General features: G+C 38.5%; 1 protein-coding gene across 2 annotated transcripts; it reads right to left on the minus strand.

The window, feature by feature from the left end:
• Positions 1–11,634: 11,634 nt before the first annotated feature.
• Positions 11,635–60,049, minus strand: snap29 (synaptosome associated protein 29). Of its 2 annotated transcripts, none has more exons than XM_053504882.1 (7): positions 59,924–60,049; positions 59,638–59,758; positions 37,308–37,583; positions 19,119–19,315; positions 18,733–18,818; positions 13,035–13,124; positions 11,635–12,908 (listed from the first exon to the last, which is right to left on the minus strand). In XM_053504882.1, exons 3-7 carry the CDS (start codon positions 37,545–37,547, stop codon positions 12,748–12,750), a joined length of 774 nt encoding a protein of 257 aa, XP_053360857.1. In that variant the 5' UTR covers positions 37,548–37,583; positions 59,638–59,758; positions 59,924–60,049; the 3' UTR covers positions 11,635–12,747. The 2 variants fall into 2 exon arrangements, with proteins under 2 accessions (XP_053360857.1, XP_053360856.1); XM_053504881.1 differs by having other exon boundaries at positions 59,638–59,761.
• Positions 60,050–72,089: the final 12,040 nt, after the last annotated feature.

The raw sequence follows: 72,089 nt of genomic DNA on the forward strand, positions 1-72,089 counted from the left end.
TTTTCCTATTTGTAGTGGAAATGAGTGGTACCCGGTGGGGTCTTCTGCTGTTGTAGCCCATCTGCCTTAAGGTTGTGCGTGTTGTGGCTTCACAAGTGCTTTGCTGCATACCTCGGTTTTAACGAGTGGTTATTTCAGTCAAAGTTGCTCTTCTATCAGCTTGAATCAGTCTACCCATTCTCCTCTGACTTCTAGCATCAACAAGGCATTTTCGCCTACAGGACTGACGCATACTGGATTTTTCCTTAATCCTTTAGGTGAGTATATATACATATATATTTTTTTTTAAAGAAGAAAAAAAACAAGCCTCTGCATGTAAAACCTGAGCTGATAAGAGGCATATGTTTGTTGTTCTAACGACAGTGTATCACATTGGTCTGATTGGTTATAGATCCATCAAGTTGCATTCAATGGCATTTTTGTCTATCCAGCTGGACACGCCTCTTCACAATTAAAATGGAACTGAAAGCTTCCTGACTAATTCTTATTTAAGAATTTGTCCGACTATGCCAGGCTAGTTGTAAACCCAGGCCACTTGACCTGTGAGGCACTGCTAAGAATCCATCATGTAGTAAGCTCTGTCATTCTATTTATACACCACTTTGTTACGCTGTTAAAATTAACAATACGACATTTATTAACATCAACTGCAAAGTTGTTGTTGAATGAACCTTCCTGGTTAGATGGGGGTATCACATCCAAGGTCCCAGGGTTCTATGCTCCCAGATACACTTCACTTGTTCACTTGATTTTATCTGCAACTACATGCGACTATAGCCGAGCTGCGACTCATTAATCCTGGAGAGAACGAACTAAGGCCTGAGGAGTCAGTCTGTAGTTATATAGCGCCACTCAGCGGTAAAAGCCAGCAAACGCACAAACCCAAATGCAGTTGCCGTGCGCGGCGACGGTAAAAGTCGCAGACTGCCTGGCCACCTACTGTACCCTTTTTCCACCAAAGTGAACCAGGTGCTAGTTTATGTCTGGTGCTAGTGCCAATTCAGAGCCAGTTTAAAAGCAATCTGCCGAAGAACTGGCTTTGTTTTCCCTGGGGGTAGGGAGTCACATCATTATATCATATGTCAATTTAGGTTTCTACTTTCACAGCAATTTTTGCAATAATGCTAGTGATACTAGCAGCCAAATTATTATTATTTTTTTTTAAAGATAGTGGCAAGCCTGACAACAATGGAAACTTCAACAAGCTTTAATAGTAATTCTCTTGGCTTTATAGAAAGCATTTGTCTGCATATTGAAACAAATTTGTTAAAGATGTCACAAAGTCGGGTCACAATCCCGCCCCCAGCCTCTGACGTAAATTCTTTGTTCTAGCAAAGTGTTGGTGCTGCCGTGGAACTTGTTTTTGAGGGCTGCCTGAGAGCTGGTGCTATGTCTGTCTGAAAACAAAGAACTAAAAAAATATAAATTTACAAAACCTTGGCTGAACTGTAAGAAGTGGGGTTTTGGCTTTGCAATGGAATGACTCTATGCATTCCTATAAGTCTGAAGAGAAATGTTGTAACTGGTATAGAAATGTTGGCAAGTGAGTGTGGCTGTGGTCTGAGGTATTTTTTATACAGATTGTACAACACTGCAGCACAGGAAATAGGAAAATGTCATTTGAATATATGATGGTTACGTGGAGAACAGACAAACACACTTTCCCATTCCCATTAGCCATCCAAGCAATGCACTATGTAGTTCTGTGTTCCCTAATGAAAGATAAGCATTAACAGAACCAGGTGGCTAATTATTATGACAAAAGATTTGAGTTATCTTGTTGCCATCCTTTTAGTAGTGCCAGCTGGAGTATTGGTGGTGTTTGAAAATCTTTTTTAAGTTTACTAGTTTTAGACCAAAACTGTGGAATGTTGCTTTAAAATACAAGAGAGTCATAATATGGGCTAATGTTAATTGTGATGTCACCATAGCAATTCAGCCATCACCTTTTTTTTTTTTTTTACATATATTCTGACATAAGGATATTGTGTTTGCTACATTTCCTTGCCAAAGTATTCATACCTGTTCAACTCTATCCCAGACCTGTCTGGTGTGTTTTTTGGCCTTTATGATGCTGGTTGTTCACTTATGGTTATGTTCTATAACAAATTTCTGAGGGCTTTACAGAACAGCTGTATTTATTCAAATTAAAAATTCTAATTTTATTTGTCACAAACACAGTCATACACAGTATGATATGCAGTAAAATGCTTATATCGACCGCCAGTGACCTTAAAAAAAAAAAAAAAAACTTATACGTAAGGAATAAATATGAATAAAAAGAAATACTAAAGAAAAATAAATATAACTAGTAAAATAAACTGTACAAATAAGGGCATAATAAAAATATCACAAAATAAAGAAATATAGAAATATCGAAGAAAAAAAAGGATATATATAAAAATTTAAAAGTGACAGTGGTTGTGCAAATATGCATGAAAAGTGACTTATTAAAGTGTCTTGTGCAATGGTCCAGATGTATAAATATGTAGTGCAAGTGTGTATGAATATGAATGTGTCCATAATTGACCATGATTGTCCAGTCAATGTTGGGAGTTTAAAAGATGTTATTAGTCCTGTATGGTGGTGTGATTGACAGACCTTATCGCCTGCAGGAAGAAGCTCCTCCTCAGTCTCTCTGTGTTGGCCTTAAGGGAGCGGAATCGCTTCCCAGACCGCAACAGAGAAAACAGTCCATTGTTGGGATGGCTGAGGTCCTTCACGATCTTCCTGGCTTTAGTCCAGCACCGCTTGCTGTAGATTAAGTGCAGGTCAGGGAGCTCGATGCGGATGGTGCGCTCAGCTGATTGCACCACCCTCTGTAGAGTTAGTCTGTCCTGCATGGTGCTGTTTCCAAACCAGGTCGTGTTCAGCTCGTCTGCCAGAGTCGCGTCCGCGTTCGTCATACCGGTTGTTGGTGCTTTATTTTCCGTTATTGTCCTTAGTCCCTGCCACAGGCTCTAGTGACTCTTGTGACTCTAGTTTCCGTCCGTAGCGCTGCTTCGCCTCTTTCACCGCCTTCCGCACGTTATATATAGTATTTATACTGATATAAAATTACTCAGTTATTAAAATGACTTATAAAGGCAACCAATTCTACTGAATTTTAGTTAGGGGTATTAGAGTAAAAGAAACTGAATACAAATGCATGCCACACTTTTTTAGATTTTAATTTGTAAGAAAAAAAAGAAAATTATTTATCTTTTTCCCTTTCACCTTACAAGGAATACATAAAAAAAAATACATTTGTGGTTGTAATGTCACAAAATGTTCAAGGGGTATAAATATTTTGCAAGACACTACACACATACACTTCAAGAAAATAAATTGTATGATACATATTATATTAATGTAATATGAATAATATTATCATAATATTTTCATATTATATAAAACCTATGACAATAAATGTGGTATTAAAATATTTATACAAGTATTTCTTTTCCTGAAGATGTTTGATAAGCTCATTTGAATGAGCGCGCGAGCGATAGTTTCTTGCTCAGGTATTAGATACACAGGTAATGTGATATGCATAAGCCAATGAGAAGCAGGCGTCCTTCAAATACTTAGCATGCAGAGTTGGTCTGCAGCCAATCAACAGTTTTGTCGTAAATTCAAAATAGTGAAGATTGGCCTGGCTACTGGACAGAGGAGAAGACCACTGATTCTGCAATGTCGTTTTTCGGTAAGATATATATATATTTTTTATTTATTGTTATTTTAATTCATATGGTTGCTGTAATTGTTTTTGCTGTAAATAAAGTCTCGTTTTTACTGTCACAGGCCACGTCTTAGGTCCTGTTAACATTACTCCGGCATGTCACCACTGACCCCGCTGCAGGGATTGCTTCTTAGAGGATATATACTGTATTTTAAAGGTCTGTTGTACAATTACTATTCATATTGACAGTATGCAAGCTATTAATAAATAAAAACATGTATAATATCCCAAGTTAATTAGTGAGATCTTGACAATATTCTTTACTGTGTCCAACTGAGTCCATGAGAACATTGAAGAACCAGAAGTGACAAGATGGCACCAGATGGAGGGATACAGAATAAACCCAGGGACAGGTATGCAAACAGGGAAAACATCCAGAGATTTAAGTTATTACTAATTATTTCATGAAACAAAGTTAAAATATAAGTTAAATTTTTAGCATCTTATGTAAATGTTTTAAGCTTCAAATTCTGCACATTTGTTAGCTGAATTAATAGGCTTGACAAAGGATTCAGATAATACTAATAGATGATAAAACTAACAAGTTGTTTGAGTTAAATATGATCTGGACAAGTCATTGTCATTTCCATCAATCCCTATAAGTTTCAGGTTCTACTTTTGCTATACAGAAAGAACATTGATTATATAGTCCTGAGGAGTGGCTATATTTGGTCCCTGAGGGATAAACCAATACTGATATGTATAACATCAGACACTTTTAAATAGCAATATAAAAATTGTTTATTAGAGCCAGCAGGTACCATTTTGGGGAAATACTTGACGTAATAAATAAATGAAATATAAAATAAAAACACAATGCAACCACGGGGGGGCGCAATCCAGTGTCTTCTTGTGCCAGTCCCAAGTCTGGATAAATGCAGAAGGTTGTGTCAGGAAGGGCATCCGACGTAAAACATTTGCCAAATCAATGATGCGAATCAAGAATATAATTCCCATACCGGATCGGTCGTGGCCCGAGTTAACAACGACCGCCACTAGTGCTGTTGACCTACAGGGTGCTGGTGGAAATTGGGCTACTGTTGGTCAAAGAAGGAGAGGAGGAAGGCGTGTTCGTAAGCAGAGAGAGAAGAGGAAAGGCAAGAGTTTAGGAGTGATAGTAGGGACTTTGAATGTTGGGACCATGACAGGGAAGGGAAGAAATTTAGTTGATATGATGCAGAGAAGAAAGGTGGATATACTGTGTGTACAGGAGACCAGGTGGAAAGGTAGCAAGGCTAGAAGCTTAGGATCAGGGTTCAAATTGTTTTACCATGGTGTGGATAGGAAAAGAAATGGAATAGGAGTTATCCTAAAAGAGGAGTTTGTAAGGAATGTTCTAGAGGTGAAGAGAGTATCAGATAGGGTGATGAGTCTGAAGCTGGAAATTGAAGGGATAATGTTCAATGTTGTTAGTGGTTATGCCCCACAGGTAGGATGTGAGTTAAAAGAGAAGGAGAAATTCTGGAGTGAGTTAGATGAAGTGATGCAGAGCATCCCCAGAGGTGAAAGAGTGGTGATTGGTGCAGACTTCAATGGACATGTTGGGGAAGGGAACAGAGGTGATGAAAATGTGATGGGCAGGTTGGGTCTTCAGGACAGAAATGTAAAAGGACAGATGGTGGTAGACTTTGCAAAGAGGATGGAAATGGCAGTGGTAAATACTTTCTTCCAGAAGAGGCAGGAACATAGGGTGACATATAAGAGTGGAGGCAGAAGCACTACATCTTGTGTTGACGTTGTAACCTGAAAGAGATTAGTGACTGCAAAGTGTTGGTAGGGGAGAGTGTAGCCAGACAACACAGAATGGTCGTGTGTAAAATAACCCTGGTGGTGAGGAAGGCGAAGAGGACAAAGGCAGAGCAGAGGACAAAGTGGTGGAAGCTGAGAAAGGAAGAATGTTGTAAAGTCTTTAGGGAGGAGTTGAGACAGGCTATGGGTGGTCAGGAGGTGCTTTCAGTTGACTGGACAACTACAGCCAATGTGATCAGGGAGAGTTTTGGTAGGAGGGTACTTGGTGTATCATCAGGTAAGGGGAAAGTGGACAAGGAGACTTGGTGGTGGAATGAGGAAGTCCAGGAGTGTATACAGGGAAAGAGGCTAGCTAAGAAGAAGTGGGACACTGAGAGGACTGGAGAGAGTAGACATGAGTACAGGGAGATGCAGAGTAAGGTGAAGGTAGAGGTGGCAAAGGCCAAACAAAGAGCATATGATGACTTGTATGCTAGGCTAGACAGTAAGGAGGGAGAGGGGGATCTGTACAGGTTGGCAAGGCAGAGAGATAGAGATGGGAAGGATGTGCAGCAGGTTAGAGTGATTAAAGATAGAGATGGAAATGTACTGACAGATGCCAGGAGGGTGATGGGAAGATGGAAGGAGTACTTTAAGGAGTTGATGAATGAGGAAAACGAAAGAGAACAAAGAGTAGAAGAGGTGACTGTTGTGGAACAGGAAGTAGCAAATATTGGTAGAAGTGAGGTGAGAAGGGCGTTGAAGAGGATGAAGAGTGGAAAGGCTGTTGGTCCTGATGACATACCTGTGGAGGTATGGAAGTGCTTAGGAGAGGTGGCAGTAGAGTTTTTGACAAGTTTGTTTAACAAGATCTTGGAGAGTGAGAGGATTCCAGAGGAATGGAGGAGAAGTGTATTGGTGCCAATTTTTAAGAACAAGGGAGATGTGCAAAGCTGTGGCAATTATAGAGGTATAAAGTTAATGAGCCAGACAATGAAGCTGTGGGAAAGAGTAGTGGAAGCTCGGTTAAGGGCAGAGGTGAGCATTTGTGAGCAGCAATATGGTTTTATGCCTAGAAAGAGTACATCAGATGCAGTATTTGCTTTGAGGATGCTGGCGGAGAAGTACAGAGAAGGTAACAGGGAGTTGCATTGTGTCTTTTTAGATTTAGAGAAAGCGTATGACAGGGTGCCAAGAGAGGAGCTGTGGTATTTTATGAGGAAGTCTGGAGTGGCAGAGAAGTATGTTAGAGTGGTGCAGGACATGTATGAGAGCTGTAAGACAGTGGTAAGATGTGCTGTAGGTGTGACAGAAGAGTTTAAGATGGAGGTGGGTCTGCATCAAGGATCGGCTCTAAGCCCCTTTTTGTTTGCTCTGGTGATGGACAGGATGACAGATGAGGTAAGACAGGAGTCCCCATGAACTATGATGTTTGCAGATGACATTGTGCTCTGTAGCGAGAGCAGGGAACAGGTGGAGGAAAATTTGGAGAGGTGGAGGTATGCTCTGGAAAGCAGAGGAATGAAGGTTAGCCGCAGCAAGACGGAATACATGTGTGTAAATGAGAGGGACCCAGGAGGATCGGTGAGGCTACAGGGAGCAGAGGTAAAGAAGGTACAGGATTTTAAGTACTTGGGGTCAACAGTCCAGAGCAACGGAGAGTGTGGAAAGGAGGTGAAGAGGCGTGTACAGGCAGGTTGGAATGGGTGGAGAAAAGTGTCAGGTGTGTTGTGCGATAAAAGAGTATCAGTGAGAATGAAAGGAAAGGTGTACAGGACAGTGGTGAGACCAGCAATGCTCTACGGCTTAGAGACAGTGGCGCTGAAGAAAAGACAGGAGGCAGAGTTGGAGGTAGCAGAGCTGAAGATGTTGAGGTTCTCTTTGGGAGTGACAAGGATGGATAGGATTAAGAATGAGTTTATCAGAGGGACAACCCACGTTAGATGTTTTGGAGATAAAGTCAGAGAGGCCAGATTGAGGTGGTTTGGGTATGTTCAGAGGAGAGAATGTGAATATATTGGTAGAAGGATGCTGAGGTTGGAACTGCCAGGCAGGAGGTCTAGAGGAAGACCAAAGAGGAGATTTATGGATGCAGTGAGAGAGGACATGAAGTTAGTTGGTGTGAGAGAAGATGATGCAGAGGATAGAGTTAGATGGAGGCAGATGATTCGCTGTGGCGACCCCTGAAAGGGAACAGCCGAAAGACAAAGAAGAAGATAAAATAAAAACACAAATCTTAACATGTCTGGTTCAAAATACCTGTTTTATTTTGTTGAGTTATTAGAATTAGATGTCTGTACAGAGGCAATTCTGGATATTCCTTCATCACTCCATAAATCTAAAAATACAGTTAAAAAAAATTATATATAATTTATTAAATTTTTTTAATGAATGGAGACTCAATTTATGGTTTTTCTTTGGATAACGATTGGATAATTACTGCAGTGATTAATATGCTTCAATATGGTGAAGTTATTAAAGTTACTAAGTTATTTAAAGGGGTCAAACAGGCCTACATGCACTTTTTTAAGCTGTTTCTGTTTCTTTCTTGGATACACTAAACTGTCAGTTTTGCTGCAGATTTATTGACATTTAGTGTCAACTACATGGAGCACCTGTGGTCAGTAGAATACAAGCTAAAACAAACCACATCATACTTCATTTGTAAAGTTTTCAATACAACTTTAATTGGAATACTGGGAATCTTATATGAATTTTTTTTATAGTTCTTTCTAATGTTAAAGTTAGTGAGAGACTGTTCCACGTCACGTCACTGTTACAACACAATAGTATTAATATTACATTTTAGGATTTAGGACCTGAATATTTTATTGTTTTTGGTATCATACTTTACACTACTGTATGAGTTATTCAGGTTATTTTGTATTTTAAAAAATTATACTTTATTGAATGTGTGTTCATAGGAATTTATGAACAATCTGTAAACGTTAAATTGTATCATTTTAGGAAAAACCTGTTAAATAACAGCATATCTTTTCCAAACTTCTAGTGCTGTCTTGAAGGTGTTTGATTGTAATAATATAGTAATAAAAATCTGTAAAATAACAGAATTTGGCTGCTAAAAGTCTAGGGCTGTTGCTTAATTAATTGTGTTTGTAATACTATTATAAAAAAAAAATCTGTAAAATAACATTTCTCTGCTAAATGTCTATTGCTGTTATTTTATTGAAGATGTTTGTAATAATTTAGGGAAAATCTGTAAAATAACAGTGTTTTTCTGCTAAATGTCTAGTACTGTTGCTTAATTTAATGTGTTTGATTATAGTAATTTAGTAAAGATCTGTAAAATAACAGCATTTCTCTCCCAAACATCTAGTGCTGTCATTTTATTGAAGATGTTTAATTGTAATAATAGAGTAAAAATCTGTAAAATAACAGCATTTCTCTTCTAAACATCTAGTGCTGTCATTTTATTAAAGGGGTTTGATTGTAATAATATAGTAAAAATCTGTAAAATAACAGTGTTTCTCTTCTAAACATCTAGTGCTGTCATTTTATTGAAGGTGTTTAATTATAATAATGTAAAATAACAGTGTTTCTCTGTAAACAATTTAATTTCTGTAAATTTAATGTAAGTAGGCATAGTTTTGGGGGTACTGATCATAGAAGACTATGGTGAATATTTCTTTAAACTTCACACTTAAAATTGTAATTTAATGATGTAATGAATTAATACCCATTTTATTCAATTCAATTCAATTCAATTTTATTTATATAGCGCTTTTAACAATGGTCATTGTCTCAAAGCAGCTTCACAAAGATGAAAGAAATAAAATAAATAAATAAATAAATAAAAATAATAATAATAATAATAATAAAAAAATATTAATAATAATAATAAATTGTGTATGTGTGAAAAAAATGTGTCTAGATAATAATGAGATGAATGAATGAAATTTCTCTGATGAGCAAGCCAAGGGTGACGGCAACAGTGGCAAGAGAAAAACTCCCTGAGATGGCAATAGGAAGAAACCTTGAGAGGAACCAGACTCAACAGGGAACCCATCCTCATTTGGGTGATAACAGATAGAGATGATATAACACCATGTGTGTTATGCAGCTGAGAGTACAATATAACAGAAATTCTTTAAATGAACATGAAGTCCAGTTCAGCATAGGGATGAGTCAGTAGGTGCGGAGGGCAGATGGGGTCTGGATCACTGGGAGCACAGGAGCAGGATGTGTAGCTCCAATCATAATAAGGCAGAATTCAGCTGGAGCTGGTCCTTCTCTGGATGCCTCAGGATCCTCACAGGGTTGGCCTTTATCTACTGAAGCTGGTACAATCTCCAGATGCCTCGGGATGGGTAGAAAAGTACAGAACAGATGGAGAGAATTAGCGTAGTTGCCATTCAGAATAGATGTACTGAAGTATGAAGTTATGGGATGAGTTACGCGTATGCCAGATTAAAGAGATGCGTCTTGAGTCTACTTTTAAACTGGGAAACTGTGTCTGAGCCCCGAACACTGTCTGGAAGGCTATTCCAAAGTTTTGGAGCTAAATATGAAAAAGCCCTACCCCCTTGTAGATTTTGAAATTCTGGGAACTACCAGAAGTCCAGAGTTTTGTGATCTTAAGGAGCGTGGCGGATTATAGCGTTTCAGAAGACTGGTTAGCTATGTGGGAGCTAAACCATTTAAAGCCTTGTATGTAAGTAATACTATTTTGTAATTAATTCTAAACTGAAAAGGTAGCCAGTGCAGGGATGATAATATTGGGGTTATATGATCATATTTTCTGGATCTGGTGAGAACCCTGGTGGCTGCATTTTGGACTAACTGAAGCTTGTTTATTGAGGATGCAGGACAACCACCTAGTAATGCATTACAATAGTCCAGTCTGGAGGTCATGAATGCATGAACTAGCTTTTCTGCATCAGATACGGATAAGATGCTCCTAAGTTTGGCGATATTTCTAAGATGGAAAAAGGCTGTTTTTGTGATATTGGAAATATGATTTTCAAAGGACAAGTTACTGTCTAATATTACGCCCAGGTCTTTTACTGTTGAGCTAGTCGTAACAGTACATCTTTCTAAACGCAGGCTGAATTGTGAAAGCTGTTGTGTGCTGGTTTTTGGGCCGATGAGTAATATCTCTGTCTTGTCTGAGTTTAGTAAAAGGACATTTTTTTAGACCCTATACTTGCCTAGGGTTTAGAGAAGCCTTATACGAACACACACAACAATTATATAATTGTTTGACATGATCTGGATAAAAGAGAAAAGATGAAAGCTCTTTAGTTAAATATGAAGGTATTTCATATTGCATATTCCAGTGCTTATGAAAACATAAAAAAGGAAAGAAAAGCAAGTACAGTGGAAGCTCGGATTGTGAGTAACCCGGTTTGCGAAGGGTGTGTGGGTGTCTCCTATACAGCAGCCCCCTTCCTCCTCTCCTCTCTTTGCATCATTTCAGCTAGGATTCTTTTTGTAGTAAAGTGGGTTTATTGTTTACCTAGCCACTAGATGGCAGTAGTGAGTAAGGGGAAGGATTTGCATGTTCAAAAAGAGCAGAGCAGCTGAATGAGGGAAGCAGAGAGCATGTCATTAATTGTTGTCATAACTGTTTTATGCCTTTCTGTTGTTGTCAATAAACGTATAACTTACAGAACTGTCGTCTCTGCGTTACTACACTTAATTTGTTTTATTTTACTTCTTATTTTGTATGTATTCATATTGTATGTTTAATGACAGTCTTAATAAGTCTTCTGTTTCTGTATGTTATTTTGACCCAGCAGTTTATTCTTCACTTCTGACTGAATCATACTTAGAGCACTCAGTACTTTATGGTAAGTTAATGTATATTTTTACTTATTATTATTATTATACTTTTTTATTAAGTTGTGGTAGAAGCAGTCATGCTTTATTGTTCAAATTAAATGCTTTGATACAGTGGTGTTGGGTTAATGTTTTTTGTTTTGTTTTTTATTATTTAATAAATGAGAATGCGTCATTGTTTAAAACAAGCTTTTTATTCATCTTTATGAAAATATTCATGGTAAGTTGTAAATTCATCACTTAAATATCGTATTCATCTAAGGTTTGTTAAGAATTTGAAAAGGGGTGAATGTTTCGTGTTAAATCCAGATGGAGCGCCATATCCTGTTATCCCTCACACCAACATATCAAATAGTGAGGTAAATTAGTCAGAAATATACACTAGGTTCATGTTCACATTATGTATTTTTGTGTATTGACAAAAAACATTTTCATTAAATACAAAATAAATACATAGCTGTATGTCCTTAACAAAAATGCTTTACGTAAATGTTAATTATTTTAAAAGGTGGGGACCAACATGATGCCAGGGGTAGCTCAGTGGTTAAGGCATTGGACTACGGTTCGGAAGAACCCAGGTTCAAACCCCACAACCACCAGGTTTCCACTGTTGGGCCCTTGAGCAAGGCCCTTAATGCTCAACTGCTCAGATGTGTAATGAGATAAAAATGTAAGTCGCTCTGGATAAGAGCATCTGCCAAATGCCCAAATGTAAATGATGGAAATGATATCTGCAAAATACAGAGATGACTGAACCATTGCTCCACGTTTTGTGCCTCGGAAATGAGACAAGAGGAACCTGACAGACCTTTCCTAATGTTGGAGGCAATGCAATTGATACAGGTGGAGGCTGTTAATGTTTGTTTTAAAATTTATTTTTGATGCTAACTACACAAAGCAATGTCTTCCCACCTGGGAGTTTCTCCAGCATACTGTAGATCAGATTGATGGACACGAATACAACAGTTTTTTTTACCCCACATTTAATTTAATAAAATATTTTAAAAAGTTATAGCGTTTTTGTTTTTCATGTAATTTTGAAGGAAATTAAATAGTAATAGTTAAATAACTAATAGTTAAAATATTAGATAGGGAATGTTTAATTTCATGTGGCTATTATAAGATTTGTATAGAGGATTTCTATATAAAAATCATTTAAACATTGTATTAAATGCAAAACAAAATGCAATTTAAATCTTATTTAAAGGGGCCTCTTGTTTTTATTGTTTTACATAGTGTTAATGTTACATTTATTTTATATTTAACAAATGGTCACCTTGGGATTATATGATTTTGTCTGACATTTTTGTCCAAATTAAGTTATTCACATTTTCTTATTCTGTGACAATCTATTTACTGTACATTATGTGAAGTTGTGTACATTGTGTCTTTTCTGAAAAAAAAAAAAAAATCAAACCATCTATGCTAAGACTTATTATTTAAATTGGTAAGAATGAAACTTAATCAAGTCAAATAATAGTCAAATAATATCCAAGAACTCATTTCAGATTCTTGAGTTGGTGGTTTGTGGAGTTTATCTTGCCCTCCATAGAGTCCACTTTATTAAGCAGAGTGTCCAGTGTGACATCCTGGTCATCGATCTCTGCCTGCAAACCCAGGCCCAAATTCTTCAGTCGACTCAGACCCTTGGACATCTCATCTTTTCTCACACACACACACACACACACACACACACACACACACACACACACACACACAATTTAAGTGTAAAAAGTAGACAGCTTCTTTAAAATAAAAATAAAAATTCTGTTAATTCTTTTCTCACCTAAGTTGGAGTCCAGATGCTGATGGGCAGCTTTCAAATGTCCATTCTTTCCATTTTTAGATGCTTTATTATCAAAGGAAACTTCAAACCCTATTTGAACAAACATATGCCTGCTTTAGAAAATGAACAAATAATGAGGTTTTGGTTTTTGTAAATGATTATGTTTTTACCCAAGTTGATGTATATTTACAAATAAAATGTAAGGATTTTAATAAACAATGCAGTTTCTTAAAAGACCAATTACAGACACAGAGATAATTAACCACATATACAGATGTGGCCATTAAGAATGCGCGTCTCGAGGAAAGGGATTTCATGAGCTGCTGCGGCACTGCGCAAGCAGCTGTTGGGTTCTCAGGCACATGATGTACATTATCTGTAGGGGGCAGTCGTGTTTCAATTTCTGGTATTGCTGCTTACTGAAGCCGATAATGTGTTAATCCCTCCTAGGCGCCAATTGACCACCAAGCAATAAAGCTCAAACGTGTAAAGCTCAAACTGTAAATACTGACATGTATTTATTCTTCATTTTCTTCTCCTTCTTTTGTATAAATAATAATTCTTCCTTGACTGCGTTTCTCTATTCATTATTAATATTAGCAGCAGTAGTAGTGCTTTAAATTTATTATTATTACATTTGCTTTTGCTATAAAAATTTGAATGGTAAGTGATTAAACTCAATGCAAATATGTTAATGTCACTGTAAATAATGACATGAGGTTAACAAAGTGGAGCCAGCTTTGCCAATCCCTTTTTTCTCTTTGCAAGTATTTTGTAAATGAAATTATATTTTAGCAATCCCCCCAAAAATATTATCATTAAATCATTAAATAGATAAAAATGTTTTAGTTTAATCCAGGTAAAACAAAAATATGACAAAATGGTCGTTTTAAAGCATTTAGTTATTATTGATCATACGATTTTTTTTTGTGGCATTACACTGTAAGTTTTCAGCTATTTCAGTGTGTCCATGTTGATTATTAAAAAACTCAAAAAATTTTAAGATCAATCAAATAAACACAACATACTACAAATATATAATAATATCAAAACTTTTATTTTTAGGATCATAAGCACAGTTTTTATTTACATTCCAGTGTGTCCACCCTGATTTTTAACCACATTTGAAAGAACTTTAAACAAGCTATTTATGTATTTATTACATGCCTCTTCTGTAAGTATCTCAAACCAGAATTTATTAATAGCAGCAATTAAAATTTTTTGCTTCTTGTCGAATATAGTCTTTCAGAGCATGCCACATCATCTTAATGTGATTCATGTCAAGGAATTCTGCGGGAATCTTTTCTCACCTTTCATTCACGTTAGGTGTGAAGTTATCAAACCGGTTTCGCTGGTGGCAAATAGGGGGTTTTAAGATAAATTAACAAGATAGACCAGACGTCTCTGCCTAAAAATTTTTTCTTAAGCAAAACAAAAAATAGATAAAAAATAAAATGTTTAATGTTAACAGTTAAATCAGACTTCATAGTTGGATTTGATGCTTTTGATTTATGACCAGTTATTATGATTTCTCTGGAAAATAAACAAACCTGGCAGATTGTTAAGAACACAGAACTGAGTTCATGAAAGTCTTGGGCAGTGGCGGACTGGCTATCTGGAGCACTGGAAGTTTACACGGTGGGCCGCTGGGCAATGTGGGCCTAATTTTTTCACCAAAGACTCTGTTTCACTAAATAGTCTACGCCTTTTCATGAATATGTAAGAACTTGACACCTGACTCGGGTGAAATCAGGCTTCCCAAGACTCATACAGTGGAACCTCGGATTAAAAGGAAAAGATTTTTAATACATTTTGACTTGAAAAACGAGCATTGTCTTGGTTGACTAGCACCGAGTATCATGTATTACGCATGTGCTTCTTGTTTTGATGCCGAGCGTCACGTGGTCACAACTGAGCCAACGGTTTTTCTCTCTCGTGCGCTGCGAAATTGCGGGAATCGTCTCCCCTGCTGGGTCTTAGTGCTCGTCGCTCACTGGTATAATCAACATCCGTGCATGCATGTACTGTTTACTATAACACTGTGAGCATATGTGTGTGTGTGTATGTGCGTGTAAAACATTTTATTTTGTGCTTGTAGGCATGTGTGTACAGAATGCAACCACGGGGGGCGCAATCCAGTGTCTTCTTGTGCCAGTCCCAAGTCTGGATAAATGCAGAGGGTTGTGTCAGGAAGGGCATCCAATGTAAAAACATTTGCCAAATCAATGATGTGAATCACAAATATCATTTCCATACCGGATCGGCCCGGGTTAACAATGACCGCCACCGATGCTGTTGACCTACAGGGTGCCGGTGGAAATTGGGCTACTGTTGGTCAAAAAAGTAGAGGAGGAAGGCGTGTTCGAAAACAGGGAATAGAAAAGGAAAGGCAAGAGTTTAGGAGTGATAGTAGGGACTTTGAATGTTGGAGCTATGACAGGGAAAGCAAGAGAGTTGGTTGATATGATGCAGAGAAAGAAGGTGGATATACTGTGCATCCAGGAGACCAGATGGAAAGGTAGCCAAGCCAGAAGCTTAGGATCAGGGTTCAAATTGTTTTACCATGGTGTGGATAGGAAAAGAAATGGAGTAGGAGTTATCCTGAAAGAGGAGTTTGTTAGGAATGTTCTAGAGGGGAAAAGAGTATCAGACAGATTGATGAGTGTGAAGCTTCATACTGAAGGGGTGATGGTAAATGTTGTTAGTAGCTATGCCCTACAAGTAGGATGCGAGTTAGAAGAGAAGGAGACATTCTGGAGTGAGTTAGATGAAGTGATGCAGAGCATCCCCAGAGGTGAAAGAGTGGTGATTGGTGCAGATTTCAATGGACATGTTGGGGAAGGGAACAGAGGTGATGAAAATGTGATGGGCAGATTTGGTCTTCAGGACAGGAATGTAGAAGGACAGATGGTGGTGGACTTTGCAAAGAGGATGGAAATGGCAGTAGTAAATACTTTCCTCCCAGAAGAGGCAGGAACATAGAGTGACATAAGAGTGGAGGCAGAAGCATTCTTAGGTCAACATTGTAATCTGAAAGAGATTAGTGACTTCAAAGTGTTGTTAGGGGAGAGTGTAGCCAGACAACACAGAACGGTGGTGTGTACAGTAAAATAACCCTGTTGGTGAGGAAGGTGAAACGGACAAAGGCAGAGCAGAGGACAAAGTGGTGGAAGCTGAAAAAGGTTCCACCACAAGGAAGAATGTTGTGTAGTCTTCAGGGAGGAGTTGAGACAGGCTATGGGTGGTCAGGAGGTGCTTTTAGTTGACTGGACAACTACAGTCAATATGATCAGGGAGACAGGTAGGAGGGGACTTGGTGTATCATCAGGTAAGGCAAAAGTGGACAAGAAGACTTGGTGGTGGAACAAGGAAGTCCAGGAGTGTATACGAAAGAAAGAGGCTAGCTAAAAAGAAGTGGGACTCTGAGATGACTGAAGAGAGTAGACAGGAGTACAGGGAGATGTAGTGTACGGTGAAGGTAGAGGTGGCAAAGGCCAAACAAAGAGCATATGAGGACTTGTGTGCTAGATTGGATGGTAAGGAGGGGGAGGTGGATCTGTACAGGTTGGTGAGACAGAAAGATACTGACAGATGCCAGTAAGGTAATGGGAAGATGGAAAAAGTACTTTAAAGGGTTGATAAATGAGAAAAAAGGAAAGAGAAGAAAGAGTAGAAGAGGTTAATGTTGTGGAGCAGAAGGTCGCAAATATTAGTAAAAGTGAGGTGAGAAGGGCGTTAAAGAGGATGAAGAGTGAAAAGGCTGTTGGTCCTGATGACATACCTGTGGAGGTATGGAAGTGCTTAGGAGAGGTGGCAGTAGAGTTTCTAGCTAGTTTGTTTAACAAGATCTTGGAGAGTGAGAGGATTCCAGAAAAATGGAGAAATGTATTGGTGCTAATTTTTAAGGACAAGGGAGATGTGCAGAGCTGTGGCAATTACAGAGGCATAAAGCTAGTTAGAGAGATAGAGGTTAGACAGAAGTCTCCATGGACTATGATGTTTGCAGATGACATTGTGCTTTGTAGCGAGAGCAGGGAACAGGTGGAAGAAAATTTGGTATGCTCTGGAAAGCAGAGGAATGGAGGTTAGCCGCAGCAAGACGGAATACATGTGTGTGAATGAAAGAAACCCAAGACGAACGGTGAGGCTACAGAGAGCAGAGGTAAAGAAGGTGCAGGATGTTAAGTACTTAGGGTCAATGGTCCCGAGCAACGGAGAGTGTGGAAAGGAGGTGAAGAGGCGGGTACATGCAGGTTGGAATGGGTGGAGAAAAGTTTCAGGTGTGTAAAGATAAAAGAGTATCAGCGAGATGTACAGGACAGTGTTGAGACCAGCGATGCTCTATGGCTTAGAGACAGTGGCCCTGAAAAAAGACAGGAGGCAGAGTTGGAGGTAGCGGAGCTCAAGATGTTGAGGTTCTCCTTGGGAGTGACAAGGGATAGGATCAAGAATGCGTTCATCAGAGGGACAACCCATGTTAGATGTTTTGGAGATAAAGTCAGAGAGGCCAAATTGAGGTGGTTTGGACATGTTCAGAGGAGAGATGGTGAATATATCAGTAGAAGGATGCTGAGGTTGGAACTGCCAGGCAGGAGGTCAAGAGAAAAAACCAAAGAGGAGATTTATGGGTGCAGTGAGAGAGGACATGAAGTTAGTTGGTGTGAGAGAAGAGGATGCAGAGAATAGGGTTAGATGGAGGCAGATGATTCGCTGTGGCGACCCCTCAAAGGGAACAGCCGAAAGACAAAGAAAAAGAGGTATGTGTGTACAGGGCGGCGTGTATTGTTTATTATAACATATAAAGCATATAAAGCAAAGCGTATAAAGTAACAGTCTCATTAGAGGGTAAGGATCCATTTTTTTCTCTTCCACTCTGTATCAGCCTGTCGTGTGTGTGTGTGTAATTTGACACCATGTTTCTTCACTCACACCAACACACACACACACACACACTCTCACCTTCATATTTTCATGTATTTATTTTTTTGGGCTGTAGAACGAATAATTTGAGCCAGCGTTCATTTAGCAAGTAGCCTATATATTTGAGCTTGTTTCAATTCTGGGTGAGTATGTCGGTATTTTTATTGATAAATCTGCTCATATCTGCGCATGCGTTTATCAGCCCTTTAAATAAAATGCTACCTTTTGTAAAGTGAAAGTGAGCGCTGTGGGTTCATGCACACCGATGAGCAGCTTTATTTCAGTCATAAATTCACAGCCACATTCCAGCCATTATTTCCAGCCGTGGTCAAATTATTTATTTATTATTAATTATTAAATGCTGGACACAAACAGCAAACACACATGATGATAACTATAAAAAAGCCCAAAGCTTTTTGTGGAAAGAAAAAAAAAAATCTTATTCATGACTTCTCATGATCCCTAATGTCTACAAATTTTCTTATTTTTATGGCAGGTATGTTGTTTTTGACATTAACGAATCACGACATTTGCATAATTAACACCATCAGATTTATTATAAATTTTAAAGCACAACTAGTCCTTCCATGTGCCATCTGGCAGATATTCTATGAAGCACAACATTTATTTAAATTCTGAAATAATGCTTGTGGTATTTAGCGGCACTTGCATTCTTAATGGCCACATCTTTACCTTAAAACACCTAGTATAGCTTAAATCCGCTATTATGTCTGTTTGCACATCAAATAAATCATACAGCCACCTCAAAAACACTTACCAGATGTGTCTAGTTTCCTGAGGTTGGGATGGCTGGCCTCATATTTACCTTCATGTTCCTTACTTTCTGTCAGAGAATTCTGCAATCTAACCGTAAGTCCATAGTGTACAAAAACAAATGACATGCAGACAAAGACAAATCTTAGGGCAATTATTTAGAAAAATTGATGTGGTCAATTATTTACAATTATTTAGTCAGTCAATTAAAATTTTATACTCAAGGTGTTGGGTGATAACTTGACCACCAGTTTTACTGCACCATTTAGTCTTCTTACTCTTTAGAGTTCAATATTAACAGTCTCCTAGCATCACTTGTCAGTGAACTATACATCATAACTTTTCTTACATCTCTAACTTTGCTTGACAACAAAGACCAAATGTCAGTACCTTTTACTGGCCTTATAGACTGGAGGTGGTTCCTTCTGTGGAGGCCTTGGCTCAGAATTTCCTTTGAAGTAGTTAACTAAACCTCCCCATACACTCCTAATTGAGTTTATGTGCTTTTGACTAGTTTTCATGTCTTGTCCCATGTTATCAACCATTCGCTCTGTTCTTTTCAAGGCCTCACCCTGCCGAATCAACTCCTGTTAAGACAAAGAACACACACACATGCACACAATGGTCAAAAGTATGTGGACAACCTTGTGGCAACAGTTGGAAAAAGGCCCTAATATTTTCATGTCACTATTTTATTAGTGCCTTTTGTTTTATTAGTGCAAGACTTGCTTGTTCCCAATAGCACATATCTCCCACAATGTTCCAAAATTTAATGAAAAACCTTCCAGTGTTTCCCCACAGGTCTGAAATATACTTGCATTGGTAGCCAGTAGAATGGCATACGTTCGTTCACCCTGATGCAGAGTGGCAGTGTTATGTTCAGGGGTTGCCTAGACCTGACCAACAGATGCAACCCCAGCCATAACACTGCCACTCTGCATCAGGGTGAACGAACGAACTAATGTATGATCGATAGATAGATCGATAGATAGGATTAGATTATTGATCCTGAAGGAAATTTCAAACATTCAGTAGCAATGAGGACAGTGACACAAAGGCAGATGTGTAGATGTAATCGCACACTATATAGCTTACAAGCTAGCTATTTTCATCATAATAATTTAACTGTTTTGAAACATTTTTGTTAGGACCACAGGGTATGTCTTTTGACATGCTTCTTTAAAAAATAAGAAGTTACTCACTATCAGTTATAGTTAAAGCTGAACCATATTACTCACTGTAGCCATTATCCAATAAAAGGCTCCTGATTATTAGCTTGATCAAATCCACGTAGTGACTTTTTTGGACTGGAAGTAGTTAACTAAACCTCCCCATGTGTGTGAGAGAGAAAAATAGTGAAAATGTGCCTTCAGTATGCATTTATCTGTTACTTTTATGTTTACATCTTTTATTGTTGTATTTAGAGGTGAACTGATATACCTCTTCTGGCTTGAGGTAACACTTGCTGTATCAAATACAGTTGAACAAAGGTAGGTCTAAAACCACTCAAAACAAGCTGCTAGTCTGTATGCTGGATGGTTATGTTGTTGACTCTGACAGTATTATTCTAAAAAAAAATTAGATACACTGCATGGCCAATAACAGGTCACTATTTTATTAGTGCAAAATTATTGGCCTGCATCAAGCACCAAAAACAATTAAGGATATTTGAAATGACTGGGATTGGGTTAAGAACTGTCCAACACATTATTAAAACCTGTAAGGACTGTAATGAACCTTCATTTCTTTAACTTTGTGGAAGAAAATTTGGTCAGAGAGAAAAAGGGGGAAAAAAATGACTGAAGATTATTTAAATGCTTATTAAAGATACATTTCCAGACAGTATTCCAGAGCGATGGTCACATCTGGGTAAGAAGGAAAGCACACGAAATGATGCGCCCATTTTGCATAGTACCCACTGTACAAGCCTCTGGAGGCAGTGTTGATCTGACATTGTTCCAGTTGATCAGGTCTAAGCTCAGCAACAGTATGTTGCAATAAAATGCAGTCAGCTGAGTACCTGAATGTATTAAATGACCAGGTTATCACATCTTTGGACTTTTTCTTCCCTGATGGAAAGTTACAGTATTCCAGTATGTGGTTCTGGCTGCATTAGGAATTATTGTTACAAATGAATTTGCCACCACACTGTGCACCATGAACAAAGATAATTGTGGTCAGAGAAACCTTGGAATATAAAACTTTTATTTATTGATTGATTGGGCAGATAGTGCCTACTTAGGTTTGATAACCTCTCTATGAAATTTGGTTTAAGCCTGTGAGACTGTGTTTTAACAAGCTTAAACTTTGAGAAAAAAACAACAACATTGCCCCATCCTTGTGTAACAATTATGTGACAGCTAGGCATAGGGCCAGCACGTGGCACATGATACTTTTCACACGACTCATTATGATGTTTATTTATGAGGGGTGTTCAAGTCAAACTGGGACTTTGATTGTGGTAAATAACAGAACACAGCTATGGGAGTAAAAACTACCTTGATTTCTCTGTATAATCCCCTTCTAAACTAATTCATTTATGCCAGCATTGCTCTAGTGCTTGGATGACATTAAGGTACATTGTTCTTTCCAGTATGCTGGAACCATGATCAGTTTGCCTGCTTTACGTCTGAAACAGTACCCTCCCCGAACGTCCTTTAATGGCCCAAACATGGAAATCGGTTGGAGTGAGGTGAAGATTGTACAAGGAATGTGGCAATAACTCACCAGTCTTTTGCAAGTTGTCAACAAATTATCTGTGAATTTTTAAAGATGAGGCATTCCACTCACTGAATGTTCTAGGACTGCAGTGGGCTCCAAGGCACCTCAGCTGAGATCATCTTGCTTCTTATGCTTTCGTTCATGAGAAATGCCCCAGTTATCTTAAATACCCCTCATATTTGTGTTCTTTTTTTTTAGCAGGAGAGGGGGAGAATGATGTTACTACTGACCACATCTAACTAAATACTCTAAAAAGTATGCCCTTTTATTTAAATAAGTGTGTTTAAAAGTGATTTTCTGTACTTTTCCAACTGATATTTTACTCTTACCACCAATTGTTTTTCAATATTATAAAGCAGACCCCAATATTGAATAACACAGTAGCTCACTTAAAAAAGAACAATGAAATTATTCTACACTTTAGCCGAAGTAGCAAGTTAGGTAGTGTTACCAGTAAACCTGCTGATTGTAAAGGTTATACAAGGACAAGCATTTCACCGATGTCATATCAGTGTTTGTAAACAATTATGTTTACAATTATATACAATATAAATATAATTGTATAGAAATATTTTTAGTGTGTAAGTGAATATATAAAATGTCTAAACTCGGGTACTGTATATTGTGTGTGTGTGCATGTGGGGGTGTGAAAGAAATGATTCGGCCTCACGTTTTAATTAATTAGTCCAGGAGCACAATCGTAGAACATGTCTGTCCTGTAAACTTGTCCCAATGGTAAATAATCCTAACTTTGGAAAATCCTTAACAAACTAATTTTACAGTCCAAGAAAGTGGAAAACTTTGACAAAATGGCATTCGGGATTTCCCTTAAATTTAGTTTGCAGTCTACGTACAGTGGAACCTCGGATTGCGAGTAACCCAATTGTAAAAACGTGTGCGCGTAAAGCGTTATTTTGTGTTTGTATGTGTGTGTGTGTGTGAGAGAGAGAGAAAGTCGTTCTTTTGTATGTGTATGTATGTGTGCACTGTTTATTATAACACACGTGTGTGCACGCGCATGAAGCAAATCAATTATTATTTCAGATCCAGTTTCTCTCTCTGGAAGAAAGCAGTGATTCTGTTAGTGTGTGCGCGCAAGCGAGTGTCATTAGAGACTGTGCCCCTTCCCTCCTACTCTCGTCTCCTCCTCACACACAGACACACACACACAAACGGAAACACTGCTCTGTACTGATTCTATTTAAAGATAAAGTACAGGTTAATTTGTATGATTTTTATTTTATAGCAGTGATTCCGTTGCGTGTGCGTGCTCGAGTGTCCTAAGAGAGGTACCTTGTTAAAGAAGGTTCCTAAAAAAACAGTGTCAGAATTCATTTTTACTTTTTCAATGATAAAGTGCAGGTTAGTTTTTTTTATTTTTACTTTTGTTTGGAAAAACTTTTCATTTTGTAATAAATATTTTTATGTGAATATTTCTGGGTTGTGGTTTCCATTATTTCTTATGGGGGAAATTCACTTTGATATATGAGTGTTTTAATATAAAAGCATGCTTTGATATGCTCGCAATCCAAGGTTCCACGGTATTGCAGTAAAATTAACAATATACTGTATTATCCCTTACAAAAAAGACATAAATTTCACGTTTTTACATGTGCAAAAATGTGTTTTTGGAACATTTGTGTGTAAAACCCATGAAATCACATTTTTATCTTATTAACAATATACTGTATTATTCCTTACAGAAAAGACATGAATTTTACATGTTCTTTTACATGTGCAAAAGTTTGTTTTTGAAACATTTTTGTGTAAAACCCATGGAATCACATGTTTATCTTATGTGAAAACCCATGAGATAAACATGATATTATTTAGTTAAAAATTAAGCCCGCTTGTGTTAATTTCAGTCAGTGCACTCTAAAAAAACGTCCTGGAAAAAAGTGTTAACATTTGTGCCTTGAATTGTTTTATCTGTACAAATTAAAAAACTATACTTAGTTATCATAAAATATTGTATTGTAGGGTTTTAAAGAATAGTAAGGACACTAAAAAATTTTTCAAAGGCAGGTTGTGCACTGTACATAATATAATTACCTTCAGTATACTCAAAATAATGGTATTTGTTAAAGTATTTATTTCGGTTAAGGTTAACGTAATTTTGTCTCAACTTGACCATACACATTCCTAATACTAACTGGTGTTGTCTAATCACAAACCATTCATGTTAAGTCCACATTTCATACAGTACAGCAGGGGGCAGTAGCGAGACCCCTGCTGTCATGAACCGCTAATGAAACAGAAGAGCAAGACAATTCAAACTACACCTGCGCAAAGTTAATTTACTCTCCGCCTGTGCGCAGTTCTGTCAGTTCCTACAAAGGTAAGAATTTTGTGTGGTACATCAGTAGTTATACTAGGGCTGCATGATTTGGGAAAAATGTCACATTGCGATTATTAAGGTCAAAATTGCGATTTACGATTGCGATACGATAAACAAGTGGTATGACTCAACTTGCTTGTTATCAAGGAAAATGCACCCACATTACTAATAATGCTAAAATTTGAATTTCTCAACTGAGATATAGTGTACAGTGCAATCTAGCAGAAATGAACAATGTTTTCTAATTAAAACAAAATTCTACAAAATTAAATAACAGTAACATCTTTACATTATTGAATTAAATTACATTAAATTAACTTTAAAATATAATTAAAAAGTCAAAAGTACAGATAAATAAAACAAATACCTATTTAAAAAAATATATTTTTACATTTTCTCCCAAAACAGGGACATTTAAGGAGGATGTAACATATACTTGATTGGTATTCTTATCAAATCACTCACCATCTAATCTAATCTTTAATCTAATGATGAAGAAAAGATTAAAGAAAAGTGTCCTTTAAACATATTAATTTTAGACTCCCAATGGCTAAATGAAAGCCCAATCCCAATTCTACCCCTTACCCCTACATTTAGCCCTACCCCTCCGTTTGGCGCGTTCACGTGAAGGGGTAGGGGTGTCTCATTTCTCTTTAGGTTGAAGGGGTAGGGGTAAGGGGAAGGGCCAGAAAGCCCTCCAAACAAAGATTTTTCGGGACCTCACTTCAAACGAAGGGCTAAGCGAAATTTTCAAGATGGCTGCTCACTCGAGCAAGCAGACCCATAAATGTAACGAATTTTTGCCATTAATAAGGATTTTTATGACAAGTTTTCATTATATGTATATTACCTTTAGTCTTGTGTTTATGGTATTTTTCTGTAAAGAAACGTTTGAAAAAAAATCGCTAAAGTTTGCTAACGGATAGCACCGATTGCGCGATATTACAAAAAAAATATTTTTATTTCATATACACTTTACTGCATGCTACAAACAAATATAAAAGTTCAGTAGCACGGCAGTTTGCCGAGCATTTGATAATGCATTGTTTGTTTTGCTTACGGCCATACGTGTACATGTAAATTAACGGACAGTGTTGTAGTGGTGTCCCATTTCTTAGGGGAAATATTTTAACCCTTCCCCTTTCCACTTCATTTGGAAGTCTATGCCCGAAGCACTGGAACCTAGTCCAGTGATTAAGCGCCACCACTTTGGCGATGTTTGTGCCGTTGTCTGTTGTGACAGCGACCAAACCATTCCTTAGAGAGGTCCCATGCAGCCAGTGCCTCTCTCAAACTCGCGGCTACAGTATGTTCTCTCTGGTGTGATCGTCAGGGTAATACGATGTTTGCAGGCAACGGCTTTTCAGTTCAAACTCATTGTGCACGGTTAGGCTAATATATGTCTCAGTCGTCCTGCTTGACCAAAGGTCCGTAGGAGTTACAAAGAATTTCACTGCAGTTATTTCAAGTTGAACCTTGCTACATCACTTACTGAGACTTCTGTAATAATGTGTTGTTTTGTTCTGCTCACACTGGGTTGTGCTTTGTTTGGTCTTTTTACTACTCTTAGCTTTTACCGCCATGCATTCATTATACTTTTCTGTGTTGCTTCAGGTGCTGATATAAATTTGTCGTGTTGCCACCTGATGTAGCGACTTTAGTTTTGTCAATTTTGCGCAGTACATCTTTCTGCTTAGTGTCCGATATCCTGAAACCAAAACATCGCCAAATAACATAGGTTGCATTTTTTCTGGGCACATTTTCAGCATCGGTCTATTCTGTATCCATTTTCTTCCGTCTCCACACTGCTCTGCGGAAAGTCACGTGACTACCAGCACATGCGCTGCACCTGACTGACTGGTTATTTTTTATTTTTGACATAAGAAATGGCCATGCAGCTCTTAGAATGAATAACGTCCGCGAACGCATTTGTTTATTTAATATAATCGCAACATTTGCTGTAATGTAATCGCATAGGCTGACATCACGATTGCGATATGATTAATTGTGCAGCACACAGTTATACAGTGTTCGAGTCTCTATTGTTCCAAAATTCACACACACATTTTATATTATATGCATACATTTAACTGGAACATCTCACCATTCCACCAACATCTCACCAAGAGCAGTTATTTAACATGTACCAAAATAAACAGAATTTCTGCAGTATTTACAGTTTAACTTTAAATTGATCTGAAGCTTGTGTATAATTACCAAGTTTTAAGGTACCATGAATTAAACATTGGCCTGTTTTTACACGGGTATCGTACATAAATGCTAAAATAAAGGTGTACAATATGAAAATGGTCTTGAAATAAAATATATTTTTGTGTATAATGGTTATACTTGATGTTAACCTAATTAAATTGTTTATAATTTAATCTTTATAATTTTTCTTTTTATCCTTTGCAGTGTTTCTAGTCCTTAAAAAAAAAAAAAAAAGGGTGTGCTTTACTCATAACAGGTAAGATCTGCTACGTCTACTAGTGGAAATTCTGTTTCTTACATGACCATTTCATTTGTTAGTTCTGAGTAGCTTGTTACTTTTTATTAGTTCTAAGTAGCTTGTTACTTTTTATTTAGTTTTATTTTACGACATCAGACTCCAGTACATAGACAGGGACTTTGATAATTACCCTTTATCAAATTAATAACAAGACAAGAGTACAGTGAAAGTCATCTTATTGGCTGATGCTTCTGATGTCAGTCAAGGCTCTTTGCACCAAAATGGTAAAGACACATCTTCATCCGCGTTTGACACAATAATACTCTTCTGCCCTGAATCAGCAAATGTTCGATCGCAGTGGCCTACAGAATTTCAAATACCCTTAGTTTACATATGATGTGGAGATGCAACTTCAAAGTGCACTTACACCCACCATCATAAAGTGCTTCAAGCGGCTTGTCATGAGACACATCAAGACCCTGCTGCCACCCTCACTGGACCCACTGCACTTTGCGTACTGTCCTAACTGCTTAACGGACGACGCCATCTCCACTACACTCCATCTTGCTGTACATAGATTTCAGCTCAGCATTCAATGCTATCATGCCCCAACAACTGATCGGGAAGCTGAGCCTGAACACCTCCCTCTGCAACTGGATCCTGGACTTTCTGACCGGAAGGCCACAGTCAGTACGGATCGGAAACTGCACCTCCAGTACCACCACACTGAGCACTGGGGCCCCACAAGGCTGTGTGCTCCTCTGTGAGAATCGTCGAAAGCACCAAATTCCTAGGTGTCCACCTAGAGAACATCAACACCAGCTCCCTACACAAGAAAGCCTAACAGCGTCTCTTCTTTCTGAGAAGACTGAGGAAGGCCCAGCTTTCACCACCGATCCTGACCACCTTTTAAAGAGGAACTATCGAGAACATCCTGAGCGGCTGCATCACTGTCTGGTTTGGGAATTGTGCCATATTGGACCGCAAGACCCTACAACGAATAGTGAGGACAGCAGAGAAGATCATTGGGGTCTCAATCAATGGGTGAAGAAAAGTGTCAGGTGTGTTGTGCGATAGAAGAGTATCAGCGAGAGTGAAAGGAAAGGTGTACAGGACAGTGGTGAGACCAGCATTGCTCTACGGCTTAGAGACTCTGGCACTGAAGAAAAGACAGGAGGCAGAGCTAGGGGTAGCAGAGCTGAAGATGTTGAGGTTCTCTTTGGGAGTGACAAGGATGGATAGGATCGAGAATAGGTTCATCAGAGGGACAACCCATGTTAAATGTTTTGGAGATAAAGTCAGAGAGGCCAGATTGAGGTAGTTTGGACATGTTCAGAGGAGAGATTGTGAATATATTGGTAGAAGGATGCTGAGGTTGGAACTTCCAGGCAGGAGATCTAGAGGAAGACCAAAGAGGAGATTTATGGATGCAGTGAGAGAGGACATGAAGTTAGTTGGTATAAGAGAAGAAGCTGCAGAGGATAGGGTTAGATGGAGGCAGATGATTCGCTGTGGCAGCCCCCCGGAAAGGGAACAGCTGAAAGACAAAGAAGAAGGCATATCCTTTAAATTTGGAAATAAAATCTGTTGCTGAAGCATTATTTAAAGCTTGCCCATGTTTGAGAGAACAAGGATCTTTTTTTGTCGTTACTATGGCTTGAAAATTAGTCTCAAGTACAAGATGTCTAACTATAGGACCAAGCTAAGAAATTTGGACTGCCCAGAGATGAGCATTAATTCCCTCAAGCACAAACCAGAAAGGCAGAAGTAGATTTCTTTTTGTGTATGTTGAATAGCAGAATAGTACAGAGCACAGGCTCAGATGATGGGTTTAGAAGAATGCAATGAATTAGGAACATGACAAGGCATAATGACTTGGATAAATGTAAAGTGGTGTTTCTATTGCATTTAAAGTTTTTGAATGCACCAATAACTGGTTGTTTGTGGACATTATTTAAAGGTGGAAGCAGAATTTGTGAGGATTACCCCTGTTCCCCTCATCTCAAAGTTTTTGCACAACTTGACCACCAGGCCGATCAGCTTACTAGAGTGCTGGAGAAGAGAGGTGGATTAAAAGGAAAGAAAATTGACCTAGTTTTTTCCCCCTGACTGCACAGGTATTTAACTTAATTTTTTTTACCAATATTTTTATTGATTTTGAAACAGGGATATTACAGGGTATGACATGTAATGTTTCAATACAGAATTTTAAAACCTCCTTATAAATCCCTATAGCACCCACCCCACCCCTCCCTAGCTCCAAGCCAGCTTCACAAGTATAAGGAAAGGCTAGATGCCAAAACTAGCCTAGAACAAAAACTAGAACAAAAACGGAAAAAAGAACCTGGAGCTGGAAGTTTTTTAGTTTTGCATACAACAACAAAAAAAAGGGAAAAGAAAACAAACTAACAAACAATTAAATAAAAAGGGAATCAAACTATAAATGTATATAAAAAAGCGAAGGAAGGGCCACCACACCTGTTGGAATTTTAAGTCTGAATAACGGATTGAGTAGTGGATCTTCTCCAGGGACAGACGAGACATAATATCTCTGAGCCACTGGGCGTGAGTAGGTGACGTGGCATCCTTCCATTTAAATAAAAGAGAACGCCTGTCCAGGAGTGTCGCAAAAGATAACAAACACTGTTTAGCTGGAGTTAGACGCTTGTCTTCCTCTCCAGTGATACCAAAAAGAGCAATCAGAGGATCTGGTTTAAGATTGCATTTCAATATATACGACAAGGTTTTAAAAACATCCCTCCAGAATTATTCCAAATTCGGGCATGTCCAGTACATATGAATAAGAGACGCCTCTCCACTTTTACATTTCTCACAACAAGGATCAATGTCTGGGTAAAAACAGGAAATTTAAGTTTGGAGAAATGAGCCCTGTGTACAACCTTAAACTGTAATAAAGAGTGGCGGGCACATAAGGAAGTTGAGTTGACAAATTTAAGAACTGAATTCCAAGTATCATCTGACAGTGAGAGATTTAAATCTATCTCCCAAGCAGTTTTAATTTTACTTAAAGGGGTGTGACTCAAACCCATCAATCCACCATAAATAGTGGATATTAGGCCTTTACGCAGCGGGGACAAACATAGGAGATTATCTATAATATTTGCAGCAGGAGCCTCAGGGAAATTTGGTATTAAAGAGCGAATGAAGTGTCTTACTTGCAGATATCTGAAAAAGTTTGAATTGGGTAGGTTAAACCTTTCAGAAAGCTGCTCAAACGATGCAAACTTATGGTCAACAAACAGATCTTTGCAAAGCTTGATACCCTTATTGTACCATTCCTGAAACACTGAATCATGTAAAGAAGGTTGGAAGAGATAGTTAGAGACGATAGGACTGGAAAGAGAAAAGCCCAGAAGACCGCAGTGCTTTCTGAACTGAGCCCATACTCTCAAGGTATGCCTAACAACTGAGTTGTTAATTAATTTTATTGAGGGGATGGGGAGTGCGGATCCAAGGAGTGCAGAGACAGAGAGGTTTTTGACTGACTTTATCTCCATTTCCACCCAGGCAGGCCGATTAGGCTGGTTATGAAAATATGCCCAAAAGATGACAGATCGAATGTTTGCTGCCCAGTAGTAAAAAACGAAAATTAGGTAGAGCCATGCCACCATCTCTTTTAGATCTTTGAAGTAGGGCCTTATTTAATCGTGGATGTTTACCTTTCCAAAGGTAAGAGGATATAATTGAGTCTAAAGCACCAAAGTAAGATTTGGGAATGAAAACAGGTACAGACTGAAAGAGATATAAAAATTTAGGAAAAATACTCATTTTAATGGCATTAATGCGACCCACCAGGGACATGAACAGTGGTGACCATTTTTCCAAGTTCTTTTTAGTTTGGTTCAACAACCTAGTAAAATTTTCTTTAAAAAGGTTTTTATGTTTCCTTTTTATTGTAATACCAAGATAGGTAAACTGATTTTTCACTATATTGAATGGAAAATTGTGCATGCCAGTTGTTACTGCTGTGTTATTAAGCAGAAAAAGTTCACTTTTGCGCAATTTATATCCTAAAAAGTAGCTAAATTCACTAAGCAATGACAGCACAGGTGGAAGGGAGGAGATTGGATTTGATATAAAAAGTAGAAGATAATCTGCATAAAGGGAAACTTTATGTTGTTCTCCCTGCCTCCAAATCCCAGATATATCCCTACAACTGCGAAATGCAATTGCTAGTGGCTCAATGGCAAGGTTAAAGAGCAATGGGCTAAGAGGACACCCCTGACGAGTTCCCCGCTGAAGGCTGAATGGTTGAGACTGCTGAGCATTTGTCAGAACTGGCAATAGGGCTTGAATATAATAATTTAAATGATAAAGAGCCGCCCAGTGGTTTTCTTTTCATTTATTACAATAACATGCCCCTTCTGAAATCAGGCCAATCGCAAATGCCTGTCACTGTGACGCCACACCACAAGAGGCCGCTCCTACACTGGTTGATTGACACTGGTGTTTTAGCGAGTGAGAAGAAGCTGTCGGCCATTGTTTTTCGCCGCTGGAGCAAAATGCCGCCTAAGCGAGTGTGGTGTACAGTTGTTGGGTGTAATAGCAAACACAGCAGTCGTCATTCACTACCGACATCTGAGCCGCTGAGGACGCAGTGGCTGAATTTAGTTTTTAAAGCTAACGTCCCCGCCGATTTACCTAAATGCGTTCATGTTTGCGATAATCATTTTTTACCAGACTGCTTTATAAACGCGGGTCAATATAAAGCAGGCTTTACTAGGAAGCTGCTCTTAAAAAATGGTTCTGTACTAACGCTTCGTGTTCCTGCTTTATCTTCACCAGGCTCAGTGAGTAATTTCTTTTTCTATGAATCTTTGCAGATCGCCTTTTCTAATAACCACGATGAATGCGGAGTGTAAATTAACTTATACTCTCATAGAACATGGTTATGGCTTCTTCTCTATGTACATCCGTCTCTATATAATCCCTAATCGCCCGTTTATAATAAACAATGCATTAAGGTGATTGTCTAGTTGCAAACTGTGTACGTAGTCGGAAAACTATATTATGCTTACCTTTGTTACGTTAGATGGTTTATAACGATGTCTGTCGAAGATTAAGAAGTCATGTAAACACATCAGTAAACACATCGCGTCCGTATCTCTTTCAGTAAGCTTCTCCGCTTTATGTTGTTGTTGCTCGCGGCAGCGTAACAGCCTGTTAATTCATGCCCATGCAGTGATGAGAAAGACAAATCGAGTCGATGCATGTCCATTCTTTTAATTTCTGCGTTGTCAGGCGATATTACAAACTTCCGCGTAGGTTCCGTACTTAAATCAAACCAAACACTACTTAAGAAAACAGGCCCAGGTTCTATATTCCAGCGTTTTCCAGTTTGGACTGCATTACCCACTAAGAAATGCTTTATGGGCAATGCTTTGTGGATAATGCAGTCCAAAGCATTGACCGCACTGGACTACACTCCCATGGCTATACCCCATGTGTGTTGTAAAGACACGCCGCATAGAACTGGGGGGGCGGGCTCAGCAGCGATCATAAGCATTTAAGGGAACATCACTAAAATAGGTTGCTGAGAACAGAGCTAGTTTTTACCAGTTAAAAGTAGTGTTTTTTTACACAACCATTGAGAATTTTTAATAAAATATATTAAAAACTTTTCATTAGGACCCTAAAGATCATATTAACATTTAATGAAAAATGTTTCTGAATGATCCCTTTAACCCAAGTGATAAAACTTGGACCAAAATTAAATTTTTCTAAAGCCCTAAATAAATACTCCCATTCCACACGATCAAAAGCCTTTTCAGCATCCAAAGAAAGGACACACTCAGGGTTTCCCTCTGATGGTGTGTACAGGACATCCATAAGACGTCGAATGTTAAAGTAAGAAAAGCGATTTTTTACAAAACCGGTCTAGTCCTTAGATATAATAGAGGGTAAAACATTCTCTAATCTACGAGCCAAGACTTTAGCAAGGATTTTAACATCCACGTTCAGAAGAGAGATTGGTCTATATGAAGAGCACTCTGTTGGCTCTTTATCTCTCTTTGCTATAAGGGTGATGCGAGCCTCATTAAATGACGCAGGCAGCTTACCTTGCTTAAAAGATTCAGATAGAACCAAAGCTAGGTATGAGGAGAATGATTTAAAAAACTCTGCAGGGAACCCATCAGGACCCAGGGACTTACCAGATTGCAATGATGAGATAGTTGAACTGATCTCCTTTTGTGATATGGGCTCTTCTAATCTTAATCTAGAATCAGGGGACAGTGTTGGGATATCTAATTGATTCAAGAAATTCTCAAGTGAATTACAGTCCTTTGGAAACTCAGAAGTATATAATCGAGAATAAAAATTTCTGAATGCATCATTAATTTTAGAATAGTTGGTAGTGATGGTACCATCCTTCTGGTTAGCTAAAAGTTTCCCAGATTTGTCACCATAAATGTAAAATTGGCTCCTACTCTTTAATAATTGGCATTTAATTACATGCGTTGAGATGAGTTCAAAATTAGTTTGCAATTCTATGCGTTTTTTTTTTTATACAGCTCGGGGTTTTTAAATAGAGCATACTGCTAATCAATTTCTTTAATTTGGTTGGTCAAATCTTTTCGTTCTTTATATGCCTTCCTTTTCATATTTGCAGTATATGAAATTATCTGTCCCCTGAGGTAGGCTTTTAGAGCATCCCAAACAGTTAAACATGACACTTCAGGTGTTTCATTTATTGTTCCAACACTACATTAGTATTAAATAACACTACATTAGTATTAAATAACTTCCCTAAAACAATGATATAACGACCATGTATATCCGCAATAACATTATGATGCTCAAAAGAGATGTTTGGATTAATAAGAATTGAGACACCCCTAGCTTTGGCCTGAAAGGTAGAGTGGTAGTGCTGCCCTCTCCAACGCGACATAAGACGAGAACTGCGAATGTGAGTTTCTTGTAAAAATGCGATTGCAGTGTTAAGTTGTTTAAGGTGTGAGAGCACCTTCCTTCTCTTGACCAGATGGTTTAAACCCTTAACATTCCAGCTCACAAAGTTTAAAGAACTATTCATTCTCCCTGAGAGGAGATGCAGGTAGATAAACATAAATAATAATGAAATGCCTAGCGTCAGCCTTAAAACAGAAGTGTAAAACACAGAGCAACCTATCAAAGATACACCGTGTACAAAAAACTAACAATACTGGCTTCGGAGATCCCCCACCCCTGGCCCCCACACCCCTCCCCCACACCCCACTGCCCCCAAACAAACAAAGATAGCTGCTAACAAACAAAGCAGCAAGCTTTTCCATTCTTTCATTCTCCACCTAACTAATCTTCCTGCCGCTAACCACACCATCTTCTGCTCCGACACAGTTTACAAAAACTAAGAATTAAATATATAAATAGAGTATTTCAACACTCCAATACTGAAATCTGAAAAACACACCACCCCTCCCCCCACGTCACATTGTAACACTAAACATGCAAACACAAGTAAGTCACTCGTGATTAGAAATAGAGAAAGTAATAGTAGAAAAATAATAATAACCTCTTCACAAGTTTAACACAGTAAACATGGCTAGATTTTTAGTTAGAAATGGTACTTTCCTGATAACTGTTGTTGCATATTAAAAAAAAATAATAATACAGTGCAGTACGTAGTTTTCGGCAGACTGTTTATGTGTTTCTGCGTCTCTTCCACCGAGCGTAGCCACTTCTTCTGTCCGGTAGAGAGAGTTATCCGGAGCCGTGCTGGATACAGGAGAGAAGGCCGGAGTCCACGATTGTATAACTCAGTCTATACTCAGCTCGCTGGCTTAAAACTTCGGGAGCGTAATCTTCTACAATACGAACCTGCTGTATTTCAGCCTCCCTCTCCGCCAAGCCTCCCAAACCAGAAGGTCTTTAACCTGGTAGCGGTCTCTGACCTGAAGCGGGTTTGGATGTAGGTATGCGGTGAGCTCTGTCAATCTCAGGCGGGGATGGAAGCGTTTCACTCCCAAACACCTTGCACAGAAATTTTTGGAAGAACTCGGTAGGGAGTCCACTCTCAGTACCCTCCGGAAGACCCAGGACACGCAGGTTTTGTCTCCTGCTCCGGCCTTCTAGGTCTACGACTTTGGCCGTTAACTTAGTGTTACTTTCCCGAAGTCCGGAGCAGATGTTCTCCAACTCGCTCACCCGCTGGCTCAGGTCATCTGTAGCGAGTTCTAGTGAAGGTAAGCGCTGTCCATGGTCCTCTATTTGGGCCTGAATTTGGTCTAGCTTACTTTCCAGTAAACTAAACGAAGATTTAAATTCAGCCGCTGACGCTTCACAGTGTTTATCTAACAGCGCTGAGATAGTCTCGACTGTTAGAGCGGTCGCAGTGTCGTCTTTTTCCCCCGGCCTTAACACTCCTAGTAGCCATTATAAATGAAAAAAGTATGTAACCGTGGGGTAGAGTATAAAGTTATTATATCCTAAAGATTAAGTTTAGCATTTAGAAACGGATAAGGGAGTGAAGAAATGTAAAATTGTCGGAGCACCTAACTCGCAAGGCTACTCCATGTGGCTGCTAACCGGAAGTCGGTATTTAACTTTTTTGTAGGACTAATCAAATTTACAAGATACGGACAGTCTCTTCAAAGAATATCTGGTACGTAATGCTAATCAGTAGAAGTAACTGTATTGTTGGGCTCTTTAGAATATCACAATATCCATTTAGCCTTCAAAAATGATAAGTTAAAGCTGCTATTAGATGGCATCAGATCACAGGTGTACTTAGGAAAGTGCTTTCAAATTTGTGAGAAATCAGCGTGGGTAAAATGTTAGTGATGAAATACTAGAAAAACAACTACAGGGAAAAATGCAGTGCAAACAGGCTCTTTGGAATTTTGTATTAGTCTAGTGATTTCATTTTTGCTTTTTTGTGTGTATTAATAGGATACAGATGGCTGTGCTGCAAAGAGGATCTTGAACATGTTGTATTTGGCATCTACAGCATCAATGTTGGAGGTCATTCCACTACCCCTCCAGTTGATGTTGGAATAGTTATTGAGGGTGTTAAAGTGCTTCACGAATTGGGAGACATTGCGACTGCATTGTTATACAGTTATCCTCAGCAACTGAAAACATTCTTTGAGGTACTTCAGAAGATCTTCCTCCTGCTGGATGCTACCGGACTTTCACCAAAAGTACAGATCCTGAAAAACAAACTTTAAGTATAAACCAACATCGAGCACTTGAGTTTGTTGAGTTCTAAATGTAGGCCTTTTTTGCACTTACTGAAAGTTTTGGATGCAATATATTTAGGCTTTGTTTGTATATGATAGGAAAAAATAGGGGTAAATGATGTTAAATTTGTTAATATGGTAAATTAACAAATTTTTAGTTGGTATTTTTGACCTTAAGGACAAGGTTGTGCATTTTCCTTTAAATTTTATTTTATTTTTTTAAGATTCATACAGTGAGAACCTTTTTTTTCCTTATGTAAAAGTAATGTCCAGAATACTGTTGAAAGAAAAGTTGAAGATAACCAACTTTAATGTTGCTTTTTCTTGTCAAACACATAATTCCCCCCCACCCCCACCCCCTTTAAATGTGTCTAAGTAAAAAAAAGGGGGAAAAACGTTAATGCAAAATATGTTGCATTTTGTGTACAGTATGTCTTTTGTGTTGTTGGACCATAATATTCTCAATTTCTCGATCGCACGTTGTGAACATAATTGCATGGCTTGTCATGTCAAAATACATGCCCACTGCAGACATGTCGAAAAGGTTTAGGATAAAAGAGATGATTGCCTTTACAATATACTAGAAAGACACCTGCTTAACTCTAATTTCACAATAATATTAAGCGAGTATCTAGCAAACACAAGTGTCTTTTATCATAAACTCCTTTAAACTGCAGCAGACATGTATTTTCACAAAAAAAAAGACAAAATTGTATACAAGTATTCTTAATAGTTTCTTAAAGGTAAAATCTGAATGTTTAGCAATGTAACTTGTATCTCTTCTTGCCCCCAGCTAATGTGGTAAAATGGTGCTTTCACAGAGTTGCTGAATGAATTCACTTATGTTTAGTTTATTTATATTAAAAATGAAAAGTTTAGTTTTCCGTCTGCTTATTGAAATAATTATAAGTTTTAACCGTATTTATTACAACATAAATATTTAAATTAGACAGTTCTAAACTGTAAAAAAGATGTTCATGAACTGTAAATATTACAGAGTAAACCCTGGAATTTGACGAGTATAAACTGTTTTTAGCATCATAAATATGTTAGACAGTTATAATCCGTAAAAAAACAACAATTAAAATCCGTAAAATATACAGTGGTTGAAATCCCGTAAAACTAATAATGTTGCTACCGTATTTTTGACAGTAAAGTTCTGGCAACCACAGCTGACGTTTTTTTACCGTAAAATTTACGGTTTATTTTTTACAATGCATCTGTGTGTGTGTTAAAGTAGTCCTAAACAATGACCCCCTCCTCCTCGCCCCCGTTGGGAGTGATTATTTCAAAATTATTGTGTGCAGGTTAAAGATTCCAGTCTAAGTTCACATCTGTTCATGTGTTTTTATGGGTAAATTTTGCTCTGGGACAAAATGGTATCCTGGCTTCTCCTTGTGGTCTAAAGGCGCAGAAACAACATTTCAGAGAAGTGATTCATTTCCTTAGGCACGGTTCCAGTTTTTGGCCACATGATGGCAGTGTTGGAAAAAGGGACAGATTTAGTCAAGTAGAGTGGTATGGTTTATATTGTATATTTGTGTCAAAGGTATACAAGACTCACTTTGTCCCTGACTTACGAACAATCCCGACCAACAAATGTGCTCCTGGAACAAAACTTGTTTGTAAGTAGGGGACAACCTGTACAAGTATTATTTAATATCAATCAATATTATTGATTAATATCAATAATGTTAATAGATTTTGTAAGAGAAACTTGTCCTCTAGCCTATTCATTTTAGAGATAAGGTAAGTAAATGGAGAAAACTTATAAATGCTGATTTTACAAATTTATTTTTTTATACTTTTTGGCTATTTTTGAGTTTTCATGTAACTGCTTTGTGAGCACTTTGGTTATGCGAAAATTCTCTTACCTCTGCTGTCTCTGTCCCAATTTTCTCACAATCATAAATGTGACCAAGAGAGCGGTTGCTGCTGTCTATGGCAGATTGAGCAGTGCGCATCACCTCTTGTTCCAGCTGCCTCTGTCGTCGCGCTACAGGGTTTATTGTGCTTTCTTCTTCCCCACCATCGCTGAAGTTAAAGCCGCTTGTTGCTGGTGTGGCATGCTCTCTATCATCATCTGAAAACGGGTTGTGGAAGTTTGGATACATTACTAACTTCAGGCAAGGTTGTGAATATGTGGAGGCCTATATCAAAAGAAATGGGAAAATGTGTAAGTATGCAATGTGTAAAGGAGGCAATTGGCAAGTAACGTGGTTCAATGTTTACAATACTCTTCAATGTTGTTTCCATACAAACGTATTAAAGATTAAAACATTTGTCTTAAAAAGTCTCACTCTCTAACTCACTCCCTCACACACACAAACAGACACAAATACACACACTATTCTGTAGTGGAAGAATAAAAAGCACCCTGCTGCATCTTTAGAAAGAAAAAAAAAAACTAGCACATAAGTGTAAGCTGAATTAAAAAAGTTGGTAGACTGGTTAATACCATAGATGCCAGGTCATCCTTGGCACGTACATGCTATGTATTCTGATAGCTGTCTGTTAGTCTGTCTCTTTGTCTACAGTCCTGTGTAAAAGTTAGTGCCCCCACTTTTAATTCTATTTTTTTCTATTCTATTAGTTATATTCTATTTCTTTTTGGGGAAAAAAGAAAGAAAGAAAGAAAATCCAAAGACAACCTCAGATGAACAATCACAATGTTTTTCACCATGCCATTATTTGTTTAACAAAAATGAAGCTAAAAAAAAAAAAAAAAACATGTGGGCAATACCAAGTACCCATGGACCATGTCAGTGTGTGTGCAAAAACTACACACAATGGGTATAGAAAATAATCATTATGTAAAATAATATTTTTGTTGCTTTGCAGAATGAAATGAAGACAAAAACAGTTTAACAATTTACAAATTAAACATAGAAATAAAAGATAGAACACTTGTATGTCAGAAAAAATAATAAAAAACAATCACCAAATCCTCCAATCAATTAAAAAAACCTTCACTCCTTCCTAAAATGACTTGTAAACTTAATTAGGTAAAGCTAATTTAAAAAAATCTCCCCATAAATAAATGTATATCTTATTTTCAACATGTTCTCAATGGCACACAAAGCTTTGCACATCTAGACATTGCAATATTTACCCACTCTTCTTAACAGAACTGCTCAAGTTTAGTTATACCCTACTGTGTAAAAGTTTGGGGTCACTTTCTAACTCCATGATCGTTCCTGATTTTTATTTCTTTCTACATTGTAAAGGAATGTTAAAGGTGTCCAAAAAATGCATTAAACTCCTTTGAACAGTTAATGGTGAGATGTGTCTGCTACTTATGCTCTGTAAAGACTTCATAACGCCTCTAATCTAAGGTGCTGTTAATTGGTCATTTTTCAGGCTGATAACTCTAAATGAACTTCTCGTCTGCGGCAGAGGTAGGTTTTGGTCTCGCCCTCCTGGGATGGCCTTCATGAGAGCCAGTTTTATTAAGGTGCTTGACGGATTTTGCAAATGCACTTGAACACACTGTAAAGGCTGAACTCTGTGTCTTAAAATAACAACTAACTGTTGTTTTTGTTATTCCGTAATTACCTAATTTTATGTGTTATTTTATAGTTTTGAAATCCCCAGTATTGTTGTAGAATGTAGAAAATAAATCACTAAACAAAAACAAAGAAATTTGCAAGTGACGCCAAACTTTCGAATGATAGTGTATATATACACACACACAGTGGAACCTCAGCTTGCAGCATTCTGCAAAACAAGCAAAAATTAAAAATACATTTTGACTTGAAAAACAAACTAGTCTTCGTTTTTACGTGCCGAGTATCATGTGACACACATGCGCTTCTTGTTTTGACGCAGAGTGTCACGTGATCACAACTGAGCCAATGTTTTTTCTTTCTCTCGCGCTGTGGAATTGTGGGTAATCGTCTCCCCTGCTAAGTCTTATTGTGCTTCTCCCACTCGTATAATCAACATCCCGTGCGCATGTGTACTGTTTACTATAACACTGTGTGTATATAAAAGTTATCCTTTCACGCACGTGCACACGTAATCATTTTTATATATTTTTTTGATGTGGAATAAATATATATTTTAATAAATAATAAATATATATATATATATATATATATATATATATATATAAAATATTATAATAAATATATATTGAATATATTCAAATTCTATTTGTCACATACACAGTCATACACAGTACAATATGCAGGAAAATGCTTAGACAACTGCTCGTGACCTAAGAATAAAAGAATACGAATATGAAATAAATATGAAAATTAAAATAAGGGGTAAATTTAACTAGGGAAGAATAAAATAAAAATATACAAATAAAAGTTACAAATAAAATATCTGTACACAAAAATACACAATATAGAAAATATAGAAAATATATGGAGAAAACAAATTAAAACAAATTATGCATATTAGCAAAAACCTTCTTCCCTCAGTCAGAGCATTAAAGATGGGTCGTGGCTGGGTCTTCCAACATGACAATGACCCAAAGCACACAGCCAGGAAAACCAAGAAGGGTCAGAAATCTGGCTGATAGGCAAGTGATTAAATACTTATTTGACACAATAATTCACAAATAAATCATAAAATGATAAAAATTATAAAATGTGATTTCCGGATTTTTCTTTTTAGATTCTCACAGTGGAAATGCACCTATGCTGAAAATTGTAGACCCCTCCATGATTTCTAAGTAAGAGAACTTGCAAAATCACAGGGTGATCAAATACTTATTGACCTCACTGTGTGTATACATGTATACATATATATATATATATATATATATATATATATATATATATATATATACACATACATATATATAGATGTATATGTTGTAGTTGGTGTGGAAGAACTAGAAGAACAGAATAGTGTAAAAGAATTTCTGTTCTAATTCATCCCAAAGGTTAAAGGTGTTTAGGCATAGTCAAGTTCTTCCACACTAAACTCCGGTGCAGTACAATTTTTGAAGCATAAAATAGTATTAGTATGCTGAGAGTTCCTTTTGCTGGAATTAAGGGGCCAAGCATAACTCCTGAACCACAACCCAACACCAGTTCCAACATGACTGCGAACTTAACCTTCTTCCCACCCATGTTCCTCCATTCCTTCAGCAATCCTTGCAAGTCTCACTAAGAAAGGTACTTGAACAATACACTTACATGTAAAAATCAAGTGTTGCTCTAAACTGTAGGTTTTTTTTTATATTTAGTGCAGTATTATTTTATATAATTAAGCATTTTTTATACGTTGTTTTATATTTTGTTATATAAATAAAATTAATTAAAAGTTAAACATCGATCTTCGTGATCAGGAACGGATAAAATCTATTTACATTCCTTATTACATTACATTACATTATTCCTATGGAAAAAACTGAATCAGTGTACCACCAAACAGGTTATGAACAGAATTTAGGAACTAATTACGTTCGTGAACCGAGGTTCCACTGTATCTCTATTATTCTGATTGTTAGTTGTCACATGCACAAGACAACCTCAAGGTAAAGTTAAAAGCTGCTAGCTAAATGAGAGCTATTGAGTTATTATAATGGTAGTAAGCCAAATAATCATTCAACAATCGATAGATGAATCAATTATCAGAATAATTGTTAGTTGCAGCCCTCACAGAACACACACACACACACACAGACACACACACAAATGTGTGGGTTCTGCAGGGGGTTCAGTAAAACTAAGCAAGTTATAAAACTTACAAAACTTCTCAAATTTTATATGAGACTATATTTTAAACAAAGGGTTGTCTCACCAATTACAGTCCCCTAAATACAAACTATCTACCCATTCTGAAGTCCAATTCGTTCGTAAGTCCAACAAACTTCATCTTTTTACCAGGATAACAAAATTACCTATACACAGTATATTACTGTACAGGAATAGCACAGCAGACTTTGCATGTTCCATGATCTTGTCCTTGTTCGTGCCTATGGTTTAACAATTCATGTTTGTGAAACATTGAGCAATGTCTGCCATCTTTTCACCTCTTTTCATGGTTCTTAATTATTTTCACTTTTGTTTCCAGCGTTATTGCTTGCCGCTTCTTAGCAGTACCAGCTTCATCACTGCTGCTTTTACATTTGTTTCTAGACATCCTGGGCTTGTTGTAATTGTCAAAGAGACCGCGCTACCGTATGAAACGTACATTCACATCGACTACCAAACAGAGTTTTATCAGTAATCTTCCAGAGTTCCCAACTTCGATTAGATCACCGCCTGACCCCACAGAACTCGATCAGGTGACTTAATATTTAGAGTCGACATTTCGCTATACCTTAGATAATGTAGCTCCAGTTAAAAGAAAAATTATTAAAGATAAAAAACTTGCTCACAACAGTTTGCATACCGTCCAAACCGTTCCACGGACGATGCAATCTCACATCTCCTCCATACATCTCTCACTCACCTGGACACTCGGAGGGGGAATTATGTGAAAATGCTCTTCATCGACTACAGCTCTGCATTTAATACCATAATTCCCTCCACACTCACCACCAAGCTGGAGCACCTGGGACTCAGCTCATCCATGTGTCAGTGGATCTCCAATTTTCTGACTGGCAGACCACAGTCAGTAAGGATGGGCGGCCATGTCTCAGCCTCCATCACTCTCAGTACTGGAGCCCCCCAGGGTTGTGTTCTGAGCCCCCTGCTGTACTCTCTGTACACCTCGGACTGCATGGCCACTACCAACTCCACCACCGTCATCAAGTTTGCTGACGACACTGTCGTGGTGGGCCTGATCACCAACAACGATGAGACGGCCTACCTGGAGAAGGTTGGAAATCTGGAGAACTGGTGCCAGAGAAACAATCTCCTCCTGAACGTCAGCAAGACAAAGGAGCTGATAGTGGACTTCAGTACAAAGCAGGTGAGGAACTACCAGACCCCCATCATCAACAGGAGCCCAGTGGAGAGAGTGGACAGCTTCAGATACCTCAGTGTTCACATCACGCAGGACCTGACATGGTCCTGTCACATCTACACCGTGGTAAAAAAGGCCCGGCAGCGTCTGTACCACCTCAGACGCTTGAGAGACTTTAGACTGCCCTCCAAGGTGCTCAGGAATTTCTACTCCTGCACCATAGAGAGCATCCTGACGGGAAACATTACGACCTGGTTCGGGAACAGCACCATGCAGGACAGACGAGCTCTACAGAGGGTGGTGCGATCAGCTGAGCGCATCATCCGCATCAAGCTCCCTGACCTGCACTCAATCTACACCAAGCGGTGCTGGACCAAGGCCAGGAAGGTCGTGAAGGACCTCAGCCATCCCAACAATGGACTGTTTACTCTGTTGCGGTCTGGGAAGCGATTCCGCTCCCTGAGGGCCAACACAGAGAGACTGAGGAGGAGCTTCTTCCCGCAGGCGATAAGGTCTCTCAACCACACCACTAGGCAAAACTAACACAATATTTTCACAATTCTCACAATCAATCAATCAATCTTTATACATCCATGGACACTATGGACAACTCCACGCACATCACATCTACACTACATGTTCACGTTTACATTCTGGACCATTGCACAAAGTCACTTTAATAACCATTGCACAAAGTCACTTTTTCTATGCATACTTGCACACCATTATAGTTCTATGTGTACAATATATTTCTATTTTCAGGTTCTATTTTTTCTAGTTAAATTTTTATTTAAATTTTCTATCATATTTCTTCTATTGATATTTATTACTTATAAGTTTTAATTCTCTTTTTAAGGTCACTGGCGGTCGTGTAAGCATTTCACTACATTTCGTACTGTGTATGACTGTGTATGTGACAAATAAAATTTGAATTTGAATTTGATTTGCTCCCTGGTATAACAATCACACGGGGACTTTAAAACAGACGGCTAAGAAATTAGAACGTAAATGGCATCAAACTAAATTGTAAGTATTTCAAATAACATGGAAGGAGAGCATCCTGAACTATAGAAAAGCTCTTAGTGTAGCTGGATCAACATATCTCTCCACTCTTATAGAAAATAACAAAAATAATCCTAGATTTTTATTTAATGCTGTAGCCATATTAACCAGAAATAAGACCACTGCAGAAATCTCCACAACATCATTATGCAATAGTGAGGACTTCATGACCTTTTTTTAAATAATAAAATTGTAAATATTAGGCAAAAAATTGAGGCTTTGAAACCGAACAATGTAATTGATGCAGATGTTAATCTAGCTATGTCAGATCAGAACCTAGAATACTTTACTCCCCTTGAAGAGAATGAACTAATTTCACTCATCTCTTCTTCAAATTCATCAACCTGTATATTAGATCCTGTACCGACACATTTTCTTAAACAGATAGTACCAGCAATAACAGAACCCCTGTTGAGAATAATTAATTCTTCACTCAGCATTGGTTATGTTCCAAAATCTTTTAAATTAGCAGATATCAAACCAATAATTAAGAAACCTGACCTCGACCCCTGTCAGCTGTCCAATTACAGGCCAATATCAAACCTCCCCTTTATCTTTAAGGGCCTGGAGAAGATAGTAGCGGAGCAGCTATGCTCATATCTACACAGAAATGGCATACATGAACTGTATCAGTCAGGATTTAGGCCTCTTCACAGCACAGAGACAGCACTCGTTAAAGTAGTAAATGACCTCCTATTGGCCTCTGATCAGGGTTGTGTAACTATGCTTGTATTACTCGACCTCAGTGCAGCTTTTGACACCATTGATCACGCTATTCTTCTTCACAGATTAGAAAATGTAGTAGGATTTAACGGTACAGCCCTCTCCTGGCTCAGATCCTATCTGACCGATCGTTATCAGTATGTAGACTTAAATGGTGATTATTCGGCATGTTCTCTAGTGGAGTTTGGCGTTCCGCAGGGTTCAGTTTAAGGTCCACTGCTTTTTTCCTATTACATGCTTCCTTTGGGCAAAATAATCCGTAAGCATGGTATTAGTTTTCATTGTTATGCTGACGACACACCGTTATATGTCTCAGCAAAACCTGATGAGAAAAAACAGCTTACTAAAGTTGAGTAATGTGTGCAGGACATAAGAAATTGAATGCTACGCCTACTTCGATCAAAGGATGCAGGCTGCTTGTCAGTACCGCGTATTATGAAAAATACAGCTGGGGGCAGAGCTTTTTCTTACAAAGCCCCAAAATTATGGAATAGTCTTCCAAATAGTGTTCGGGACTCAAACACAGTCTCAGTGTTTAGGTCCTGGCTAAAAATCTACTTATTTAGCCAAGCATTTTTATAAATAGATTTGCCTTGGGTAAGAGAGCAGATCTGGGGGACTTTACATGTTTTCTTTACATCTCAGGAAGCCCTCATGTTTGTGTTTCCTTCTGGCTCTCCCTTTTAGTTATGCTGCCCTAGTTAGTCCTGCCGGAGTCTCTGCTTGCACTCTACAGGTAATATACATTCACATTATACATTGTGTGACTGTGACCATACCTAACTGCCATCTCTCCTCTTCTTCTCTTTCCTCTCAAGTTTTTTCTTGCCACTGTCGCCCTCGGCTTGCTCACCAGGGACAAACTGACCATTCTGATTCATACACATTCACATTTCATACAGACTTAAATAATTCTTTTGGTTGTTAAAGCTTCTTTGCGGCAATGACAATTGCTAAAAGCGCTACACAAATAAAGTTGAATTGAATTGAGTTGAAAAAGAAAGTTTTATTAAGATGTTTTTTTTTTTTACTATGATTGTGTTTTAATATAAATCCATGACTGCTTAAGTGTATACAGATGTTAAAATTTTATTTTAATATGTCTTTATATGTAAATATATACCTAAACATAGTGGAAGCTTTTATTTTGGTGGACAGGTCAACTGACAAAGTGAGGAATAGCTCTGCATCACAGTGGCATTATGGGTCAGAGTCAACATGGATGCAGAGAAGAGACGTACTTAAATTAACTTTTTCTGCACTTGGTTCAAGAGGCGCACATGATAATTGTGCTTTACTTATGTTCAATGCTATTAATGTACTAAAATGGATATGTTAGTAATTTTACTTAATTATTTGGCATTTCCTTTATGCTGGCATGCTTGGGCCTGTTTTATCAATTGTTAATAAACATGTTGAAAGACTTTAAAAACGATTTAGGGGTGTTTACCTATTTAAATATTTGTCCTTTTATTTTAGTTTAGTTTTCACAGTGTCTGCTGAAAAAGAGAGAAAGAGAGAAATGAACGTTCAAAAGACATCTGTATGATGCGTGTAACATTTTTTTGAACAACTGTAGCTACAATAAAAACATACTGCCAACATGGCAGAGAGTTCAAGTTAAGAGCAGCTCGTATCTGGAAAGAAGATGGGAGGAGCATGGACGCTGGAGCGGTAAATGCGCAAAGTGAATGTTAGAGGCTTGCCGATTTACGAAAGAAAAAGGGACCGTTGGGTCCTAATAGCACCTGTGTGAGAGTACCGCAATTCACCTCAAGAGGGCAGCGTTTAACGACTTCACAATATTCTTTCTGCTGCCCTTAGTGTACAGAGTTTACTGACTACATTATGGACGTCCGGCAGTAGTTTGGCTGCCCAGCGGGTATCAGGTTCGACTGTGTTACCTGCACAACTTTATATATTTTTAAATACTTTATAAAAATACAGATTTATTAATGAGAGAAGTGACAGGTTTATAACTATAAGTTGATTGTTTTTTCCCTGCTTACTGGTTTTATTTTTGTGAATTTATTAGTGTTATCTGAGAGTCAATTCTCTCAGTTATCTGAAAGAAAATTCAATCCCATTCAATCAAAAAAGTTTGAGAACATAGTTGTTAAATGTTAGTACCAGACTACACTGACAATCACATAAATGCATAAGGTAATCCAGTATATAGTGCCATTTCTAAAATATATAAAATGTCAGCTCATAAAGAAAAATCACAAGGCGACACTTGGTAAACAACTTGAATCTCTTCAAGTAGAATTGACCAGCTTATGTGAACAGGTAAAATCACCTGTTGATTAGGATAAGAAGGAAAGATTAGAGTCACTCGTAGGTGATATCCATGCTAAGGCTTAGAGTTTTTAAGGGTTTTTCTCACACAGCTTTATCAACTTTCCTATACCAGAGATTTCATTCCCCTCGAACGTTCCCACATTACTTCCTCCGAAACTGCCAAAAGATGGAAACACCCGAACAGCATAGCACAAGAAATACCAGTAATAATTAACTGTAAGTTCGGCCTCCTGTCCTCCTTTTTTCTTAACTCCATGCCAGCTACATTGCTATGGCTACATTCATGACAAGAAGCATTTTTGTTATTCAAAAACAAAAGATAATGTTTAAAATTTATCTTTTCTAAGAATTTTAAAACCATATTTGGATTTACTTGTTTAAAAACTTTTTCTTTTTTTTTTCTTTTTTTTTTTTAAGTGTCATTAGTGTAAAACAAGTTTCAGCCTCCTTATTGGTTATGACTGCTCCAGAGCGTTAGCACCGGTGAGATGCGGTGTTAGGCACCGTGAGCCGCCACGATTGCCCGCTGACGCTCCGTGAAGTTCTGCAAGGTCTGAAGCTTCCGCGTGGGCAACCGAAAAAATTAAATGTTAATTTTTTTAACAAGTTAATTTTTTTTTTTTTTTGCGCGGAAAGATGGAAATGTCATCGAAGCGCTAAAACTCTCGGTAAATCATGATGAACCGTACTTCCAGGCACCGCGCGAAACTGCGTAGGTGAGATAGGGGTATTAAAGTTGGCTGAGATGAATTAAGTGCATTACAGTGCCATGCATTCTCATTTTAAATAGGGTTGGGTATCGTTTTTTTTATTATATATGAATCCAGAGAACAAATATTTCAATCAACAGTTCAGGCATTTAAGTGGCACCGAAATGACCCACCGAAATTCGGGTTCTGTTTCGGTCTGGTACACACCGGTTATATAGACACCAGTGCCATATTGGCACCGGTTTTCGGTACCCAACCCCAATTTTAAAGCCTTTTCATAGATGCAAATAAAAAGAGAGGTATTTTAAATGACTAAGTATCAAAAAACTGAATTTTAACACATTAAAATAAATAAATATACAAAAACACTAAGGTATGCAACTTAACTTTCAGACCTAATAGTTTTAAAATCTACAGCTCAGACATAAGAAATAAGCCTTTACTAACAATTGCTGTCGTTTTCTCTTGCTGGTTTCTTCATCATTTGGCTTGCTGATATTTTTATTGCTCTCTTCCATTTTGCAGCCCGCAACAGAATGCTCCATGAAATACACAGCTCTCTGTTTGCGTCTCCTTCCGCTTTTTGGGTGACGTAAGCGTTTCTTCTTCATTTGTGTTTACTGGCGGCTTGCATCTGGAAGCGCATTTTGTCAAAAGCTTGCATATAATGCAAGCATAACTAGGGCTGGGTATCGAGTTCGATACTTTTGAAGCACCGACCGAATCGTCTCGATACTATCGAGTATCGAAAAAATCATTTTCGTTCAGTGCCAAATTTCGATACCCAAAAGTATAATCTTGTCATGGTCAGTGAGCTACAAAAAGTGCGGCATCCTTAATGTTCCCGGATCAAATGCTGGTGATTGGCTGCTGCGAGACTGCCTTAAAAATCAATAGTTTACAGCGGTTACGCCCACTCGCCCAGAACTTGTCAAATGTGAGGCTGTAATGCACACTACACTTTAAACCGTAGCAAAAGATTTTACGCAAACGATGTTTAAGCGATCAAAAGTATGGCTACATTATGCCAAGATTGACGGTAACAGCGTGCGATGCAATATTTGTAAAAAGGTTATCGCGTCCAAGACTGGCAACACGTCAAATATGATGAAACACCTGACAGTACACGGAATTAATTTGCGAGCAGAAAGTTGCTCCGTGTTTGAGTGCAAGAAGATCACGCCGGTGCAGTCATCATCATCCTCTCAGTATTTTCCTGACTCGGGGCCAACAACATGCCCACCACAAGCGTCGTCCTCCGTGACTGATGAGGATAACGGCGCGATGACTGGGGCTCCGACAGGTAAACCGACATACACAATCGGCTAACTTTTAGCGCTTCATGCTTGTGTACCGTTAAAGTTAAGTTTAAGTTTGTGCGGGGTCACTTTAATAAATCATTTTTACCTTATGCAACGTTATGTACTGTTTGATGGCTTCAAATACGTAGCTATGTTGATGCTAAAATGCTTTAAGGTTAACAGTAAATGATGAAAGTTTACCTCACATAAAACTTATCTTATTTAAATGTCCTTTTCCTTGGCTGCATTAACAATTTAGCTTTCATGTTTTCATTAATGTTATAGTCTCTGCTCCTGCTGACCCTGGATTTGGGAGACCATCAAGTGATAATCCATTTACACTGGCAGAAAAAGTAAAAATGAAAAAAGAAAGGAAAGATGAATGCCACAGGGCCGTTACAAATTTTATTGTTAAAGGTTTGCTGCCTTTTTCTACTGTGGAGGCTTCATGGTGGAGGTAAGTACAGTAAGCTGTAAATGATGTTGTAATATTACCATTAAGGCTGTTGGCCAGGTTTGTAGTTAGTCTCTTAATCGAGAGAATTTTTTAAAAACGTTTTATAGTACGCAACAATGATTAAATAATGCTAATTTAACTTTTTTTTGTGTTTGATGACATCAACTATAGGGAAATGATAAGCACCTTAAACCCCAGATATCAGTCTCCCAGCCGAGACATACTCTCAAATACCCTCATACCTGCATGGTATGCAGTTGAAAAAGAAAATGTCAAAAAAGAGTTGCAAGATGTGAGGAATGTGGCTGTGACTGCTGATGGCTGGACCAGCATTGCACAGGACCACTACTTGACAGTGTCAGTTCACTATGTGAGAGAGGGTTCCATGAAAGAGAAGGTCCTACATACAAGGGCAGTATACACATCCCAGACAGGGGACATTGTAGCAGAAGAGATAGGAGATTTTCTTGATGAATTCAATATAAAGGACAGAGTAGTTGCTGTGACAGTGGACAATGCAGCAAACATGGATGTAGCAGTAAAAAAGATGAGTATTAAAAAAATTTGCTGCTTTGCTCACACTCTCAATATAGCTGCTCAGAAGCTTTACACAATTACCTCAGTCTCACAATGGACAGGGAGGATCAGAGCAATGGTTGTGTGGCTGAGAAGATCCAGCCTGGCTAAACCCATCCTTAAAGAGAAGCAGCGTCTTCTTGGTAGGTAGATATCAGAATAGATGAACCTTAGTGCAAAACTCTTTTGCCAAATAGTTACTAAAAATCCTTAGCTAAATCATGCAGTAAAACATTTCTGCAAATAAACAGCCACTTTGATAACCACACACACACACAAAACAAATTTCTCTTTCTCACTTTAGGTCTTCCAGAACATGCGGTTATCCTTGATGTGAAAACAAGGTGGAATAGCTTATTCCTTATGGTGGAGCGATTCCTGGAGCAGTTCCCTGCCATCCAGGCCACCTCCATGGACCATCGTCTTAAGAAATTAATAGACAAGGACAGGTAAAAACTCTGTTCTTATTCTAAATGCTTATTCCATTTTTAGTGTGAACGATTTTGCTAATGAATCTGATTATATTTTACAGACTGCAGAGAGTTTCTGATGAGGATTTTAGAAAAGCAGAAGAGTTTGTCAAAGTTACAAAGATACTTTACACTTTAACCCTCTGCGTCTCTGCTGAAAGGAGCCCAACCTTGGGTCAGATTCTGCCAATCTTAAATAAACTCCAGCACCACTTCACAGTGAATAAAGAGGACTCCTCCTTCACAAAGACCATCAAGGACACTATCTGGAATGACCTCTCAAAAAGATACCAGGTGTGCAGTGTATTCCTGTTGAATTTGCATTTGTTTTCATTAGGATTACTCCATTAACTCATAGTGTTTTTGTCTTGAAGGATGGCAATATCAGACAGTTTTTGGAGGAGGGCACAGCCTTGGATCCCAGATTCAAGCCAAAAGTGACAAATGAAGTGTGGACCAGACTGGAGGAGGAGCTAATGAAAATGAGCTTAGAACAGGTGTTAATTCATATTGGTAATCTTCTACTTCTCTTGAATTGTAGATCAATATGTGTGACCTATTTTTTTTATTGAATATAGACTCCGACTGAGCAGATAGAACAGGCACTTGAAGAGAGAGCAGGTAACCAAGATGACAGCTCTGATGAAGACAGTGCATCTGCAACAACAGCACTGGTAAGAAAATACAAAGAAATCCTATTTTTTCCCCATTTAATTTTTTTTTATTTAGAAGAAAATTAACTTTGCCCTTTTCTTTATAGTTTTTTAATATTTTTTTAAATATATTTTTTAATAGAAGAGGCCAAAGCTCTCTGCCCTTGAGGAGCTGTTTGCTGTAGAGGACATGGCAGTTGAAGCAAGAATGCAGACCACTGTCAGCAGCACTACAGAGAAGATTCAGACAGAGATAAATAAGTACAGACTGCTTCCATCTACACTGTCCTCAGTAAGTCCAGTAACCTGGTGGTGGGACATGAAGGACACTCTGCCAATGCTTTCAGAATTGGCATCAAGGTACCTTTGCGTGCAAGCATCATCCACACCCTCAGAGCGTACATTTTCCACTGCTGGGGACATTATCAGCCCAGAGCGGGCTTGTCTGTCTCCTGAAAAAGCAGACATGCTAATTTTTCTGAAGAACAACTGTTGAGTGATTCTTAAAAGGTTAGTTCACTGAAAAAAATGAAAATTCTGTCTCTAATTACTCACCCTAATGTTGTTCCAAACCCATAAGACCTTTGTTTATCTTTAGAACAAAAATTAAAATAATTTGGATTTAATTCAAGAGCTTTCTGATCCTCTCATAGATTTACTGGATATGCATTTTTCAATGCCCAGAAAGGAACCAAAAACATCAAAATAAGTCCATGTGATATCAGTGGTTCAATCAAAATTATAAGAAGCTGTGAGAATACTTCTGTGTACAAAAAACAAAAATAACTTTATTCAACGATTTATCTATGGGAGGATCAGAATGCTCTTGGATTAAGTCCAAAATATCTTCATTTATAGATAATTAATAAAAGAATTTTCATTTTTGGGTGAACTAAACCTTTAAGCGACAGTGAGCCTCACAAATACTTAAAACTGATTGAACTTTATTAAAACTGTTTACACTGATCTATTATGTTAATTACACTTTGTTCATTTTGTGCCTTTGTTTACTGGTCTTAGAGATAAGCCTGCTGTGAAAAGTGTCACAAACATCCTGAAAAATAAAACCAAAGTTTCTCAGAGATTATGTGTATTATGTAATCTTTTTAAAATATTTTTCTTAAATAAAAGTATCGAAAAAAGTATCGTTCGGAACCGGTATCGAATTCAGGGTATCGGTATCGGTAATTTTGGAACGATACCCAGCCCTAAGCATAACATAATTAAAATTAATTAAAAGAAGGTTTGAGGAAGAAGATTTTGCCTCCATCATTTTTTGTAATCGAATTACTCGAGTTACGTGAAGAATGGTTTCAGCCCTAGTTAAAGCCACAATGGGAGAGTTGGCTAAATGATCTAAAGAATCTGCAACAACTCCAGATGCCAAGATGCCTCGTTCCTGATAACCCAAGCAAAGTTCAGAGAATTGAACTGCATCACTTTTCAGATTGCCATGGGTATGGTCAGTGCTCATATACCCGAATAGTGAGAGAGGAGAAGGTACATTGCTCTTCAGTCTTAGGTGAGGCAAAGGTTGCACCCACAAAGGTTGTGACCATTTCGAGGCTGGAGTTAACTGCTGCAGTGGTTTCCGCAGCAGTCAGTAATATGTTGAGGTAAGAAGTGGAGCTCAAAATCAGCCAAGAGTACTTTTGGACAGATTCACAGGTAGTCTTAGGCTACGGTAACAAAGAAGCTCGAAGGTTTCATGTTGCAAATCAAGTCCAAAGAATCAAAGAAACCACTAATCCAGTACAGTGGTGCTATATTGAAACTGATCAAAACCCGGCGGATCACGCTTACAGAGGACTCAAGGTGGGAGAGTTGCCTAGTTCAAACTGACTTACTGGTTCCAAGTTCCTATGGGAGCAAGAAATTGTCATACCGAAATCAACTCCTGATCTTCTAGTAGGTGATCCTGAAGTCAAAGCAATACAAGTACTACAAACATATGGTGTAAAAGAGTATAATTTTTTTAGAGAGGCTTAATCAGTTCTCAAAATGGCATCCAGCATTGAATGTCGTGGCTTGGATCCAGCAACTAGCAAAGAGTAAAACCATGGAAGACAAAAGAAAGGCTAGTCTAGTACTTGTAAAGGTGGCACAAATGGATGCCTTCAAAGAGGAAATACTAATACTGGGAAACAGTAATGGCAAGCTGCCTCATAGCCATAAGATCCTGCTCGATCCTGTATTGTAGGATGGTGTTCTTAGGGTGGGAGGGCGATTAAAGAAGGCTTCCTTAACCCTTGATTTAAAACATCCTGTAATCTTACCAAGAGATGGTGTCATCACACGCCTAATCTTACATTACTGCCATGAGAAAATCTAGCATCAAAGTAGGGGAAAAACCCATAATGAGCTGAGAGCAAATGGTTACTGGATTGTTGGTGGCAGCAAAATTATAGCAAATTACATTAAACAACATTCAAAATCAAATTCAAATTTTATTTGTCACATACACAAACGTACACAGTATGAAATGTAGTGAAATGTATTATACGACTGCTATTGACCCTAAAAAAGAATTTAAAGTTTACAAATAAGAAATAAATATAAATAAAAGAATACGATAGAAATTAAATAAAAAATTAAATTAAACTAGTAAAAAATAGAACTAAAAATAAAAATAGAAATGTGCTAGAAAAAAATGGAACTAAAAATAAAAATAGAAATATGATATGCATAAAAATAGAAATAAAAATAGAAATATACTGTACAGTATAGAAATATACTGTACATACAATATACAACATGTTTTTATGCAGGAGAGCTTGCAGACCAACAGAAACACAAAAGATGGCAGATTTACCTGCTAACTGTGTTGATCCCTCTCCACCATTTTCATATTGTGGGATGGATAGTTTTTGGACCATTTCAGATTAAGCAAGGTCAAAAGAAATGCTAGAGGTATGGCCGAATGTTCACATGACTAGCTGCTTATCTGGCAAAGTGATTTCACGATTAATGCACCTGATGCTAGCCACATGGGTGGTGTCTGGGAACGCCAGATCAGGACAGTTAGATATGTCTTAAACTGGGCCCTCTCAAAGCGTGCTGGGAGATCTGATGATGCTTCCTTGAGAACCTACTTTTATAAAGCGTGTCAATCCTACCTAGTAAAGTACTGTACACTACACCACATTCACTTGCAAAGAATGCATGTTGCACAAATATGACAATGGCAAAAAAATTTCGGTCAAAAATGGCATTATCAGTTTCGGGCCAAAATAAAAGAACACGCCAAAAATGCAAGCCCAAAATGAATGTTACCCTCCTCTCTTATCCTCGCACAGCACAGGTTAGGTTTTACTCATGCTGGAGCAATGTGCAACATTTCCGCATTTCCCGATCGACAGCAGTGTACAGTGTGTACAGGTGAACAAGCACACCGGACAACAACTAGAGACTTATCTAGCTGAACTTACATTGCGCGAAGTGACAATCCCCTTGACTACTGGCGCTTGGACAAAGACTGCTTTCCATTGCTTGCACAGTTTGCACACAGGTATTTATCTGCACCAAGCAACAGCACAGACAGTGAGGGACTATTCAGTGCAGCATCTCATGTTCTTTATGAGAAGAAGAACTGTTTATTCAGCCAAAAAGTTTAGAAACTTTTGTTCTTAAAGAAAAACTTGCCACTTTAGCTTAAATGTGTGTGCATAGCAATTACATTTGTGTAGCACTGCACAACAGTTTTTCAAGGCTACATAGACTATAATGTTTACAGTTTGAGTCAAGTTCTTCTGCATTTAACCTATATATATTTCAGCCAGAAGCCACCAGGATCTTATTTATAAAACTGCGTGAACTAACTCGAGAATAGTTCAACAAGGAAAAAAATTCTCTTTCCAGACCATTCAGGTATCCGGGAAAATGCAAATGCAGACGAGCTGACAAAAGAAGCAACCAAAAAAAAGTAGGGCTGGACCAGAAAATTTGAATATTCGATTAGAGGGATGGCATTTAATTTTTCATTTTGACATTTGAATATTCTGAGGAAAAAAAAAAAAAAAAACACACATTTAACCCGTGACATCGATCTCTGCGAAACGGTTCTCATTTGCGCTTATATGACTAGCCCTTGCGGCAAACTTGTGTCATGCACACTCGGTCCGCGACCGGCACTAGGACCCGGAAACAAACCAGGAAGCATAAAGGAGACATAATGGCGCGGCACATCGCTCAGTCATTGAGTTCGCCCATGTCGTTTCGGACGTTTTCGTCCACTCATGAGTACTCACTTTCTTGGGTTTGCTTTCAGATTGATTGTGTGTTAATAGGACACAGATTAAATTGTGTTTATCCCTTGCTCACTATTCGAGAGAGTCCTTAAAACAATCGCGTGGTTATCCTGCCTACTCGTGTTACTCCACATTTGGGTTTACCATCCAAGGTTTTATAATGTAGTAAGACAATGTAATCTAATAAGAAGATTCCTGTGCGCTGAGATCAGACCCCCCACTGTGCTTCCTCATGCCTTCTGTGGTAACACCTTCTATATCCTGTATCCAGAAGATGATACATCCAAATGGCTCCTGTCTGCTAGAACCCTTTTGTGTAATCAGGAGAATGCAAATGCATCTGATCTCACCTGTCTGTCTCCGGGTCCCTCTATGACTGACATGTTAATGACTAGTTCTTTTGATGTTCGGGACGTAGCACCATTTAAATGTGCTCTCTTTGCTGAGAATAAACAGGGATCTTCAGACATCATGCCTGCGTGTGTGTGTTTGTCTCTCCCGGTGTTTGTCTCTCCCGGTGTATCAAGGTGCGGCGGACACAACAAGCTAAAACTCTTCTTCTCTTAGCTTAAAACTTAGCTCGGACACACACTTCATCATTTAAAACCTAACAATTTGGTGGCACAGTCCGGTCTTCCCTCTCAGAGGAAAAAAGTAAGTGTTTATTTTGCTCTGTTGTTCTTCTCGGTCAAGGAAGATTTTGTACTCGTGAGATTTGGTTAAAATGTTTTCTAAATAAGTTTTGTTTACCGTAATTAATTTTAATCGTCTTGTCTAAAAGGTTTTGTTTTCAGGAGCAAGTTTTTTTATAACTTTCGTCACGTCATGTTTAAAGAAATATCCGCGGTGTTTTAAACAAAAAAAAAAAAGCTTTGTTGTGTTGTCAGTACCGCCGTGTATTATAGAACCGTTGTTTATTTTTTAACTAAATTTGTTCCGCATTTCGAGTCGCGCTTTTAATAACTTGTTGATTCATCTGGTCAACAACAACTGAAATGGGTATGACTAATTATTGTGGAAGTATTTATGAAAAGCGTGCATTTACAAAAGCTCTGCACTTAGTGAAATAGAAACATTACAACACTTCTGTGGCTAACTTACTACGTCATCAAGCCGCGTCCACGGTTGCTATGGGTTACTAGACGCGGGCGCTGACCCGCAGTCAGCGTGCTTTAACTGTATGCGCTGTAACGTGGTCAGAATGCCGAAATGAACAAATTTACATTCAGATGTTCATTTGTTTTTCATGTGGCTCTTCAAGTTCTCCATCACACGAAGTGTAGCCACAGAACATTTTAATTTGTTTTTGGGTTCAATAGATTCTGCTCGTCAATAATAATAATAATAATAATAATAATAATAATAATTAATTAATTAATTAATAAAAAAGCATGAAAACGAATAATTACATTAATAATAATAATAATACATTAATACTGATAGATAAATATTTTTGTTCACCTGCTATACCTGAAATTAAAGAAGTTGCATTTATTAGTTTCCGTTCCCTTTTATAGAAAAGTCAAATTAATTTAAATTCCCTTCGGGAATTTAAGGGGGCTAGTACAATAGTAAATTGCCGTATATTTGAGGTATATTTTGGGAGAAAAAAAAAATAAATAATAAATAAATAATAAAAACTTGATGCGTTTTAATTGGTTTTTGTCTCGCGTTGTGTTTGACATTACTCGCGTTGATTTATTGATTATAATATTACAGCGACTGTAGCGATTGTGGTTAATTAAAATAAAGGGATAAAACTAAGTTTTTTTAACTAAAACTGAACCAGTGTTGTTGGCAATAAGCTAAAAACAAACACAGTGCTGTCGTCGCAGAGTAACTATGTCATCAAAACCGCGTCCCGTTAGAGGAGACGCGCTCCTTCAGGGGTGTTTTAAAAGTTATACGTTCAGTCTAACTTCTGCTGTTTACGTAATTTATGCATTACAATATTTGTTATTTAGTGAGGCATTTGTAGCGTGCACTTTGTGTATAAGCTGGCCCTGGCGTAGAGGCGCGTGGTTAGAAAATGAATAAATTAATTGGTTATAGCCATATTCCTTAGAGTGTTCTTTGGAACAGGGAGCGGCGTGCAGTTGCAGTTATACACGTGGGAGGTGCATGAGTTTTATTGTCTCCCTGACGTAGAGGCGTGCGAACTCAGCCCGGCGCACCTGAGGTTCGTTTTTCTGGGAGTGTTCTCAGAAACAGGGTAGATTGGCCGAATGCCTTATTAATTCACTATATTGGTATTTGATAAATGTGTAAATGATCTCCAAAGGTGTAGAGGCACGTGAGATTTGAAATAGAATCCATATTCCTGGTAGTGTTATCAGGAACGCGGAGATATTGCACATTTTTGATAATACACCTATAAATTACAGTATTCTTCAGTTTTAAATATATACTTATTAAATTTACTATCGTGGTATTTGATAAGTGTGTGAATAATCTCCAAAGTTGTAGAGGCACGTGAGATTTGAAATAGAATCCATATTCCTGGTAGTGTTATCAGGAACGCGGAGATATTGCACATTTTTGATAATACCCTTATAAATTACAGTATATACTTATACACTTTGTTCGAACGTCACACTACCCGTAAGAAAAATTAATAAATACATTTTAAAAGGTATATATTCTGGAATAATTCAATAAAACGAGCTTAACGTGTAATTAAACCCGACCATCTTGAGGTGTCCGCCTAACTTTGATACACTACAATTAACCAACAATCAAAGCATGCTTATAAAATTATTACATGTGTGCACACAATGTAACAACTGCAGTAACACAAATAAGTAAGTAAATAGATTAATTCTTGATTGAGAAATGACCAACTATTGGCACAAGTTGGATCCCAAATTATGCAGCGTTGAGCTCCGCTGCTCCAAATTCAGCACAAGCCTCGGCTTGGGAGCTCGCGACCGAGCGATATACACTCCTGACACAAAGAACTGACTGACTGACTTCAACTAATATTCAAACTAACACACCTAACATGACAAACATTAGTACAGATTGTATGTGAAAAAGATTCATGTCTTCCATGTTGTATATGACTGTACTCTTGTTTACCCATAACTATATTGCTTTTACATAAAAACAGCAGCAGCAAGATTTAATCATAATTTCCTCAACAGAACAAAAGTACACTGGAAGGAATCAGGCCACATAAATCGTGACAATGTGTGATGCCATTAAACAACCTTCTCTTTCATTTTAGATACAGAAATTCCATTGGATTAGCTGATGGTTGACTTTACTGTGTCCAATGAAATTTATGAATGTTGTTTTATCTAGCCAAAGGCTTTCTCATAGCAAACATCAGACAAGGAGGAATTCTGGAACAATTCATCAAAGTTATCGCAAAATCATCCATATGTAACTCTAATCTGAGATTTTACTAATTCATATGCTGATACGTGTCTTCTGTAGTGAAGGCTTAAAGGCACAGGCTCATAATGAAGTGCTAGTAACCTCTCTTATGGGCTCCAACTGACTCTCTACTATACGTAAAGTATCTGGGTCGAAGAAGAGATCAGCTTGGAAGATGACTTGTATGTTTTGGACACTGATTTTCCTCACCTTACCTCATACACATACAGTACACACTACTGTAATAGTCTGAAAACACACATGGCAGAATTGTACACACATTATAGACTGTATGAAGTTATTATTGGCACCTTCACATGTTATATCTGATGTATGAAGTTATGATTGGCACCTTCACATGTTATATCTGATGTACAGGTAGATTAGTCAGACTTGAAGTCTTTTACTCTCTCCTAGTCAATTGTGGAGAGAGATGTTTGGCTTCATGGTCTGGTTTGAAGGTTTGAAGTTCAGGGCTCTGTCTCTAGAGGTAATTATTACACTTACAGAGAGGAAGTTCATTATCAGTTCCTGTAGCTTAATAGAACCACAGGCGTCATGAAGACACCACAAAAGGGGGCATATCTTCTCATTTCTTTACACAGGCACAGGGTTTTGATTAGTTAAATTTTTATAATTTGATTTTGTAAATATCTTCTATGCCATAAACTGTAGTAAATTCTGTTAGAATGTTAGGGGGCACTGTAAGGTTTTATAATGTAGTAAGACAATGTGATCTAATAAGAAGATTCCTGTGCTCTGAGATCAGACCCCCCACTGTGCTTCCTCATGCCTTCTGTGGTAACACCTTCTATATCCTGTATCCAGACGAGGATACATCCAAATGGCCCCTGTCTGCTAGAACCCTTTTGTTTAATCAGGAGAATGCAAATGCATCTCCTCTCACCTGTCTGTCTCCGGGTCCCTCTATGACTGACATGTTAATGACTAGTTCTTTTGATGTTCGGAACGTAGCACCGTTTAAATGTGCTCTCTTTGGATCTTCAGACATCATGCCTGCGTGTGTGTGTGTTTGTCTCTCCCGGTCGATCGGGCCCGGATCGGTAAGTGTATCAAGGTGCGGCGGACACAACAAGCTAAAACTCTTCTTCTCTTAGCTTAAAACTTAGCTCGGACACACACTTCATCATTTAAAACCTAACAGAAGCATTTAGTGTTGTTTTTGAAGACTGGACTGAAAAGCCATATTTAAATGGCAAGAAAATTGGAATATCAGAGAGAGAGAGAGAAAGCGAGAATGAGGCTTACATTTGGCGTTAATGTAAAAAAAAAAATACTGGGTTCAAACCGCCATTAAACAACAAAGAAGGGGAAGAAGGGTAGGAAATGGCAGGAAACATCGCTAAGTAGGAAAACGATAATTTCACTGTCGACAACCTCGTGATTGTACTGTATGATTAAAGAAAAGCGTTTTATTAAAAAATAAAGAACCTACCCGTTCTCACAGTAGTGCTGCCTGTCCAAAATACTTCTTGTCTTGGTGTTGACGTCAAAAGATATCTTCGAAACATTTGCTCGCAACTCGTGATTATTCCGACTTCCGACTAGGAAACCTGCTACTAGCATATACAATAAGAATTTAGTAATTAAATACATTTTATTTTATTTAAATATTACATTAATTACTAATTATTTTGTGTCATATAAATATTACGTCATCATCGATGATAATAATGGTAATTAATATATCAATCCGTTTCCGAGCTCCATGCTTCTTTTACCAGCTAGTCTGCTTTAGCATTTCGAGCTCCATACTTCTTGTCTTGGTGTTGACGTCAAAAGGTATGTTCGAAACATTCGCTCGCAACTCGTGATTTTCCGACATCCGAATAGGAAACAGGCTACTAACCTATACAATAATAAAAGTAATTAATACATTTTTTTAGTTAAAACATTACATTAATCACTTATTATTTTGTGTCATATTAATATTATGTCATCATCGATCATAATAATGGTAATTAATATATCAATCAGTTTTCGAGCTCCATTTTTTCAAGTGCACTCCGGTGAAGTGGCAAACCTATTGTTCCCTTGTTCCCTTACACCATTTTCTGTTCCCTTTGAACAAACATTTTAGCTCCCTGCGGCTTGGAATCACACCTAACATGGCTGAACACCTGAACAGTTCAGGCCGACACGCACCCAGGGTATTTCGAATAGTGGCATTTTGTCGGGAGAAGTTCCCTAAACCGACACCCCTACACAGGGAGCGGGGGTTATGGAGCACCCTTTGAAGTACACAATGGAATGGAACACAGCCATAAAGTTTAAAACCACCCCTATTCCAAACCGCAGGGAGAGGAACTGTTCTGTTCAAACAGAAAATCAAATAGTGTAGGGAACAAGTGAACAATGGTTTGCCACTTCACCGGAGTGCACTTGAGAAAAACGGCACTCGAAAATGAATTGATATATTTATTACAATTATTATCGAGGACGACATAATTAGTAATTAATGTAATGTTTTGATTAAATAAAATATAATTTTGATACAGGGGCGTTTCTAGGATTTCAGTTCAGCCCCCATAGATGTTTAACACATATTTGGCTTGTTCACAATTAGTACTCGAATGAGTCTTCTTGATCACACACACTGTTTACCGTATAAACAGCATATAACTTTAAACTTACATTGATTAGCAATATAAACAACACACCTATGAGGCTGGACAATGGAATAAACTGTGTGGGTCCCAATAATGTCAAACATTTATGTGTTAATTATTTACTGCTGCTTTTGGTTGGAAACTGGCAGACATAAATAATGTGAAAAATAGTTTCTGATGCAATGACTTCTATCAATGTTGGGAACACAGTGTTAATGTTCCTGAGAGGCTGAACTGTAGAACTGAACAGAGAACTGTACACAAGTCACATAGGAGTAGGTCTCCAAATGAGCAGCAGGTGAGAATAGAACATCTTTTTTCATGTGACTTAAAAAACCTCCAGTTAAATATAAATAAACAAAACTTTGATCATCATGTTATCTAGTTTAATTTAGTGTTTTAGCTACATAAATAAGACAGTAGGTTCTCTATTTAACCCCTTAAAATTTCATAGCTACTAGGCTATTTATTCAAATTCATTCATATAAACAAACATTGTTTTAATGTAATTAAACAAAGCATCTTTTTAATACCCTTCTTTTTTTGTTTCTATTCATTAAAAAAAAATACTTTTTCTAAATCAAAGTGACAAAAACCCTACTCTAAGGGTAATTAATGTATTTTACGATTTGCGACATTATTTAATACAATATTTATCACAAAAAAGGATTGTTCTATCTCTGTAAATCACACTGCTATGCAGTTAAAACGAGTGCACTGAATGCTGTCTGTCACTGTTTTTAATAATTTATGTGCATAACTCTATGGTAGTAAATGTCATATGCACTGTGCAATGTTTTATATAGACAGTTAGGTTTTTCAATTAAAACAGCGACGGCATGAGACGTTTATAGAGTGTTTATTAAGGGCTTCATTGTCACTAGAGGAAAAAGCTGGTGTGATGAGGGTGAACACAGAAAACTTAGTAACTGATTGATCCCTCATGACATTTTGTAAACTGTATTTATGAGAAAGGACTGCACTGATGCAGATATAACAATTTATCGAAAAACACACACCTTGCCCTAATTCCCCCTTTGTGATGGCGAATTAAAGACTGAAAGACGGGGAGGAGCCGAAGGAGCCGAAGTTTGCCGCTGCCGCTTACATATCAAATTTAAAGAGGACGATGGATCATCACCAATTTGTGTGAAGTTTATGGAGAATTTTTAGGGGGGCTGAGTACAAATGCTGAGTACAAATGTGCATTTTTTCACACACCAGCTAGACACAATGGATTTATTCATTCCCTATTCTGATGAAGTGAAGACCTGTTGTTCAGTTGTTCCCCACACTGTTTGCATTTTCCTTTAAACAGAACATTTTTCGCTCCCTGTGGGTTGGACTCTGAACATGGCCTGTGAAGTATACTTCGAAGGGAACTTCAGGCCGATTGGTACGTACCTGTGGAGTTTTGTCGAGGGAAGTTCTCTTCACTGACATGCTCTAAAAAGGCAAGGCAAGTTTATTTGTATGGCACATTTTATACACAATGGTAATTCAAAGTGCTTTACATAAAAGAAAAGAAAATAACCATAGAATAAAATAGAAAATAATAGCAATAAAATGTTTTAAAGAAAAAATTAAAATTTGATTTAAAATAAAAACAGTTTGCAATAAAACTTTTAAACTAATTAAAATGTAGTTTAAAATAAAAGTAGAAAACTAATTAAAACAAATTAATTCAATTTAAAATAAAAATAAAACAGTTTAAAAATATTAGGTAAACATAAAATAATGCAGTCAGTTCGGATGTAGCACAGTGCGCATTCAATAAATGCCCAGCTAAAAAGATGAGTTTTAAGTCTAGATTTAAATGTAACTTATGTTTTAGCACATCCGATATCTTTTGGAAGCTGGTAAAGGCGGACTCCCCTTGTTTTGTGTGACTCAATCCTAACGATCTGAGTTGTCTGTTAGGTTTAAATTCAATGAGCATATCTGTAATGTATTTAGGTCCTAGGCCAATCAGTGATTTATAAACAAACTTTAAAATCTATCCTAAATGTTACAGGAAGCCAGTTTAAGGACCTGAGGACTAGTGTGATGTGCTCAGATTTTCTGGTTCTAGTCAGAATCCTGGCAGCAGCGTTCTGGATGAGCTGCAGCTGTCTAATGGTCTTCTTGGAAAGGCCGGTGAGGAGACCATTACAATCAACCCTGCTGGTGATAAAAACAAGTTTCTCCAAGTCTCGATTGGAAACAAAACATCTAATTCTTGCAATGTTTTTGAGATGATAGTATGCTGATTTAGTTACTGCTTTGACATGACTACTGAAACTAAGGTCTGTCTTCAGAATCACCCCAAGATTCAAAGTCAAAGTCAACTTTATTGTCAATTCTGCTACATGTACAGTGCATACATACAGTATAGAGAATCCAAATTGTGTTTCTCTCTTCCTCGTTACAAATAACACAGAAAAACACACAAAAAAAACCACACAACAACAGAGCTAAGGTAATTGAGTTACTGTCCTGTCCCTTTTTGCAGGACAGTAACTCTATTAGTTCTAATAGAACTGTTTCCAAACAGTTTAACACACTTTTGAGAAAAGATGTGGTAAGTGTCGATTTGAGGTGCTGTACTGTTTCTTTCAAGATTTTGCTGTCAATTGCTTGAAAGACAGACATAGTAACTGTTTTTTGAGGTTGTGTTTAAGTTTTTCTGATCTCTGCACAACTTCATGTGTTAATAGCCCTTCTAATATTACTGATTTTCTCAGAGAAAAAGGAAGCGAACTCATTGAGTTTGAGTCAGGAGAGCATTTCAATGGGCATCTGACTAGGTGGGTTTGTCAGTCTCTCAACAATAGCAAAAAGAGTGTTGTTTATGTTGCTGTTTATAATGTTAGAGAAGAAGGTCTGTCTAGCTGTGGCTAATTCTACAGTAAAAGCATGAAGGCTGTACGTATTTATAGATGCTATAGTGAATTTCAATTTCCGTCTTCAGCCACATACATTCAGCTTTTCGACATTGTCTTTTCATATTCTAAACTGCTGTTGATTTTCTTCATGGTGATTTCTGTCTGCCCGCCTTCCGGAACTTTTCCGAAGCAATATTATCAATAACATACTTAACTTTGGAGTTAAAGGAATCAAGGAGAAGATCAACAGTGTCTGCAGAAATGCTTGGTGTTAAAGATATAGCCTTCATGAATAGTGCACTTGTGTTCTCATTTATGCATCTTTTTCTGACAGACATAGATCTAGATTCAGTGGTAACAAAGATCAATATATCAAAGAAAATACAGAAGTGATCAGATAGCGCTACGTCCTTTATAACAATGAATGAGATGTTTAGACCCTTACTGATGAGTAAGTCTCTAGTGTGTCCACGATTATGTGGGGCCCGTGCACATGCTGAAACAGGTCAAAAGTGTTTAAAACACATAATTTCTTTTGTAATATTGATTTCTACATTATATAGCAGTTCTGTAAACTCTTCAATAAAGTCTGGAGAATATTTTGGAGGTATGAATATAATGATTGGATCCAAGATGGCGGATTTTGGAGGTATGTATATGATGATTGGATCCAAGATGGCGGCGCGGCAGTAGCACGCAGCAGCCGCTCCAGAGCCAAAATGGTGCTACATTGTTTACGTTTTGTGTGTAGCGCGTTTATTTTACTATGTGTATGAATATCGTCACAACTGGTGTTCGTACATACAACAGCCAGACACTTTTCAACCTAAATAACCCGGTTAATGATATTCACGATAAGCTGCGGGAAAAGCTACGCGACCTCGGCTTGCTGCGTGAACCAGGCCTTCAAGCCTCGGTGTTGCCTGATGCCGGAGGCCGGAGGCCGGAGGAAGGGTCATCGGAAGCGGTGCGCGAGGAAGCGGAAGCACGGCAAGCGGGCGGGAGTCTGTGCTAGGCTAAAAACAAACCCTAGCTGGCTGGCTCTCCCGTCCATCATCTTATCTATTCAATTCAATTCAATTCAATTTTATTTGTATAGCGCTTTTAGCAATTTTCATTGCCGCAAAGCAGCTTTACACAGTCACATCTTATCTAATGTCTGCTCCCTGGACAATGAACTGGACTACATCCGACTCCAGCAGGCTACACAGCATGAGGTTAGAGACTGCTGTGTCTTTGTTTTCACAAAAACATGGCTCAGCGACAGAGTACCGGACGCCGCTATTCAGCTAGATGGGTGTGATGGCCCGCCATCGGCCACACATTGAAGGGTAATATGTGCAAGCATTCACACACAGATTGACTTAAACATGTGCATATTCCCATTCACTGCATTTGTTTAGTTACTTACTTTGGTATTTGATTTATATTAAACAATAAGACACCAACCTCATTTCATTTAGATCTTTATTTAGAAGTGCATCATATCTGGGTGGAGTGCACACATCCTAATTTGTTGTGCTGTTTATTTTGAGTTAATATTATTTTTCCTTGAGTTTAAGTTACCGTGGAGGTGTGAATGGCTGGGACTACTGCGCTGAGCTCTCATAGTGGTCCATCGTCTACTAAGGTCTGGCATGCTGCATCAACTGCAATTATGGTTCCACCGGCCCTACCAACCTGTAGACTAACTGTGGGTGGGAATGGCTGTCTGCCATTTTATGTTTGTGTGTGTATCTATATGTATATGGGTTTGATTCTTTCTTTTTCTAGTTGTTCTGCTTTTTCAATATCTGTTAAGTTGATATTAGTTATTTAACTGCCCTATGTTTGTTTGTTTGGTTGTTTAGTTTGTTGTGATGTTGTGGTTCCCCTATGTGTTTAAAAATGGACTGGTCCATCCCTATAAATGTGGTCCCATTGTATTGTCTGGGGGGGGGATTGAGGGTAGTTGTTTTCATGTTTAGTTTGGTTTAAAGTTCTTTCTGCTGTGGTTTGTTGGATTCAGTTAAGTTCTTCTGAGTTTATTGGTTTGAATTTAACTTTGATTCTTTTGACCTTTTTAATAGTTTATTTGATTTAAAAGATGAATATTGTGCTCTTTAAGTTAAATGTGCAATTTTTGATTTATTAAAACTGTCATTTGGGTGAAAGTGTGCTGTTCTACGTCCCCTCATTTATTTGGGCTGCAAAGGCCCTCACAAGTGGTGTCAGAAGTGGGATTTCCCAGCAGGGGTGTAGATGCTTCAACCCATTTTTTTTCTTTGTTTATACTACCCCATGAGCCATGAGTCGGGCTGGAAGGAAGGCGGTTACAAAAACTCCAGAAGAGCAACCTGGGGAAGTTCTCCAAGAGCTGGCTGAGGAGGGAACTCAGGAAGCCAGAATGGCTGGTGAGTTGATGGAGGAAGGTATGGAGCCGACACTTGCTGACTTGACTGGGTTGTTCCGAGTTCATATGGCAAAAATGGATGCCATGGAAACCCAGAGGATTCAAGAGTATGCTCAGCAAGAACGTCGTTTCAAAGCTTTACAGCACCAGTTTAGTTTGTTGCAGCTTGAAGTACAGGCTCGCACAACTCCAACACCCGATCCATTGCTGACTGCTGAAGACCCCTCAGAAAGGCCAGATCTCAATGAGGAGGAGGCTGCCATTAGCCGCCCACCATCTCAGTTGACTACTTACCGGAAAGACCCCTCTGAAGTTCGACTTACAGGTCAGTGTCAATTTAAAGACCCTAAACTTGTCAAGTTGTCTGAAACTGATGACATTGAACATTTTTTAATTACCTTTGAGAGAATTGCAGTAGCCTGTCGGTGGCCAAAGGAAGATTGGGCATTCCGTCTCATCCCTCTCTTGACTGGTAAGGCCAGATCAGCTTATGTACATATGGATGTGGATAATTCTCTTGAATATGAGGAAGTCAAAACTGCAATTTTAAGGAAATATGACATCAACCGGGAGACGTACAGACAAAGATTTCGTTCTCTGGAGGTGGAACCCCTTGAGAGCCCCAAGGAACTGTATGTGCGTTTAAAAGAACTGTATGGGAAATAGATTCAACCTAAAATAAAATCTATTGATGAAATTGGTGAAATAATAATCCTTGAACAGTATCTAAGAATGCTTTCTCCTGAGCTACAGGTTTGGATCCGGGAACATGATCCTCAAACTGCTTCAGAAGCTGCAGTGCTGGCGGATGTGTTTGTGGCTGCACGGAAGAAGGGCCAGTTATGGTGTCGGAAAGCCACCAGAGAGACTGGCAAATTAAATCTTCCCAGGCAGACTCCCAGGAACTTATTCAGTGTTGGTAAGCCTCCCGTAGGAGGTTCTGAACCTTTGAGTTCTCTTAAGGGTCCAAGGAAAGTGCCAATTTGTTATTTATGTGGCCAGGAGGGGCATACTAAGCCAATGTGCCCTCAAAATGCTGTTAAAACTACTCATCTGTGTTATGTACCCAGCAGTTGCAGGAAGCCACCAGGAATGTCCGAGTGGTCGCCGCAGGTCATAACAGTGGAGGTAAATGGAAGGAAGGTAAAGGCCCTTCTTGATACTGGTAGTGATCAAACATTGGTTCATCAGAAATATGTTCCCTCTACGTTACTTCGATTCAGGGATAAGAAACCCATACGCTGTGTCCATGGGGATGAGAAGCTGCTTCCTGTTGCTGATGTGTACATTAAGATAAAGGGACAAACTTACTTCTTAGATGTGGGTGTAGCGGATAACCTTCCATTTCCTGTGGTTTTGGGTCAAGACCTACCAGTGCTTTGGGACTTGTTGCAGGCAAGGCCCACATGTAATTTGGTAGTCACCCGAGCTAAAGCAAATCAATCAGAGGAAAAGAAACCATTATTGAGTACTCTGCCTTTTTTTGACACGGATATAGAAACCCCTGATTCAGTAAAGTTGAGGAAGCCTCGTCGACAGAAAAGGTGGGAGAAAATTAAATATAATGCTTCTAAAACATCAGGTGAATCTTTGCCTGACTTTTGTCCAAAGTTTCAGGTGCCCAGCAACATTGCTCAGTTACAACAGGAGGATGCCTCTCTCGGCCCTTTTCTGGACCGGGCAAAGATGGGAGGTAAAGAGTATGCGGTTGATGCTGGTAAATCAAAGGAGAGCTACTTTCTGAAGCAAGGAATACTTTACCGTCGTTTTGGGTCGATGACACAGCTTGTGGTACCACAGTCTGTCCGTGAGGTTATTCTCGTCCTGGGTCATTCGATTCCCTGGGCTGGCCACCTAGGGAAAAGTAAAACCATTGCCAGGATACGAAGGTATTTTCATTGGCCTGGAATGAAGGAGGAGGTAACCAAATATTGTAGAAGCTGCCCAGAATGTCAGAAAGTCTCTGTGCAAGGTCCTTGTCGTGTCCCTCTTCAACCTCTTCCCATTATAGGTACTCCTTTTGAAAGGCTGGGGATGGATGTTGTTGGCCCTGTGGAACGAAGTCGCTCAGGTAATAGATTTATGCTTGTTATAACTGACTATGCTACACGATATCCAGAAGTGTTTCCATTGAAATCTATCAAGGCAAAGTATGTGGCTACCTGTCTAGTGCAACTGTTCTCTAGAGTTGGATTTCCTTGTGAGATTTTGACTGATCAAGGGACTAACTTTATGTCAACTCTTTTGAAGCAAGTATACAGATTGTTGGGCATTAGGAGTCTGAGGACCACTCCTTACCATCCTCAGACAGATGGCCTGACAGAAAGATTTAATCAAACCCTCAAACAAATGCTTCGTAAATTCATCTGTGACACAGGTAAAGATTGGGACCAATGGCTCCCTTATCTTTTGTTTGCATACAGAGAAGTGCCACAATCATCTACTGGGTTTTCGCCCTTTGAATTGTTATATGGACGTGAGGTAAGGGGCCCTCTTTCTCTACTTCGAGAGATATGGGAGGGAGACTGGAAAAAGAATGACCCTTTGAACATAGTGTCTTATGTAATACAGATGCGAGAACGCTTGGACAAGATGACAACGCTGGTCCAATCTCACTTGGCACAAGCTCAAACCCACCAGAAGGCCTGGTATGATAAATCTGCCCGTGAGCGAAGTTTTGAACCTGGTCAACAGGTGTTGGTGATGTTGCCAAGTAACGAAAGCAAATTGTTGGCAAAATGGCAAGGCCCCTTTGAAGTTAAAAGGAAACTTGGGCCTACGACCTACGAGATTGCACTGCCGGGCCAGGGTTGCTCTACACGAACGCTACACATCAACCTCCTGAAGCGGTGGGTCCCTCGCTCAGAAGGAATCACAACGAGCTTAATGATCAGGAAGGTGGAAGAAGAGGAAGGTGATGATCAATACTTGCCCCAGCCTGTTCCGGGAGACCTTAGCCTGAATCACCTACCAATGCAGCGTCAGCTTGAGGTGAGGGCTCTTTGCTCGCCGGAAGTGTTCTCAGAATATCCTGGGTTCACCACTCTAATAGAACATGATATTGTGTTGAAACCTGATGCTGTTGTGAGAAGAATGAGCTACCGGGTCCCTGAGCGGCTCCAAGAGTTGCTAAAGGAGGAAGTCCACTTGATGTTGCAGCAAGGCATCATAGAACCATCTAAAAGTGAATGGTGCCACCCTATAGTCCTTGTCCCAAAAAAGGATCTCACAATCAGATTTTGCATTGACTTCCGCTATCTCAACTCTGTAACAAAATTTGATGCCTATCCAACTCCTCGCATAGATGACCTCACTGAACGCTTAGGCCAGGCTAAGTTTTTGACAACACTTGACCTTTCAAAAGGTTATTGGCAAATCCCATTAACCTGTCGGTCCAGAGAGCTAACAGCATTCAAGACCCCTTGGGGTTTATTTCATTTTCGGGTTCTTCCCTTTGGGCTGCATGGGGCACCTGCCAGTTTCCAAAGACTCATGGATCATGTACTGCAAGGGCTACCTTTTGTGGCCGCTTATCTAGATGATATTGTAATTTACAGTGACACATGGGAGCAACACCTGCAACATCTTCAGAGAGTATTTCAATGTCTTCAGAAAGCTGGCTTAACAGTTAATCCACGGAAGTGTGCAGTTGCGAAGACTGAGACTGAGTACCTAGGTTTTATCATTGGTGGTGGTGTAATCAAACCGCAGGTGAGCAAAGTCCAGGCTATTGAAGAATGTCCTTTACCTCAGACTCGAAAGGAACTACGCTCATTTTTGGGCATGGCGGGATTTTACAGCAAGTTTATTCCCCATTTTTCTGGCAGAGCTGCACTTCTGACCGATATGGTTGGTTCCAGATCCCCGAACCAAATTCGGTGGTCAAAAGAAGCAGAAGTGGCTTTTCAAGACATCCGATCTGCTTTGAGTGAGAATTCACTGCTGCATAACCCTGATTTTAATCAACCATTCATCCTCCAGACCGATGCTTCTGACCGCGGCCTAGGAGCTGTATTACTACAGGGTTCCCCTCGTGCTCGTCATCCCATTGTCTTTCTTAGCCGCAAGCTCTTTCCCAGAGAGGTTCGTTATTCGATTGTGGAAAAAGAATGTTTGGCTGTGAAGTGGGCTTTAGACTCTTTGAGATACTATCTCTTAGGAAGAGAATTCACCCTAGAGACGGATCATAAGGCTTTGCAGTGGCTTCAAAGAATGAAGGAGACCAACAGTCGAATAACCCGCTGGTACCTGGCCATGCAGCCCTTCCGCTTCACAATCCAACATGTTCCTGGTAAAGAAAATTTGACTGCAGATTATCTTTCCCGGTATGTTGGTGACATTCCCAAAGAGGGGGAGTGTGTGATGGCCCGCCATCGGCCACACATTGAAGGGTAATATGTGCAAGCATTCACACACAGATTGACTTAAACATGTGCATATTCCCATTCACTGCATTTGTTTAGTTACTTACTTTGGTATTTGATTTATATTAAACAATAAGACACCAACCTCATTTCATTTAGATCTTTATTTAGAAGTGCATCATATCTGGGTGGAGTGCACACATCCTAATTTGTTGTGCTGTTTATTTTGAGTTAATATTATTTTTCCTTGAGTTTAAGTTACCGTGGAGGTGTGAATGGCTGGGACTACTGCGCTGAGCTCTCATAGTGGTCCATCGTCTACTAAGGTCTGGCATGCTGCATCAACTGCAATTATGGTTCCACCGGCCCTACCAACCTGTAGACTAACTGTGGGTGGGAATGGCTGTCTGCCATTTTATGTTTGTGTGTGTATCTATATGTATATGGGTTTGATTCTTTCTTTTTCTAGTTGTTCTGCTTTTTCAATATCTGTTAAGTTGATATTAGTTATTTAACTGCCCTATGTTTGTTTGTTTGGTTGTTTAGTTTGTTGTGATGTTGTGGTTCCCCTATGTGTTTAAAAATGGACTGGTCCATCCCTATAAATGTGGTCCCATTGTATTGTCTGGGGGGGGGGATTGAGGGTAGTTGTTTTCATGTTTAGTTTGGTTTAAAGTTCTTTCTGCTGTGGTTTGTTGGATTCAGTTAAGTTCTTCTGAGTTTATTGGTTTGAATTTAACTTTGATTCTTTTGACCTTTTTAATAGTTTATTTGATTTAAAAGATGAATATTGTGCTCTTTAAGTTAAATGTGCAATTTTTGATTTATTAAAACTGTCATTTGGGTGAAAGTGTGCTGTTCTACGTCCCCTCATTTATTTGGGCTGCAAAGGCCCTCACAATGGGCTAGCCTCGTTTCGCGCCGACAGAAATGCAGCTCTGTGCGGTAAGACTCGCGGTGGCGGCTTGTGTGTTTACATCAACACGAAATGGTGCAAAAACTCTGTGCTAGTTTTTAGTTATTGCTCATTGCTAGTGGAGTTTGTGATTGTTAGATGCAGACCTTTTTATTTACCATGGGAATTCACCACTGTTTTCATTATCAGAGTGTACATTCCACCTAGCGCTAATGCTAAGGAAGCGCTATGGGAACTGTATACAAAGATCAGTGAACTGCAAAATACACACCCGGATGGACTGTTTATTGTTGCTGGAGATTTCAACCATGCAAATCTTAAGTCAGTGCTTTCTAGATTCCATCAGTATGTGGACTTTGCAACGAGAGGGAAAAACACGCTGGATCTTGTTTACACAAACATCCCCGACGCATATCGGGCAGAGCCCCGCCCCCACCTCGGCTACTCAGACCACATCTCTGTTATGCTAATTCCAGCATACAGACCACTCGTCAGGCACTCAAACCGGTTCTGAAGCAGGTGAAAACCTGGCCAGCAGGAGCCATCTCTGCTCTTCAGGACTGTTTCGAGAGCACTGACTGGAACATGTTTAGGGAGGCTGCAACTTACGGCGACTTCACTGACTTGGAGGAGTACACGTCATCAGTGACCAGCTACATTAACAAGTGCACCGATGACGTCACTGTCTCCAAGAACATCATCTCACGACCCAACCGGAAACCGTGGATTACTGCGGACGTGC

The sequence above is a fragment of the Clarias gariepinus genome, chromosome 9, assembly GCF_024256425.1.
Source record: "Clarias gariepinus isolate MV-2021 ecotype Netherlands chromosome 9, CGAR_prim_01v2, whole genome shotgun sequence".
NCBI lineage: Eukaryota > Metazoa > Chordata > Actinopteri > Siluriformes > Clariidae > Clarias > Clarias gariepinus.

What these genes read in the sequence shown, in the direction of transcription:
- snap29 (XM_053504882.1), bottom strand. Translation starts at nt 37,547, where the DNA reads ATGTATCCAAACTTCCACAACCCGTTTTCAGATGATGATAGAGAGCAT. An exon ending in TTGGGACAGAGACAGCAGAG is followed by an intron (nt 19,316 to 37,307) that starts GTAAGAGAATTT and finishes TTGTCTTAACAG; the next exon opens with GAGTTGATTCGGCAGGGTGA. An exon ending in GTCTATAAGGCCAGTAAAAG is followed by an intron (nt 18,819 to 19,118) that starts GTACTGACATTT and finishes ACTTACGGTTAG; the next exon opens with ATTGCAGAATTCTCTGACAG.